We start from the raw sequence: 60,948 nt of genomic DNA, 5'->3' as shown, positions 1-60,948 counted from the left end.
TTAATTCTTTAGTTAAAATAAAACGTTTTATTTTATCTGAAATGAGTGCATTCCACGAAGTAAGGGTTTCAACAATCAAACATTTAATTCTTTAATTCCAGGAATCTACGACAGTAATTGACTAGATAATTACCTTCTAAACTTATTCCACAGAAAATGTGATAGTGGGTTTTTCCATTTTGTATATAGGAAGGTCCAAGTGGCGTATTCAAAATTCTTAACAGTTCACTAAAAGTAGGTACTTCAGTTGCAAGGTGCAGTTTATTGTGTATACTAGTGTTATGGAAAATTTGGAAGTGCCGTGTAAACGCCGAAAAATTGGTCCTCTAACAGTTAATGAAAAAACATTAATATTTAATTGTTTTAAATCATTTACAGACAAACGTTTATGTGAAAGTGTTGATGAGACCGTTGAGTTAGTTAGCAGTACACTTGGTGTTGGGAAATCTACGATTTACAGAGGTATTAAAGAAGAGAAATGTGGTAGTTTTCAAATGCCACGTAATGCTCCAGGGAAACCAAAATTTCAAATAGAATATCATTTTAAAGAAGGACTTCGACGGAAAGTGCATGAATTCTTCTTTAGACAAGAATTTCCAACATTGGATAAAGTTCTTGTCTCAGTTCGAGATGATAAGGATTACCCAGAAATGAGTCAAAGTACGTTATGGAAACTTTTAAAAGAAATAGGCTTCCGCTTCAAAAAAGAATCCCAGAAAGTCTATTTTATTAGAAAGAAGCGATATTGTCATATGGAGAAGACATTTTCTAAGAACCATAAAGGAAATGAGAAACCAAAAAAGAAAAATATTTTATCTTGATGAAACATGGATCAACGAGGGTCATACACCAAATAAATTTTGGCAGGATGAAACTGTTACAAGTCAAAGGCACGCTTTTGTAAATAACTTATCTACTGGTTTAAACCCACCATCAGGAAAGGGACGCAGGCTGATAATAGTACACATTGGCAGTTCAGACGGTTTTGTTGAAGGTGGTTTATTAACTTTTGAATCAACTCGTACCGGTGACTACCATGAAGACATGAACGCTGATGTCTTTCAAGAATGGTTCGAACAAATGATAGATTTTCTTCCTAAGAACTGTGTAATAGTAATGGATAATGCAAGTTATCACTCCAGACTTATAGAAGGACTGCCCACAACCAAGTGGTTAAAAAAAGACTTGCAGAATTGGCTGAGTTCAAAAAATATTACGTACCATCCCGGATCTATAAGAAAGGAACTTTATTCGTTGTGTGCCCTTCATAAAGAAAAATTTAAAAAATACGAAATTGATGAAATTGCCAAAAATCGTGGAATGACAGTACTTAGATCCCCACTATATCATTGTGAATTAAACCCGATTGAACTGGTATGGGCACAGATAAAGAGTGAAGTTTCAAGAAAAAATACCACTTTTAAAATTCATGATGTTAAACAGTTGTTTTTGTAGGCCGTAAATAATGTAAAACCTGAAAACTGGGAAAAGGCAGTAAATCACACTATTAAAGAAGAGGAAAAAATGTGGAAGCTGGACAATATTACTGATAAAATGATCGAGCCAGTTATTATAAATCTTGGTTCTGAAAGTTCATCTTCTGAATCTGATTTGGATTTGTAACAAGTAGCTGTAAGTTTTATATTAATATTTTTATTCATCTATTTAACATACCTTAGACGGTTTTAAAAACTCTTTTTCTCTTTTGTAATTTTTAAAAATTAAAAAAAATGTGAATTTTTTAAAACCCTTTTTAATGTAGGCCAGTCAGTTCTAATATAGCGTGTGATAAAAGAGGTCACTTTTGTTTACATACACATAACACTTTATAACACTGAAATAATTCATTTATTTTTTACAATTATTCAAAGTAATTTTTCAATTAATCTTGAGCACGCCCATGGAGTGGTCGGAGCTACCAGTTAAAATTATGCTAATTACTCTCTCGTTCATAAAAATAAACTATAGAAAATTTCTTGGAATTTTATAATTTTTCTTTTGTCGTTCATTTAGAACAGAAGTCAATGTAATAACTATAAATATGAGTGATATAGAAATGATTAGTAACGATGCCCTGTACATTCCTGCCACTATTTCAGGAAGTGAAGATGAGTCTGAACCTGAAAAACGTTCTGGTTATATTCATCTCACACACGAGTGCAAAGCAAATCGTGCTTAACGTTTACAACGTTAAGTACTCGTTAAAAATAATCTTTAATTAATCTTCCTAATACCGGGAGAATTTTAAAACGACCAGTACCAGGTGGGGCGACTTCTCGCCCCTGTAGTTTGGTTCACTTTTAAGCGCAATGATTCTATGTATCTCATTAATCTTACCATTTTTTAAAATCTTTATTGACTGTATACTTTGTTTAGCACCAATTCAACAAATTAAAAATCAAAGACAGAAGACAGTCACATTGAGAAACTCACCAAATAAACGGGTAATTTTAGCAGTTATCATATATCAGACGTACTTAGGGCTAATTGCACTTTACAAATTCTTAGAGAGACAATCCCAACTAGAAAGTGATGCTTCGAAGAATCTAGACAAAAATATGCTAATAGGGGAATTATAAAAGTTCCGACTGTGTAATAGTAAGAATGGAATTTCAAAGATAAAGGAAACACATTACAATCAACTGCTAATATGTAAAGAATGCGACTGCACATCATGGCAAGTAATTAGTAACCATTTTCCAAAACGTTCGTCTAAACTGATAAAATCATATTTGTAGAACGTGAAAACACTCGATACCACGTGGGGCGAATTCTCGCCCCACATACATTTCCGCGAAATCTCGTTAGACCTAGGGCGAGAATTCGCCCCACGCGGTATTAGGGAGGTTAATCATATTTACCGATTAATTAATTCATAAAAAACACAGAATTCCGAGCATAACTCCTTAAAAAGTAAAATTATATATTTTTTCTTAGGTCTTCTTTCGACGATGGTTAAATCAGAAGCGATCAAAAATACGGTTTTTTTTTACCACGATCCACTGTGTACGAACTTATAAAAGAGGGTCCAGTGTTGCGAAAAAAAAAAAGAATGATGCCCATTGAGTATTACCGAATTTTTATTTATCAGCTATACGGAAAACAATATATCATATATATATATATATGTATTCAGTGAATAACTTACCAACTTTAAATAAACTTTTGAGTGAGTTAATAAACAAAGAAATAATCCCTGAGTGTCATAAAACTACTTTTTGGAGGTTTTTAAAATCTAATGGTTTTATGTTTAAAACAGTAAATAAACTGCAGGCAATTCTGGAATCGAGCCGTTTAATAAAGTGGAGGTTCGATTATTTGGAGAGTCTAAGGTCTTTTAGGAGTAAAGAGAAGAACTTGTATTATTTGGATGAAACGTGGATCGACACCCACGATATAGTTAAAAAATGTTGGGCCGATGGTAGTAAAAATTGCGTCACCAATGTTCCTCCCCAGAATTTGTATTTTACATTGTGGGGGAGAATCAGGATCGGTAGAAGATGCTTTATTACTCTCTGCTAAGAGTGTAAGTGATTGTCGCTTAGATTATCATCAAGATATGGACAGTACTTTGTTTGAAAAATGGTTTGAGCAGCAATTACTACCTAAATTAAAAAGAAATAGCGTTATTATTTTGGATAATGCTCCGTATCATTGTAGACTAAAGAGTAAAATTCTGAACACTAATTCAAACAAAGCTGAAATTCGAGAATTTGTATCAAAACATGAAATATATTTTATGGATTTTTACACAAAAAAACAACTTGTAATTAAAATTAGTTAAATGTGAAAAAAATTATGTTATTGGCAGGCTAGCTGAGAATTATGGCCATAAAATATTAAGATTACCTCCTTACTATTGTGTACTGAATCCAATAGAATTGTTGTGGTCTTAATTAAAAAGTTATGTGAGGAAAAATAATAATTCTTATAAATCATTTTCGACTGTTGTAGATTTAATTAAGAGCAAATAATATTACAGCAGATAACTGAAAAAAATGTATATAGCATTTCAAAAAACTAGAAGAAAAGTACTTACAGTTCCAAAACATTATAAATTGAGTAGTTATAGATTTAAACGATAGCGATGATAGTGATACCGATTTAAATATAGACGATAGTTAAGTTTAAATTTATTTTTGCTTTGTATTTTTTCACTATGTTAAATATATATTTTAAAATAAAAGTATTACTTAAATGTATTTTTCTTTTACTTTGTGGGATTGCCGTAATTTTGATAAAATGTATCAATATATAAGTCCGACCCTGTATACAACTATAGCTAGAAGATTAAATCTGAAATATGTTGCAATGAACAGTAGGTACAAAAATGAGATCTGTAAAACACCTATTTTATTTAAGTAAAAAAATAAAGGTTATAAGATTATTTGGCCTAGTTCGCAACTGTATCTGATATTTTGTTTCAGGAAATCAAAATTATATTATATATATTTGTGTATTTTGAAATTAAGGTCACTAGAGTAAACAGCATATTTGACCTTGAGATCCTCTATTTACGGAGTTTATTATAAACTGTATTTTGTAAATATGCCTTCAGTTCTACAAGTCAGAACATCCACAATAAAGAATCTATTTTACCCTTTGAGATTTATTCTCACAAGGAAATTTTCCGGCTCCTGAATTGTTGTTTACTGTTTAATATTAGGAATTTGTCAAGGCGAGTAAAATGTAGCTCCTTTCTGAAGCTCTCCTTTGTAGATATACTATAAACACTGATTAAACTATATTATATATTTTAAAAAAAGAAGCTGATAAAAGCTGCATATTATTGTGCCGAGTTTAAATATATATAATTCATATAAAAAAAGTTACACAGACAACACAATTAAAAATAGACTTAAGAATATTAAAAATAATTAATGTTCTATATATAATTTAGAGCGTAATTCAATTCCTAGAGGGGACCATCAACTAGATAATGTTCACAACCTCTCTGTTACTTCAGATTGACTCTCTTATTATCACTGATGGTCACCCTGCACATAAATGGGTGGAAATAAGTTAAAAAAAACAAATATTAATCACAATTGAAAGTCTAATAGAACTAAAATGTTTTTCGATGTATAGCTCTTTGTCCTTCCTCGTCAAACTCCCGTTTCGAGACCCACATCTTTTTGAAAGTATCTAAAGAAGCCAAAATAGAGCCACCTATCCATGTGGAATATAACCTTTCCTGAGGAGCTGATATCTACAAAACAAAATTTCATCAATTATAAGTCATAGATACAGTCTTGTTTCTTCTGTTATACCTTAATTTGTGTTTCCTTAGGTGACATCTTCTTGATTTCTGAAAGCAACCTATCTCCAAATCCTTTGAACAGAGTAGAGCCCCCTGACAACACAATGTTCTTAAACAGTACTTTCCTAAGGTCTAAATCAGACTTCTGTATGGAGAACAACAATACTTCATGGATACCTTCACATTCTTCACCTATCATGTCAGGTTTGAAAAGAATCTCAGGGGCTCTAAACCTTGCAGGTCCTACTTTGATTCCTGTACCATCTGGAAGGGTATAATTAATTTGCTCTGTCTCAACTGATTCTTCTTTTATTGGATTGTTCGATAAATAACAAGCTTTTTCTTTTAAGGTTCTAACTGATTCAAATTCAGCGGTAGTACGGAAAATGATTCCTTCTTTTCTTAGAAGCAATCTGAAACAAAAACCAGCTACTTATAATGTTTTATTACACTGTATATAACTGACATAAATCATTGCTATCTAAATCATTAAGTCCTGTTTTGGGATAAGCTTTAAAATCAGTCAAACTGTAATAGTTATTAAAAAAAAAACAGATATGACATGTTATTTCTAAGGCTCTATTTAATAGAAAAATATACCTTAAATATCTAGAAATATCCCTTCCTGCAATATCAGATCTCATGATACTGTGAGGTAGAGCAAATCCTTCATATATAGGCACTGAATGAGTGACACCGTCTCCTGAGTCTAGAACTACACCAGTAGTCCTACCAGTAGAATATCTACAAATAAAAGTCAAATAAGATCCATGTTAATGCACATAAAAGAAGTTACTTACAAACTAAGTACAGCTTGCATGGAAATAAATAAAGCTGGAACATTAAATGTTTCAAACATAATTTCTGCAGCTTTTTCTCTATTTGGCCTAGGATTAAGAGGAGCTTCGGTAAGTAGTACAGGATGTTCCTCTGAGAATGTTGAAAGTTGATCTTTGCTATAAATATAACTCCAAATCTTTTCCATATCATTCCAATCAGTCACTATCCCATGTTCCATTGGGTACTTGATGGAAAGTAGGCCTCTATGTTCTTCAGCTTTAGGACCGATGAACAAGTCTCCTTCGAGAGCACCAGCCATGACTCTGGTGTGTTTAGGCCTACCCACACTAAAAATTTGCATATTAGTGTCAGTTTATAAATTTTAAAATGTACTTACTAATTGGGAAATCTACATTTTGGAATTTGGCCGCCAGCGAACCCAGCTTTAATAACACCCGTTCCCTAGAAAAACAATTTAATATAAAAAAAATGTATAATAGAACAAAATTATTACTCACATTATCTATCACAACAGGTTGGTTAACAATTACGTCGTACGCTTCCATTATTTAAATATAACTAGTAGTACAAAAGTAAGTGCAGTATATTGTATTTGCTTACTATTTTAAGCTATAATTTATATTTTCTTTCTATCGTCTACACATCCCAATATTTAATGGAAAGCCGAGAATGATGTCATAAAATCTGTCAATTTCTAATGTCAAAGTTAAATATAACCTCTCTGACATCTTCAACGAGAAGATAGTTATAACGAATTTACCCGACTATTGTTTTGACCATTGATTAATACTAAAATTTCTTTATTATCGTTCGATAGTTTTAAAAACTTTTACTGCAAATCGTTGAATTATAATTTATAGTTCGGTATCTGTCGTGTGTAGTATTTTTAGAATTTTGTTTTTGTGGACTACCTGTATAAATATGTGGTTAATGAAGGATGCCAGCTGCTAATGACAAGAGAGGTAGAGAGGACAGACAGGAGACAGACACAGAACTACCAAAAATAAGTCGTGTGGAAAGAGGATTTTGATTTTCATTAAGTTTCATCTTTATATATTTGTATTCACAAGTATTACTTTTACTAATATAAAAAGTTAGTACCACTGTTCAATAATAAAAGGTTGAGCCTTGATAATGATGCCCCCAAATTTTCTACAGTCAAATGGGTGAATATTTGGATTTAATTTTGCCAGCTGGTTAAGTGCAATTTCAAAAAATTGGAAAACAGGTGTGATTTTCACAATAAATATGACTTCCTCTAATGATGATGTTATTAAGGCTATTCTTCAATACCAGGAGAGACTGGAAAGATATAAAACTAGTAAAAGTGAAGATAAAGTAAGTATTGCCCATAATTCTAATAAAATGAAGTTTTTATTTAGAATATTAAATAAAGAAAACAAATACCGAACTGTTAATTGAAATTAGAACTTGTATTTGTTTTGTTTTTAAAATTGCCTTGTTATCAGTAAACCCTAATTATTGATAAACATTACAGATACAATATGTATTAGGAAAGCTAAGCAAGCTTCCTATTCGAACATCCCATTTAGAAACCACTGGGGTAGGAAGGACAGTTAATGCTTTGAAAAAGTTTGGGGGAGAGGTTGGAGAAATTGCCAAAGACTTGGTGATATCTTGGAAGGAAATGGTACTGGAAGAAGAGAAAGCTGCTCAAGAAACTTCAATGGGTATGTAATATTAAAAATGTGTATTTACTAACCTAGACTGTTTATTTTCTATTAATTCATCATAATCATCATTCTGGTTTTACAACCCTACATGCACTCTAGCCTCCTCAAGAATTTATCACTAGTTGTCCCTATCCATCGCCTTCCTCCGCCAAGCACATATTCCCATATTTCTCATGTCTTCATCCATGTTATCAAGGAACCTTGTTCTGGGTCTTTCTCTTCATCTCTGACCAATGAGTCTATCAAGGAGCATTTTTCTACCTAGTTCATTTTATTCTATCTGAATTACATGCCATACCCACCTCAGATATCCTATCTTAATATATTTTACCATATTTCTATTAATTCACTTACTAAATTTATTACTGTAAAAAAAGATGTTACCATACCATACAAAAAGAGTGTAGATTTATTTTCTTAAAACATAACTCACTACGTTGCTGATTTTTTGCATTAAGTTCATATATATTACTAATATTCTTATCCATATCCAATAGTCCAATAAGGTGGTAAATAACTATTTTGCCATCATTTTAAATTCTTGGGCCACAATTGTCTGTGTCCACATTTTCTATAGCAAAAACAGAGAATTGGAAAATAAGTGTTATATTAATTAATATAATAACTTTATTATATTATCTCATAACTGTAATAATGTACATTTTTTTTAATATCTGACAGAGACTGAGGAAGATGCAGACTCAAATTATTCAAGTGAAAATGAGAATAAAGACTGCGGAAAAGATGTATCTAAGGAGGCAGTAAGCAGTACATCAGATGGTAATGAAAGTGAAGGGTATGATAGTAAACGAGAAGTTCCTAGTAGGAGTGATACAGAAAAGAAGTCAATTCATGAGAAATATAGAAAGAATGATAGTAGGGACAGTTCTTCTGAGTCATCAGAATCAGAAGAAGAAAAGAATAGTAAATATGATAAACATAGTTCTAGTAAAAGGAGACATTCTTCCGAATCCAGTTCAGATAGGCATAACACTAAAAAAAGTAGTAAAAATAAGGAAACAAGGAAAAGGAGGGATTCTTCAGATTCTGATTCAGATGATAGGCATAGTTCTAAGAAAAGTAGTAAGGATACTAAAAAGAGAAAACATTCCTCAGAATCTAGTTCAGATGATAGGCATAGTTCAAAAAAGAGCAGAAGGGATCCATCACCTAAAATTAGTCATAAGCACAAATCCTCAAAAGATGAACACAAATCCTCAAAAGATGAAAAAGAAAGGAACGATAAGAAAGATAAACACTCATCAAGTAAACATAGGGAGAATTCAGAAAAGAATAAAAGTAGTTCAGAAAAACACAAAGACAGCTCTGAAAAGTCTGAATCAAAGCATAAATCAAAGAAAGATTCTGAAGAAGAAAAGAAGCATAAATCAAAAAAGGAACATGAAGATAATCATTCAAGTAACAAATCAGAAAAACATAAAAAGCCTGAAGAAAGAGAAAATTCACATTTGAATGCTAAATATGATAAAAGTAAAAAACACGAAGAAAAGTCTGATAAACATTCACAATCTAGTCATTCATCTAAACATAGGGATAAAGAATCACCTCATTCTAGTTCTGATAAGAAAAATAGTAAAGAAAAAGATAAAAGGGAAAAAGAAAAAGAAAAATATGAATCTAAAAAGGAAAGAAAAGAGGAAAAGAAACCCAAAGAAATTATTGCAGAACAGAAGAAATCTGAACATAGCAAATCCAAAGAATCCTCTTCATCTTCAAAACATGATAGCACTGAAAAGAAAAATAAGACAAAGAAGGACAAAGAAGTTGTTAAAAAAGTCCCCCAACAAAAAATCATCCATGGCATTGATTCAGAGTCAGGAGCGAGCTTTGCTGAAGCTCTTGGGATGTGTGGTCCTTATGTATCTAGTCCTAAAAAGAAACCTATTGTAGAAAAAAAGAGGGAGAGCAATAGTGTAGACAAGTATGTAGATAGTGATGAATATGAGCCTATTAGTAAACCCAAGGCTATGGCTAAATATGATGATGGAGCTACCACTAGCAGTTCTTCATCAAAAGTGGTAAGTTTGTCCCTTTTATAAAACATAATTTTGATAAATAATACATTTTAAACTAGTTTTCTATCTAAATGTTTATCAAATTTAGTGTGCTTATTCTACTTTTATTTTTGACAAGTCCCTGTACTTATATTTGGTTAGAACACTATGAATTGTGGAAACACCAAAAATGGCTCTAGCATTAGATGCACATCACCCAAATAAAATGCCTTGAATAAAGCAGACAATAAAACTATCTTTAACTTCTAAATCTCTAAAATTTTATTGTCCACATCACATAAATGCATTACTTCATTTTAAATATTTTATAATAAATCGGTCAATGCAAATTAATTGATATTTTACTGATTTGTTGGTAATACAGTATTGTATGTACACAGTTTTTTATATTATCTCCTGACTGGAACTAGATCTGTCAAAAATGATTAGATTAAAGCTATCAAACTTTCATAGTCTTAGCCAGTGATGGTTTACATTTTGAGCATTTTTATTATCTAATTACAAAATAAAGTAACAATGAATAGTGTTAGTCTTATTTTAAAAATTTATTTTATTTTATATGTTTCCTCTTGAGAGGGGGAAATTAAGCAATTGATTAGGCCTTTGCCAAAATTAAAGCAAACTACAATAATTCATAATTCATTGGTAACAATTTTTTTTATTTATAATACTATTAAGTGCTCGTCATAATTGACTAACATACAGTTTTTATCTGATATTTTTTACAAACTAAATACTTATTTAAAAAATCCCCATTGGCACATCTGAGTTATTTCTAAAACACGAGTTTCACAGGCTGGGGTGATATTTTTCAATATGACATTTTCACAAACACTATTGCACTACAACTAATACTATTGTACTAGATCAAACTCCTTCCTTCTCTCAAGCCTTCTGTTGATTGACTAATTGTAAAAGAGCTGTAGCACTTCATTGCTGATATGTAAGTGGAGCCTCTCCTAGTGCTTCTTTGTGAATATTTGACTTTTCAGCATCTTCAGGTGTCTGAAAATCACAATTTCCATAAAACTATGGTGCATCCACTACGCATCTCAGGACTTTGTTTTGAAATTTTTTGATAACATCTACATTAATTTTGGTTTTAGAGTTTTATTTCCAATCTCCCATCTGTTGGTTGATCTTGTTGCAAGAATGCTGAAGTATTTATCTATTTTCTGTATTACTTTTGCTGACTGCTAGTATAGCTGTATCATCAGCTATTTTAATATCTCAGTGTTGAGGTATATCATGTGTACAACAAGTTGAGAACTGATCTCAATACATTATCTTGAGGAACACTAAGTTTAATAACTCTTACTTTAGAATATGCCTCTTCTTGCGTAACCCTACACATTATTCCTTTTAGGTAAGATTGGATAATGTCCACATATTGTATCTGGAGTATTTTTTGTAGCTTTTTAATAAGTTCTGTGTGTCAGACTTTGCCAAATGTCTGGGCAATGTCAAGGAATAAAAGTAAAGTTTTTATGCTTGTTTGTGTTTTTAAGTCATATTTTAGTCAGATTGCTGCATTTACAATATGTGTCAACTGAATTATAGGTTATTATTTAGGTAGTTTTTTTAACTATGTCAACATTTATGAAATGGCATACTGGAGCTTTTTTAGGACTAACTTTTTTTTGTACATGTTTCTTCTGCAACTTCATCAGAAGTTACCAGTTTGATTTGGATTTTGGATGTGGACCTCTTCATCTAAGATTTCATTTTCTTGTAGTTGGAACATTTTTTCTAGATGATTAGCAAAAGTCTCAGCTGTTTGTTGATTATCTCTCATGCATCTGTTGTCCGATGTTCTAATAGAAGGGCAGTGGGCATATTGTTTTTTAAGCTCTCTCATCGCCTTCCAGATGGAATATTCAGTTTCTTTTTCATGTAATAACTCTTATCAAGTATCTATTTATAGATTCGTTTTTGGGTTTTTACATTTCTAGATGTAGCCTTTGAGTACACTGTTTAGTCTGGTTTTATCTTCAGGTGCTTTTCTAGCCTGCCACCTTTTCCACAATATTTTTTTTTTATCAGCAACCATTTCTCTGGTTTCTATGGATTGGATGCTTGTTTGGTTGCCTGAATGAATATCTAAGTGTTTTAATTGCCTCGTGTGATGACTTTATTGTTCAGTTTATTGAGTATATTGCAGTAGTTTCCTTTTTTTATTGTGTTTTGGAGGGCAATATATTGCTACTGTCTGACCAAATTCACTTTGTATTTGAGATACGCACAAAGAGAATGGAGACTATGGAACTCGTAATCGAGAATGGAGACTATGGAACTCGTAAGCGAGACAGGAAACGAATATACACACCGTGCAGGTATTTTACTTGGCGAGACGTTACCAAAATAAAATTCAGAAAATTCGGTTAAAAATGTTTAAATATATGTATCCAAATAGCAAATAAAAAGTGAATTTGTTCAGACTGTACTACTGTAATTTTTTCTGTTTTAGTGTAAAGAGAAATAACAGTTGCTTGCTTTTTTTTTCTTCTTTGACTTCCACTTCCAAATTTAATGTAAGACTCATTCATTGAGTCTCAGAAATCAGGGACACATCTATTTTCGTAAATCCAAGAACACTTTCGATCTTTCCAAGATCGAATTTTGTCTTGTTTTTGTAGGATACCATTGGCATTCCAAGTGGGATTCTAATATAGTTTGGCACATCGTTTGTTTTGTTTGATTTTTATGCGTATTAATTTCTTCTAACTTCTGCAATCGTCGCCGAAGGAATCTAGTTTAGCTATGAGTACTAGTACTAGTTCATTAATGGTACTCTTATTTGAAGGGCTATATTGAGTTATTAGTTGTGTATTTTGTGTTGAAGGCTGTTCGTCTGAGAAGTGTTGCTGTGCATATTTAACTAATTGAGAGTATTGTCCCGCTTCGATTAACATAGGATTCATATTTACTTGCTTATTCTATTGTGCCATTGGTCTCTGTCTGCTAACTTTGTCTATTCTATCTTGGAAAGTCTTAGCCACTTCACATCCTCTATAACTAGATTGGTGTTTGATCAATCAGTTGAATCATCTAGGGTCTTGTTGTACATGATTTAGTTTCAAGTTTTCCTAGGCATTTTGCACATCTTGCTTGCCTATTACTTACAGAAGTTGTGTGTGTGTGTAGCCGAATAGTTGCCAATTCTTACATTGTGGTACGAACTTCCGTTTTCTAGTAGACTTAATTTTAACTCTTAAACCTACTATTGCTTTAATCTCGTAAATTTGTATCTATCTATCTTTTTATTAGTAAACGTTTGCAGAGGGGCAATCGTTTTTTCCATCTTAGGATCTTTTTCTGTCTGAGTAATTCTCTTTCTAATACTTTAGTGGCCGAATTTTAGTGCTTGTTTCTTTAAGTCATCCATTATTGTGACCTGTGAACTGTTTACATTCATAAGAATGCCACTGAATTTTGGAAGAATTTAAATTATTTTAAGCTTTCTTAAAGTCATCCATATTGTTTGTAACAACAATGAGAATTAAAATATAGAAGAATATAACGAATGCCATGAATATAAGAATTTGGGGGTTTCCATGCAGTTTTATAAAACTATTTAGATCAGCAGTACTCATTAAACATAAAAGCGCATCGCAAAATCAAATTTACTCGTATTTTTTAATAATTTGTCAGACACACCAGCCTGTTTTCAAATTCATCCCATCGATATGATATTTTAGAAGAATGTATATGCTGTGAATTTCATTTCCTCCAACATAAGACGAGAACAAAACTTCTATGTGGTAGATTATGAAAGACTTTGATTAACTAATCTTCGTCGAAGCAAGATACAATTCGATGTTGAAGAAATATTTAAACGACCACTTTGCTATTTCGAGTATGTACGTTTAATACGTAGAGAGAGCGAGATGTGCACTTAGGCAGGATATGGTTCTATTAACAGAACTGTAATATATAATGTATATGACATACAGCGTCGAGATGGTTCCTACTAAGGACGAGATAATTGACTGACTGCGGACTACCAGAAGCATTTTAGGTAGATTTTAAACGAGAAGAGATTTTTCTATCTTTTTTTATGACCTCGTAGCTTTGTAAATTAAAAAGCAATAAAATATTTTACAACCGGCTATTAAACCCCTTTATTGAAAATAAAACGATGAGAAATGCAGGTATTTGGTTCGAGTTGTTTTTCATGGCCATGAAAGGAATTTTGACCTAGATTACTGACGAATAAGATTTACACTTCGGGTATTATTTAAATAATATATACAAAAAAGATCTAATCTATATACGCAGGTGTGTAAAAGGATGGATTCAAATTGTTTGTTTTGTACCGATAATGTTGAGTCGGATTGACCCCTCAGATATATTATGTATGTAATATATATTACATATATATAAAAAGTCATTTAACGAAAATTTGGCCTTTTGCGATAAAGTAAATAAATTTACAAAGAAGTATAGTACAGACGCGTATTTAATAAAGAAATATGTTTCCGCCAGACACCGCCCTATGTATGTTGCAGGCTGTAACAGTATAAATAAGAAAATTACTAAGAAGGAAAAAACTGCTACTAGATAGTACTATAACATTCTTCTCTGACTTGTTTAATCATTTGTAAATAGTATTTGTTGTGTTTTTCACACAACCAAAGGTTTCATTTTGAAACCCATTTCTTTCAAAAGTTTTCATAATGTATTTTTCGAGAATTTCGGATAGTGTGTCTTTGATTCCTTTATTTTGGGCTACGGCTATCAAAGTGCCTCAACCTTATCCAGTAATTAAATAATATATTTTTTTAGGTTGTGCCGAGTTTACTGAAAGAACCAGAACCATTGAATATCTCTTTGTCTAGCCTTTTGCCTGAAATTTCCCCGAATTATAAACCCTTAGGTGTATCTTTCGATAATCAACCCAAGCGTATTATATCTGATGATGAAGCGTTAAGTAGAGTGATGATGAATAAGAACCAGAGGTGAGTATTATTTTGTTTGATTACTGAATAATTATTAATATGAAATATGGAGGTTAGACAGAAGATAATCATATAAGAGTATATTGTAAGAGAATGGGAAACAAAGACAATGCCATAGATAAATGGAAAGAGTTACACGCTTAAAAAGAGGGGAAATGTAGCTAAAGGAATGGGGAGGAAGAAAAGAGGATCAAATATAATAAAAAATACTCACTTGTCCTTATTTTTAAAACTTATGGAGACTACAGGATTGTAGTTTAAAAATTTTAATGAATTTTCAATCTACAATTGTTTTGAAATATATGTTTTGATTTATTGTTTAATTTTTCTTAATTTTTAGGACAAAGGTATACTCTGGAAACAAAACAATTGGCAAAGTTGAAAGTTTGTTTCAACTATGTGTTCGAATTCTCCAAGATAATATCGATGGTACGTAATTCAATGTTTAATTAATTACATATATCATATTTATGTGATCTATGTACTCATTTATATTAATTTTTTTTATTTCGGTAGTCAGGTAGTCAGCAGTTTTCTTCTAGGAAAGAACTCCATTTCTTTATTATTAATTTTTCAAGACTTTTGGCAAGAATTGTTATTAAACTACTGGATCTATATGATGTTACGGATTCTAATGGTTTGCCTATTTTACGAATTAAAATAACTTTAACCACTTTCCATTGTGAAGGAAAATATCCTAATCTTAATACCGCGTTGTAGATTTGTGTTAACAACAAGAATGCATTGTGTGGTAACTGACACAAGACAAATTCAGTATTCAGTTCACAATTAGGAGCTTTCTTTTTATTAGTATTAAGTATTGCGTCAATAGTTTCTGTTTTTCTAAAAGGTTTAATAGGCAGAGACATCTGGTATGTGCAGTCCAAATATGCAAAAATGCAGTAAAGGTAGTTTCCAAGTGTTAGAGAAATATATTTGCCCTTTCGTCATCAGTGCGTACCCAACGTCCGTTACTCGTTTTGATAGGTGGTATATGTTGTTGTGGTCGTAACAATCTTCTCGTAGCCTTCCACAGAGTATAATCTGTGGCTTCTAATGGTGATAACCCTCTCAGGTATTTTGCAGTTAATGTATTTTTTAGATCACTTAACATTTTTCAGATCTTTTGAAGCTTCTATAATGGCGTTTTATTACTTTTTTTCTCTACAGTAAAATGCTGAGACGAACGTCACAGAACTAGCGCTACAAGATGGCGTCGTCACAGTTAGCGCCATAGAATAGCGGTTCTTAACATCAGTCCACTATTCTCGACCAATTCGTTTTTAGTCATTATATATTTACTTTAAGCAGGTTTAAATTAAAAACTGCATAAAAAATAACTAACAAAATATAGACATTAAATGAGAAGTAAAAAATTAAAAGAAAAAAGTGGAACAGTAAGCGGTACTGTAGACTATCGTGAAGGTCCATATTATGTTTTCTGTATTTTTAAAATTTAAATAACGTATTTAAAATTAAATAAAGTTAATTATATCATTTATTTATTTTTTATATTTCAAACAAATTCAATAAAATATTGTGATTGCTACTAACGCAACCTGTTAACGTATTAACAAATCATAGGAGTATATGTTGTTTACTTATGATAACCCTGTCAAATCCAGACCAAATATTAATAATAAAATATAAATAAGTATCATTTCATAGAAAATTTAATTATTACATAAACTAAATAGTATGTTTAAAAATAATAATTGTATTTATATGAAATTATTTTAAAACGAGAATTATTATAAACATTTAAATAGATGATTCAATGTTGTTATTAGAGAGTCGATGTTTGACCAGCAAGCGAAAAAGACGTGTTTTAGGCACTCATTTATCGTGCTAGATAGTAATTATTGAAGTAAATTTAAAAGTAATTAAGTAAAAAACTAAGTGAAAGTAATTTGTATACTGAATATTGGAATCGTGAGTAGATAAAATATACTTTTTTCATCTATTTGGATTTAGATATTTAATCAATTAATTTAATTTATCAATTTAAAAGATGTCAGCTACCACAAAATGCATCATACTCAAAAGCAGTTAGTCAACCACGTAGTATCTTAATCCCAAACAGAGATCTAGCTATTCTATTTAACACTCTAGAGAATTGTACAATTAATGACTATCTTGAAGGATTGAGTCAGCATATAGAACCAAAAAATATAATTTTCGCATCCCGTATATCAAACGGTAGAATTAATAATAAGCGAGAAGATTAATAACTCCATCAGTCCACTTAATTCTGTCCAATGCATGTCCAGGCATACATCCTAACTTAATAATGGACGAATTAATAAAACTAGGTTTAAACCCTCTCCCTAAATTTTCATTTCACCTTTTCCAGACAACTTTGTACTACCTGAATCTTTTATCATCGAATTGGAACAAACATCATACCGCATATTTATAGCCCAAAACGAAATAAGTTTCAAATGCAAATTAACTGGACACCAGGCAGCTAATTGTCCAAATATTTCACCTTCTAACCATCCTCACAATGATAGTGCAATGCAAGCAGAAATGAGACAAAATTCATCAATAAATCATACTCAACAAGATAATCTACAAAATACTCCCACAATCTCAAATGCCATTCCTTCCACACTAACTACGCCTTCTCAAACCACATTACACAACTCAGTAAATAGTAGCAATCCGAAATTTATCAATAAACCAAACCCAACAATGCTCACTACAAAATACATATATACATTTGACCACTTCTTCAGTTAACACTACAATCGCAACACGTACATCGTCTGAGTCATCCTCTAATACCCAAAAACATAAATCAACCTCACCCGAAACAAGTCAATACTTACCTCCAAATAAAAATACACATATGAATTCTCACGAACCCCAGATAACTTCGAACAAAGCAACCGGAAAAAGACGCAATCACGCCGTCCGCCGAAGAAAACTTTGCAAAACCTAAGCTTCAATTAAAGAAAAAAACCAAAACTGATGACAAAAACTTAAGAGATGAGATACCAAATCTCCAAACATTACTAGAACCAGTTAGAGAATATGTAGAAAGGGAAAAGCAATTGTTAAGCTTCGATCAAGTAGTGAATCTATTCGAAAATATACAAGGATCAATATAATCAGCGTAACAAAATTTTACTCAGAAGACTCTCATGCACTTATAAAGTTTCTAACGGAATTACATCCATATTACATCGACAAAAGAATGAATACCAAAAGCACCAAATTAATACGAAAACTTGGCAAACACATAGGTTTACTCTCTGAGTGAAAACTTCATTGTCGGAAGAAGATTCCGACTCATCGGTAAATAATTCCACTAAAGAATAATAAGATCGCTGTTGACTTCATGTTTGTTCCATCACATTCAGGTATACAAGAAAATGAAAAAGCAGATGAACTAGCCGGCTTAGCAATCTTTAGCCAGGACACGTTTGAGGCTGGGACACAGTGATTTGACACATAAACGCCTCTTTGAGCGGACTGTGCCGTCAGTGTGTGAGAATTGTCAAGTAACACTCCGTGGAGCATATACTAACTCGGTGCAAAACATATGAAGCAGCAAGAGGGAAGCAGACTATCCCAAATAATATAAAGGAAGCCTTAGGAAAAAACATGAACATTAAAAAACACAATAAGTTATCTTAAGACTCAGGACTGTATCAATTATTGTAATTTTTTCTAACTTTACCTGTATTATATTTTTTAGGTCGCTAATAACCCTTTTGGTTGCAGGGTAAATAAATAAAAAAAAATGTTGTTATTAATCGGATGACATCTATGACTTTTATAAAATTTTGACAATCGTTACGAATCGAATCTTTTAGTAGATTATTCTTTTAATTTTCTACTTCTCATTTAATGTTTATATTTTGTTATGTCGGTGGTCTGAATCCAGATAACTGTTTAATGAGAAGCTGTTACGAAATCGTAAGCAATACCTTGGGACACTCGGGTTGACTACTCGTTTATTATGTGATTCATGTATATTGTTTTCTCCACAGTCGTAATTAGGGCCCTGACTCATTTCCTATAAGTAAAGATTGGCTCCGCACCTTTCGTGGCTGGTCTGGAATCTATAGCGGACCATATTTAGAGGTGTAGGTCTAAGTCAAGAGCAGGTAATTTTACGCCCAGTATAGCTTGTTGCTCGGGTTCGCCAAGTTCCGCCAATCAGCTAACCAGGTTTCAGAACCCTATAGCTTGTACCTGGAAGAAGTTTGGCGCATTTCTAGACTTAAATATTTGCAAATCTATTACATCTTTATGGTTTGGCAAAATCCCTAAAGGTATCGTTTTGTCTGATATTTGGTTCTATGGGGCTTAAAACGGAGAGCCTTGGAAGTAAAATAGTACTTTTCACGCATCCACAGATTATAGACATCGTCTGATTGAGAACAGTGTTTTTTTATAGAAGACATGGAAGTAAAGGAGCTGCAAGAGAACGGCATATTTTCTTTTTCTGATGGAAGTAAAACGGCTCTTGTCATTACGTATAAGACCTGTTCCACACCTAAGACCTGCTTAAGATCTGTTCAAGACCTTTACAGACCTGATAAGAGGCTGCTCTAATGGCGACTAATAGCTTCTGATCAGGTATGGAACAGGTCTTAAACAGGCCTCGAACAGGTCTTGTACAGATCTTGAATAGGTCTTGAAGAGATTTGGAACAAGTCTCATATCTCACGATCAGGCGAGCCGTTGTACTCCACCAGAAAGAAAAACAAAAAATGAGCAGATTGTATCTTCATCGTTCTCTGGCCAGCCCCGTTGTGCATGGAGATCGTTGAACCATGATAAAATATATCATACAGTACTCGGCTACAGAAAAGAGAGGATTCACGGTCGAAGTTCGGAACGTGATGTAGTCTGCTTTTCAGGTCGATGTAGCAAGTTTCTGCAGGATATTTATTCCGGGAATGCAACTTTTGTGTCAAATTGGTCAGGTATTTGTTATACGTAAGAGCAAACGTTTGAACGGATTAGGATTAAAGTAACTTCTAGATGCATCTGATTCTTTAGATAGGTTTAGGTTTTTGTGGTACTTGGGGTTAGTCTCCATTTGTTAATGTACTCTTCAATAAGCAATAACAGATCATTTGGAAGGACATACTAGAGGGCTGACAGGCTGGTGTTTTGGGAAGCTAGGTCATCCTCATATCTGAATTTCCTAGATGCTGAGAGGAATATTCACAAGTATAGGTCTAAAAGAACCAAAACTAATATAGAACCTTGAGTAGGATCATTATTTAATTTATTTAATTCAGTTAATTCAGTTCATTTATTTAATTTAATTTGAAGAATTTATACAGGTGTATGTAGTTAGGGCCTGTACTCGACCGTCACAGCTGCGATTTGGTCTGAAGCCAGCTTGATCCATTGGTATTTTTCCAAGCGCCAACGAGCTTATTATGTTGAATATTATTATTAAGAAGCTTAAAAATAGTGCTAAGGCAACAGTTCTTTAGCTCTGGCGAATCGTATCGTACATGTGCAATTATCCAATGAACAGACTATAATGCAATTGTTGACATTCTATTTCTTAAGATACAAAATAGTAATTTTATTATTAGATTAAATACACAAATGTTTTTTTTCTTTTTTAGCTTTAGAATATACAGGTGGAGTCCCATACATAATCCTCAAACCCATAATGGAGCGCGCTACGCCAGACCAGTTGTTCAACCTGGAGCACCATAATCCATATTTGATAGAAGACACCGATGGGCTATGGAAGTTGCACTGTCAAAAGGATTTCCGCACCAAGAGGCGCGAGGAGATGGAATCGTGGCGGGATATGTACATGCGATGTTTGGACGAAAGGGAAGCGAAACTAAATGCTGTGACGGCGACTATTAAACAGTCGCAGGACAAGTCTATACCAGTCAGGACGACTAAGTTGGCTTATGTGGAAACAGAATATGTCAAGCCTCCCAGGAATGTGGCTCGGAAGCAGGTTAGTGATTATAATCTATGTTCTATTAAAATCTGTAACGTCTTAACAAACGTTTCCATAAACAATATTACAATTTAAAGAGTCGAACTATTTCTTCTGAAGATATTGAAGAAATATATGCTACTATTACAGACTAATGTGTCAACATTTACATACCTGGGTGGTCCCATATGTGCTTAGCCTACAAAAGAAAAACGAAAATTTTGGTAAAGATTTATTTCTCAACATAGTCTCCTTTTCGCTCTATACACTTGAACCAGTGATGCTCAAACTTATTTAACCCGTCTGAAAAATATCTTTTCTCTAGATCTGCTAAGTAGGCTTCCGTGGCAGCGATGGTCTCCTCATTCGACTCAAATTTCTGTTTTGGAAACAGAAAGAAATCGCACGGGGCCAAATTTGGAGAATGCAGTGCATTTTGTAGCCCAATTCGACCAGTTTGGACGTGGCGACGGCGGCGGTGTGAGCCGGTGCGTTGTTATAGTGGACGAGCACTTTTCTTTGCTAAATGTGGCCGTTTTTTTCTGCCTTTTTTTGAATAATTCGACATAGTTCCTGTACCCGTTTTGGCCTTCCCCATATAGTCGGTGTGGATCACATTTTCTGACTGATGAAAAACGGTGGGTATCACCTTTCCACCGTTTCGACTGTTCCCTAGTATCTGGTGTGTACCTTCGGATTACGCTTAAAATTTTATGAAAAATATGAGATGCCGACTATCTCAGGTTTCCAGCGTGCCTTCAATCAGCGGTCTACCAATAAGGGATCGTGAATTGTTGTCACGTGATTCTCCGTGGTAGCCGTTTTCGGGGCACCATTCGGGGCTCTTTCTTAATTTTTCTAAAATCCGCGGAAACGCTTCCACACGCGGTCAAAACAAAACAACGTGTCAGATATGGCTGAAATTTTGACTTAGCCGTCTACGAGAATGTATTCTCTCTACCTTATGGCGCTACAGTCCAAGTCGGGCCCTGGCCTCCCTCAGAATCATCCTCCAAGCATCCCTTTCCTTGGCTGCTTTCGTTCAGGTATCCACCCTCAATATCTCTTTAGTATCGGACCTTACTTCGTCTACGTCCCGCCATAGTTCCACTACTGTTATTATCCATTCTTATAAGGTAACCTGTCCAGCGCAATCTTTGTAATTTTGCATAATTTGCTATAGAGGGGTTTGTGTAATATTGGTATATCTCGTGGTTGAACCTTATTCTCTACATACTATTGTCGCAAATGGGTTCCAATATCTTTCTATCATGATCTATCTACGAGAACATACTACATGGAAGTAAATTTCTCTTACAATGGCGGCGCCATCGGGCAATGAGGCCAAGTACTTAGCAGTTGCTATTGTGTAGTGACTACAGTCGTTTGAGTAAAATAACTCATAGTTTTTAAGGAATAGGTATGATTACTTTTAGCAAGTATTATCATGTTTATGTTCTGGATTTGTTGCATTTTAACACATTTTGGTGAATGAGCATCACGAGACCCTATATCTTACTGCTAATCCATCGGATGACTCGCCTCTCCCGTTAATTTCAATTTAAAGCGAAAGATCTATTTTGCATTTTATATTAATACTTTTGAAAATTTTTTCTAGTGCGGCTTCACAATTTAAATAGGTACCTTAGATGGGAACTTTTTTACATTGGAGAGTTTTCTACAGCTTGCGCCGTTTCTCGCATCCTAATTTTCAGCGTTTTATGTCGGAACAATCTTCAGTTTGCAAATCTTGGTCTACCTTGTTTGGGTTCTAGTGGGAGGAGTCCATCTTTTTTTGGACATCTGTTTTCAGGCATTCTCTGCAGATGTCCATACCAGTTTAGTCTTTTGGCTTCAATAGTGTCTAGTATATCTAGATCAATTTCCATTTCTTTTCGAATATCGTCGGTCCTTATCCTATCAAGTCTAGTAAGCCGGTAACATTGTCTCCATTTGTTCCTTTGATTTATTTCCTAGAGTTCAGCGCTGGACAGCCAATACTTTCTATTATTGTGTTATAAATTCTTCTTTTATTTTCTTTTATTTTATTACTCCACAATAGTCTATGCCCCTGCCTAGAAGGCGATCTTGTTTAGACAATTCTGAAATATATTTCTTCGTTATTTCCTGCTTGGAAATAAATAAATATTTTGACTCCCAAGTATTTGAAGATTTCAGTTGATCTTATAGTTATCATTTCAATATGTAGACATTCTGGTATTCCCTGCAACTTAGTACTCGGTTTTTTGTATATTTATTGTAGATAAGAATGGCAACATTCTATAGTAACATTATCGGTCACACCCTGGATTTATATTTGCCGCTGTACATAATATGCCAAGTTAAACGATTAACTCCTTTATATGCTATAATCGCTTTTTAACTATCCATAGCAGTTTTTTTACATGATATATATATATATATATATATATATATATATATATATATATATATATATATATTTATATGAATGATATTTTGTTATTTTAGGCTAAAAATGGCACAGTTAATACAGATAGAAAGGTTTTACCTAGCCAAAAAGTCACAGCATTAGCTAAATCCGGTGAAGCTGAGAAGATAGCAGTTCCAGATCCCGGAAAAAGAGCCTCAGACCGATCCGGTTCAAGTAAGTTTCGATTATATGTATCCTATAGTCCTATAGAGTAATCATCAAACAATGAATATAAACTTTCACATTCTATATAACATCAATTATTTATCAGGAAAGATAAGCCATCCAATAGAACAATTTTGGTCATTGGTATATCGAAAGGTTTATGAAAACGTAAATCGCAGAACTAATGACAATTGAGGGAACGAATTTTTAGTAACATTTGTAACGATATAATTTGCCTACCACATTGGGTATCACTTATAGCTGGAGATAGGGTAAGCAAACAAACCGAAACGTTTGCCAACGGCCACTCTTGTTTTGGTTGGAGAGCTGGGTCGTAAGTAAGTGCATACAGGAGGGACTGGAAGGTGTAACTACAAAGAGAGAAATCAAAAAAATACTTACATAGATTTCCTGGGCAACACACACAAGAAGGTTCCTAAACTGTTTGAAATGGACGCCGTTTAAAAGAATCCTCTTGCTGGATGGAAAGAAAGGCTTTTCTATCCTGGTATCACTGGCTGGTGTATTTCCTTTAAGAAAGTTTTTGGGATTGGAATTGAATCAAAAACACTGCAAACAACACAAAACTGTGTCCTCACACAAACTGCAAATAGTCTGGAGTGACCATAGAACATAAAAATGGACAAATCTTGGGAAGTTGGACACTGATTCGGGCTTCGGATTATCTTGGATGACAACAAACTGCAATCTTCAAAACTCGACTACTCAATTCTTTCTTAAAACCATGTGAACCTCTCAAAGCGTTGTAAACGCCGTCTTACAAATCCCTCATAAAGGTACAGCATAAACAATCGGTGATTAACTCAACAAAAACTGCCAAATAGCATTTTGAGTTCAAATTCACCTCTCAACTTAAAAAAAATTGTTGGCTTTGAAGACTACACGCCGAAAACTATCTCTTTCAAGTCCAAGTCTCCTCTCCTGATTGCTCACTAAACTTCACTTTACATTACTGAATTCCCGATAACAAAAAACGAATAACGAAAAACCATTACGAATTTAAAAAAGAAAAATTTGGACTAAACAATGACCTAAACGCTTTGGCGTTCCATCGTAGAGTGACATCATTATCTTCCCGCATCACTTTTCCACCAACCTAAGTGGATATTTACTTGACGCGCAATATTAGGCAGAATCAATTCAAAAGAAATACCCATCTGTGTTATATACAGACCAGAAATGTTTATATTATCAATCTCAGCGACGCAAAAGGATTGAGAATATTTTTCGGTGTTTTAACACATACGAGGGTAAATAGAAATGTTACAAATTTAGAAAATGTTTCTGGAAATACTCCAAAGGAAAATGTGATTCTTGGCCAAATTGCGTTTCATCAAAAACCACCAGTTTTGTATATTAGTTTCCTTGTTGTCAATAGCTGTAATATTAACCATTTATCTTTAAGTTTGAATACAGTTTCTTTATTTTGTTTTAGGTGGCAGTGTCAGTGCAGCAGCAATGAAACCCAAGAAAGCTCCACTCATGGCAAAAACTATATCATACCTAAAGAACAGGTTCAAACGATGATATCTTTCAAACAGTCATTTATTTAGAGAAAACTTAATTATGCCTTTCTTTTTAGCCATAACGAATATACACTGGTCAAAAACAAACTATTATATTTGTGGATAATTATTTTTTCATACAATATGCTCTACATAAAATAACTATTTTATGTACAATGTTTGTAACACCAAAACTATGGAACATAAGATCTTAATTTAATCTAATCTATATAAAGTTTTAAAATGTATCTGTCGTTTAGTCATCCAAACAGTCTCTACTGAGTAGCAGATTGAGCTTATTAGATACATCTATATTTGTGACACTGTCTGATACTGTTCATAACCTCCCCCCGCCCCCCCGCTTCGTCGTTTATGCTCGCTTAACCGAATCTGTTCGATTCTCGTTGAGCTTCATCGCGGTTTTTATTAGTTTGTTCCTGGTCCCACAAGAGTTTAGGGAATATATGATCACGTCCGGTAGATCTCCGCATGCTGTGTGAAAGCTAATTAAATGTGGGTATCATGTCGTATCCAAAATCGAACTGTCATTAGCTTTCACTCGGTTGTGCTCAATTCACAGAAATAACGACCATGCCAAGCATAACAATCACGTCAATTACGACGTCTGACGACACTCTGAAGGAAATATTAACAATTCACTAAATGAATGCGAATTCACATGAAGTCACTGAATTAATGTCGAGCTACCGATTGTTTCGCCGATTGTAGTCTGGTAACTCGAGGCGAAAATACGTAATTTCACGCAACTCACTATAATTGGCGTTTTGTATATATTATAATGATCCAAATCTGCACTTTCAGCTGACCATCATACATGTAGAAAATTTTTAAGTTATTTAGTCTTGCAAAACTCTAGCAAAGAACTGCGTACTTTATCTGAAATGACTCTTTTGTATATCTTCATTAGGATTTAAATCTGCAGTAGCAGTTGGCTGTTGCATGTTTTGAATAATTCCCTTTACTAAATGATGATAATTTTTTGGGTGCATAGCTTTATAGCTATAGGATTTAAAGCTTCGTAAATAAAACTTCCTTATTTGAAGAGTTTTTTTAATAAATGCTGTCAAAACATATGTAATTAGGTTTGTACAAAATCAACAAACACGGTCAACTACATATAGACTGGAACATTACTGTGGCAACTCTGTCAGCCTGTCAAATATAGGGCATATTTTTAGTGCAATAGTAATTCATTTTTATTCAAATATTATTTGTATTAGTGTTTGATATTTATATTTTACAAATATATTTCAAATTCTTAGAAATTAATATTTGTAACATATGAACTATGTTGGTCATTTGTAAAGTAAACTTTGATCGGACAGTTAAATTACCCTTATTTAAAATATCAAAATAACTTTGTTCTTCTGATTCGTTTATAGTCTTTATACAATCTAATAAGCATGAAATGTTTATTTGAAACTTTATTGCTGACTAGACACTAAGTTATAGCAGAAAATAATATTTCCTGAGGTACTCTCATTAAATCATTACCTACAACGTTTATAAATTGTTTAATATCTATTTTATCATAATTTTCTTTATAAATTGGCAACTGCTCTATTTGAGAAATATTTAGTTCAATTTGACCATACCGTGAAGAATATAAATTCCCTTATTATTTTTTATGACTCATAAATTTGCCTTATATAAAACTTATTGTAAAAATTTCCACCTATAACTGAATATAATTGCCAAGCCGATATTCAATATTATCAGCTTGGACATTTCCTATAAGTAAATATTTGCAGAGAATTTTTGTAGCAATATTTAATTATCATAATAATTCCAAAACGTGAGTGTCATTAGATGAAGAATAATTTTGATCTCCAAAAGATCTTATTGAACCAAATTTAACATTTTTCTAAAAATCGTATTAAATACGAACAAATTTTGTTCGTCATTTAACTTTTCTTGATGTCACTTTTACTTTACTAGATGCGAACATAGCTGATACTTAAAATGTTCACGAAAACTACAAAAATTCTCTCATTGACTCCATTGATCTTGTTGTTCTTGACATTAATAAATAATTCCCTTCTAAGTAATGCTATTTCCTTTAGTAGAGTCTTTCTGTTTTGTTAAATATTTACAGAAAAATATACCCAGAGTATATTTGTGGTAAAACAGTTTCTTTAAGGACAGACCTATTTCTGAGATTTGTTCTAATAGCCAACATTAGAAAAAGTTTAAAAAATTCACAGCGTGATGTCACAATAATATAATAACTTTTGAATGTACTAAATGACAGATGATAGAAAAGAAAATAAAGCTTATCACATACTACGAATTTCAACGAATTAATGTTGTAAATTTCTAGGCAGTTAATAAGTGTTAAGTTTTTTCACTGATCAGTGTATATTCGTAACGTAATTTTTAGACAACGGTGTTTGGAGTAGCGTGTTGTGACTTATTCATTTTGTACATATTTGTAGAAATCATAAAGCATGGTCTATAGTATTTTGCAAATTTAAAAAAAAGCACTGAAGTTGTTGAAATTTTATGATTGTAACACGTGTCTCGAAGGTTATTTTGGGTGTTTTGAGCATAGACATATAATACAAATCGAATGAGCGCTGCAACACAGTCCCGTTCCCCAGTGCGACAGAGAAAACTGACGCAAATCAGTCCCTGCCTCTCTGTGTAATGGATCGGGTTTATCGACTACGTGACCTAAATGAGGATAGGAATAGGAAGGTCTGCAGGTGCTGCTTTGAGTCGGTTTCCTCTGACGCCCTGTGGGACCGGTTCTATATTGCAGCGTTCAGTCTATTTGTATTATGTGTCTATGGGTTAGGGTAATTTAATTATATTGACAAGTTAAGGGAAATGAGGAATTGTTGGCAAGTCTATTATACATTCGTTTATTATGAAATTTCTCGCCTCAAGACTTCCAATGGTAGCATTTTTAAAAATTTTTAACTGTTTTGGCGGTTATGCTATACTCTAGCGTAGTGTTCCGATGTTTTTGTATTGTTTCTCATCATATTTTTGAAGTAAATCGTTGATATAGTTCTGTAGCAAATAATCTCGATTGATTGCTGGAATAATCCAGTGGTTGTTGTTTAATTTTCTGACCTATAGCAAATCACAACTTCTTTGTAAAGTCCGTTCGAGAATAGCTGTAATATTTTTGGCAACATCATTTGATTTTCTGATCCACACATCACTATAAGAAAATGGTGCTACAAGATCGAAAAGCAGAAATAAGATCTAGAATGTTTATAAAAATATAATTATTTTCGGAATATTCGAAATATGGTTTAATCTTCACCTAGAGGGTTGTAGGAAAAGTATGTTAGAAGCATTGAAAACCAGTAATAGTGTCTAAAATTATAGTTTACAACTCTAATCACGGAAAATAAACTTTGAGACATTAAATTATTCAAAATGGTTTGTTTTGACGTATGAAATTCGCAATATTTGCATTTTATCGTTTTTAAATTATTTACGTATCGATTCTAAATTTGAAAATTTACAGTGTGTATGATATTTTACACATGTTTGCCTTTAGTAACTTATTAAACTCAATTCTCAACCACATCGTTCAGTGGTTCACCATTATTTTCAAGTTTGTTCATATTGTTTGCCTGCTGGCATGTAATTTTTTAAAAGTATTTGTTGTTAATTAAAATATACCGAGGTAATGGTCAATAAACTATGTTTAGTTCGTTTTACTTTCAATTAAGTGAAATGGTCATTCAAAAATGATAAATTTACTATGTATTCGAATAAATTATTTCAAGCTGTATATGTTATCTTAATTGAATCGGTTATTGCGAAAGACCACAACTCAAAAAAAGTAAATTTTACATGAGAGTAATTCGAGAGAGTAACGTATTATTCGGGTATTAGTTGGAATATCAATTAATTATTGTTTGAGCAGTCTCTAATTGTGATACGTGTGCAAATTTTGATAACCAGAACATAAAAAAATCAGGTGTGCTGTGAGAAAAAAAATGGTTTTGGAGTTATGTCTTTTTTCAAATACCTGTGATTTTATAAATAATTAATATGATTAATAAAGCTCCAGAGTTATTAATGGAATAATATATTACTTGAGAAAACATGTTTAGAAGTTCAAAGATTTGTAGTTAGTAGATTAGTAATCCTCTTCTGGTGGCTTATCGGCAGTGGTAGTAGGCCATAACATCAACTCGTTATAAAAAAATATTTTGTCGTCTGGTTTCCGCACAAGTTTTTTCACATTATTAATTTTTTTGTAATTAATAGAGATTTTTCTTGTCTGAGCAGGCCTTGTTGGTAGATTAGAACTTAAAACAAACTCTATCCCCTTCTCTAATCCCATCCCTAATCCCTAATCCCCCCTCTATCTAAGCCCATCAATAAACGGACGTATGTTACCCCAGGTTTGTTGAAATGATGGATTTGACCGTTACTTGATAGAAATTCATTTTATCTAACAATAAAACACTGAAAACTTTTGTTTTCATTACTTCCACAAAATTTATTATACTTTGTTATCACTACAGCTGTTTCGGCAGGGTGCCTTTCTCAAGTGATTTATTTTTGGTATGCGTTTTCACTTTTACACAGTATGTGTTTACAAAAGTGTACCAAAAATAGATCACTTGAGAAGGGCACTCTGCCGAGACAGCTGAAACAAAAGTTTTCAGTGTTTTATTGTTAGATTTGTTGCAATCGTATTCGAACTCATTATACTGAGAAATTTGAAAAGTCGTTTTTTGATTTTTGCTTTTTTCCATATGAGTCGAAGGACAATATGGTTTTCTTGTAGTAATTGGGCTATCAACTCTTAAAGTCTAAAATGTTCTCATTTCTGCCCTCTGCATCGCAAAGAGACTTTTTTAAAATAAATTTTTTTATTAGGTCGTAATATTCTTCAGGAAGGAAAATTTGGTAATACTTACGAATAAGCTTTTTGCTCCACCATAATCTCTGTCGCGTAAAAATAATGAGTGCCCTTTTATTGGAAAGTGGTGGACAATTTTTCTGTGAGGATGCGAGGGCTTAAAGAAAACGAATTGCCGTGTGATTCTTATTTTGACCTACACAACCATTTAATAATATATGAACATCTTTTACATACTCAGAGCACTCATTCTCAAAATAATCTTTCAAAAGTATGTATACTTCATTGGGTCCTATGGGAGCCTCACCCTCACGATAAGAGAAAAATTTAGCTTCTCCTGTTTGTAGTAAAAGACTTTTCCTTTAAGTATTTTTAGGTATTTATCTGTTTTCGGGTATTATTATGTCATTTTTGATTTCTTAGATTATAACTTTTATACTTTTTATAATGTTTTCGTGGATTTTCTCGTTTATATCGTTGTTTTAGAGGGTTTTTAAAGATTAGATATACCCATGTAGAACCGAAATAAATATCTCATGCAAAACGCAAGTCTACAATCATCATCGCCCGAGAGATTTTGAGAATTTAGCTTTGCGAAATTTAATCAATAAATATTTTTCGGCTTGGAGGCTCAGTAAACTGGCAAATTCATTTAAAATCGAGTTGTTTACAACCTTCAATGTTTGAGCTACCTGCTAACCAGATAGAGGAATATTTAAAATACTTAAATAGCAATATAAAATCAAAAGCGAATCTGCGGCTTTGAATTGGCATTCGCCTATTGTGAATTATTAATTATTATTAATTTATGAATAATATTATCAGCCTCGGTATATTTTTTTTAATCTTGTTGGGAAATTTTATTAGTTTATTTGTTATTTTAAATGTGATTTTGAAATGCAAAGATAACAGAAAACTTGATACCATATATGTAAATTAGGAAACTTAAATATAATTAGTATTTATTTTTAATCTGTGTTTTTTTAACATTTAATAATACCTGAAAACCCGTTGCAAAAGAAGTAAATAAACTTAATTCAAACAAATCAGTATTAATTATAACAAATGTTATAATCTCAATTATAAAAAATACAAAGAAAGAACAGAAGATTACCAAAATGCCTTTGACAACTTTAAACATGAACTATTGATACTAGACAAGGCAATAAAGCAATAATCCTACCAAATTTTTGTAGTAGCATGGATCTCGATGAAACTTTTTGCATTCGATGCGTATGACTTGTGTAATCTGTGCAAACTCATTACTCGGAGATTTTTGGGATCGCGGAACACTAATACCATGTTGGCGATAGTGTGCGAGGCACCGGATACCCAGGATTGCATCAGCTTTCAGAGTTTTGTGGAAATTTGATGCAAAATCAGTGCAAACTAGATACTCGTTGGTTTTTGGAGTCGCTGGACACTAATATCATGTCAGCGATAGTATTCATGCCACCTGGAGCACAGGACGGCTCCGCTCCTGGAGTTTTGTGTAATTTCGATACAAAATCAGTGCAAACTCGATACACTAATATCATGTCGGCGATGATGTGCGGGGCACCTGGTGCCCAGGACGGCATTAGCTTCTAGAGTTTTGTGTATTTTCGATACAAAATCAGTGCAAACTCGATACACGGTGGTTTTTGGAGCCGCTGGACACTAATATCATGTCAGCGATAGTATTCATGCCACCTGGAGCACAGGACGGCTCCGCTCCTGGAGTTTTGTGTAATTTCGATACAAAATCAGTGCAAAGCAAACTCGATACACTAATATCATGTCGGTGATGATGTGCGGGGCACCTGGTGCCCAGGACGGCATTAGCTTCTAGAGTTTTGTGTATTTTCGATACAAAATCAGTGCAAACTCGATACACGGTGGTTTTTGGAGCCGCTGGACACTAATATTATGTCGGCGATAGTGTTCATGGCCAGTGAGGCACAGGGCAGCTCGGCTTCTGGAGTTTTGTGTAAATTCGATACAAAATCAGTGCAAACTCGTTACTCGGGGATTTTGGGTTCGCTGAACACTAATATCATGTCGGCGATGGTGTCCGAGGAACATTGTGCTCAGGAGAGGACTGGTCTGATGAAGTGTATGTATCCGTTCATCGCCGACATGATATTCTTGTTCAGCGATTCCAAAAACCCACCAAGTAATGAGTTTGCATTGATTTTATATTAAATTTCCACAAAACTCCAGTAGACGAGGCCCTTTCAGGACACCAGGGTCATCGGATACCATCACCGTTATGATATCCGTGATCAGCGATCCCAAAAACTTCCGAATAACGAATTTGCACTGATTTTGTATCGAATTTCCACAAAACTCCAAGAGAGGGGGCCCAGGCGCATCAGGTACCTCGGAAACCATCGCCGCAATGATATTCGTGTTCAGTGACCAAAAAATCCGTGAGTAGCAATATTGAACCCAATTCCGTGAATTATTTTCGAATTACAAATTTGTCATTTTTCATCCTTTCGAAATGCACTTTGGAAAATACATTTTTCTTATTCAATAATGCAATTTTTATTTCCACATCATCATTTTTGTTCACAAAATTTCATGACACTGATACCAATCGAATTGAAAAAGTTTCAATGAGATCCATCCTACTGCAAAAATTTCGTAGGTTTTGAGCTTTTTACTGATTTATTATCTCATCTATACAGACATAAAACGAAATTGGTCTCGATAAAAATATGAGAATGATTTAACAACATCTTGGTGGAAACGGGCAGGGTTTCTCTAACACCGTCCAAATGCAGCTGAATAAATATTTCGGCTGGGTACAAGTAATTAGGTATAATTACTTTAGATTATTCCTTCGACTTTTGGTGTATTTCCATTAAGCGGTGCGGTGGTTCTTTTTGTTGTGTTAATTTAAATAAGCTACTCTTACTTAGTAGAAATGTATTGAAATTATAATCAGTATACTTTTAAATAGTTCGATAGATAATACAATTACCATTTATTTGCTCTCTGCTTTTGTATAAAAAATATTATAACTTACAATAGTTAATCCGTGATCGGATGATTCACCGGTATAGCTGCTTCGTGCGGCAGTTGCAACTTAAGAAAGATATTTGTGTGTGCAATCTTTCGCAGAGTCAAATTTTGGACAGCGCAATGTTGCAGCGAGGGGTAAGACGTAGGAGCGCTGTTGCCAGTTTGGATTAAGTCCGAATAATTGGAATCAAAAAGCGGAACTAAGGATCGCCAACAGCCTATACACAGAAGATGTAGAGGAAAGGCGTAAGACAGGTTCTTATTCTCTCCCCACTACTATTTAACATTTATTTAGCAAAAATATTTCAGCTTGCACAACAGAACGAAAAAGGCCTCAAAATTAATGGTCTTACTATTAATAATTAAGATATGCTGACGATACGTCCATAATAGCGAACAATATAGAGACGCTGCAATATTTAGTGACTTATAAATGGAAAGGAAGAAGAGTACGGATTTAACATCAACACAGCAAAACTAAATATATGGTAATCAACAGACAACCCCATATGGAGGCTAAGCTAAATATAAATAACAGTTGAATGAGTTGAAATATTTAAATACTTTGGAGTTAAATTAAACAGTAAGTACGACTGTAACATGGAAGTGAAGATAAGAGTAGCAATAGCTCTAGAAACGCTTTCGTTAAATTTGGTAAGTGTAAGGGTGGTAAAGTAAGAATTGTAACACCGTTTGCTTTTGATAATTCTAAATATTTTACAGACAGGTGTGATTCATGATTATCAAGTATCAGTAAGGAAGGATTGGCTCTAGAAGATGAAGTACATTTTATGAAATGTTCTAAGACTTCTGTGAATAACTCTGAATTTATCCAGCTGCTTGGAGCGGCCAAACCCAGCGTGCCTGGTGGGGTACCCTTAGTCATATAACTCTTAAAATTTTTCCTAGGAAACATGACAGGGGGAAGTGATTACCCACTAGCTCATATTATAGCACATGTAGTGCATAACGTTCCTTTCTCACCACTTGTTACTATCGAAAGACATCTTATTCCTTTTGGTGCCAGGACTTTCGGTGGTTTCTGAACAGTCGTTGTTGATGTCTCGTCTAAATTATAAATACGTGTTCCATTACTGAAATTGTGATAACGCTTCAGAACCTCTTCAAGATCCGTAAATATATATATCGATGTTATGTCGATTAAAGCCCATTGCTCGAGCCAAGCTGCAACTTTCTGATGCTCTTAGGGTTAAATCCGAGTGACGCTTTCGAAATGATCTAAGCCATTCAATCCCTGCTATTTTGTATTATATCTAGGAATTTGGGACCTTTATTTTATTCATTATTGCAGTCTCGTAAGCTAATTTGCGACAGTCTATATTACTTAATCCACAAAATAGATATGCACACTCTTTAAGATAGTTTATCAGGATTTCCTCTTGATCGCCATTAAAAATTTGATTTACGTTTAGTTAGGAACTAACGAAATATCCTGCCCTCCTGCATTTCTACTTTTTAGATAATACCTTCTTAGAGTACAATAGGGAATTCCTCTAACTTTAGCAGTTTTTCTGTTTGTCTCTCCAGCGTTAATAAGATCCAAAGCTGCCGCCATGTTTTTTTTGTGTGGGTTACTATTTTTCGAGGGGTATATTTCCGGGCCATGCAGTAAAATAAATAAATAAACATTAAATACGTACTAAACTTGCGCCTTTTGTGTTTTATTAATTTTTTTGGTGGCCGAAGCCGTTTTTTTGTATTTTTTTGTAGATCTTATTCAGAGGGCTGTCTGAAACATATAAAGTCAACATTAGTAAATACAGTGACATGCCAAAGGTGAGCGCGTTTTCTTGATCGCAGAATCAGGTTTGTTTGATCTTCTCAGCGAATTTTGTTCTTGATTTTTTCTCCATCATATTCAGTACCCTTATTTGTTTTAGGTCTCTGAATATGAACCGTTCAGCGACGTATATGGATACGTTTGCAGCTTCTTTAAGGCAATTATTGTTTGCTGCTTGAATCTTCTTTTTGTTGCTGTGACTTGTGTGTCCCCATGCAAGACATCCATATGGTTTTTATACAGCTCCGTCATATAAACTTTCAAAAAAACTGTTAGAGATTAATAGGTAAGATAGTTTCGAAACAAATTCAGATTTCTGCTTTAATCTGAACCTTCTATAAATGCAAGGTATAACAGACGTTGATAAAGATGTTAATAGAGACATGGGGAATCTAAAATTTGCATTCCACGACATGTCTATCAACTAAGCAGAAATCCATAACGAATTTGTTTCTTGTACTCATACAGAGTAGATCCGAATAAAATGAAAAAGACAGCAAAGATTTGATTTCACGTTCAAAGCGTCTATGTATCTGTTGATACGTATTTCGACTTAATAAGTCTCATCAGAACAGTTATTCATAGCCGTTCTTAACGTGAAAAATAATCTTCTCTGTCTTTTAGGAAGCAACAATAAAATGGCTTCGTTATGGACGCAATAGCGACATCTGATAGAAAAATCGGTAAGATAGTTTCGAAACAAATTCAGATTTCTGCTTTAATCTGAACCTTCTATAAATGCAAGGTATAACAGACGTTTATAAAGATGTATTAAAGACTTTATCAATGTCTGTTATACCTTGCATTTATAGAAGGTTCAGATTAAAGCAGAAATCTGAATTTGTTTCGAAACTATCTTACCGATTTTTCTATCAGATGTCGCTATTGCGTCCATAACGAAGCCATTTTATTGTTGCTTCCTAAAAGACAGAGAAGATTATTTTTCACGTTAAGAACGGCTATGAATAACTGTTCTGATGAGACTTATTAAGTCGAAATACGTATCAACAGATACATAGACGCTTTGAACGTGAAATCAAATCTTTGCTGTCTTTTTCATTTTGTTAGAGATTATTTTAGAACACACTAAATTTTCACCTAAATTTACCATAAAAAATACAATAGAACTAGTTAATAAAATACAACATTTTCAGTTACCTAACAACTCCAGATTAATTTCATTTGACGTAAAAAATCTTTTTCCTAGTATCCCTCCTACAGAAACTTTTATTCTAGTAAAAAACCTTTTAGACCAAAATAGTACAAATTCAATCATTACATCTGAAATTTTACATCTTCTTGAAGTTAGCATAAACCAGGACTACTTTGAATTTAATAATGAATTATATACAAATAACAGTGCAGGACTTATAATGGGCAATCCTCTAAGCCCATTGCTATCAGATATTTTTATGGATCATCTAGAGACAAAGATTTCAAAACATCCCATATTCAAACAGTTTTTATATTGGTGGAGATACGTAGAAGACGTACTGGTATGTTTCACAGGAACTAACAGGCAACTCGACCAATTTTTATCGTATATTAATTCTCTTCAAAGTCATATTGAATTTACAATAGAAACAGAACAAAATCAATCCATAAATTTTTTAGATTTAAAAATTACAAGACTTAAAAACAAACATGACTTCTCCATATTTCATAAACCTACCATACTGACACGACTATTCACAATTCATCATCCCATCCCACACAACATAAACTGGCAGCCTATCATAGTATGTTACATAAATTAACAGCAATTCCTATGTCAAAATACAATTTTCAGACAGAATTAAATATCATTAAGCAAATAGCAGTAAACAATGGATACAACGAACAAACAATTATTAAAATGTTAAATCAAAAACTACACAAGAAAGCCCTGAACTTAGTATTTCCACCACCACAGAAAACACCCAGTACCTTCTGCTCGATTACATATACAGGCAAAATATCAACAAAAATAGCCAAACACATAAAAAAGAAAGGAATAACACCAGCTTTCAGAACAAATAACAACCTAGGCAAATATATTAAAAACAACAAGAGCCAACATAAAAAACACTTACACAGTGGTGTGTACAAACTTAAATGTGGCGACTGCCCAAAAACTTACATTGGTCAAAGAGGTAGAAATTTTAATAAACGAATAGCAGAACATAAAAGGGCTTTCAATAATAGAAAAACAGATTCTACATACGCACTTCACCTTCTAGATCATAATCATTCTTTTAATGACGAATTTAAAATTCTCCACATTCAAAATAAAGGCCTTAAGCTATCTTTGTTAGAATCTATGGAAATCAACAAATTAAAAAAACACAGATATAATTCTGAATGACCAGCTTGAGACAAACAGTTCTCCCCTCCTCAACCTATTCGATTAGAGACTATAAAGTGTAAACCCATGCCAAAAACAGATCACTTCTTTTGTGGAAGTTTTGAAAACAAAGTTTTCAGTGTTTTATTGTTACATAAAATGAATTTCCATCAAGTAACGGTCGAATCCATAAAAGATCCATATGGAATTATTGGTAGTATGATTCTGTTTATCAGTCTTAATTTTATTTTCATAATTTGCTTCGTCTTCCTGTGAGTCCTCTTATTGCGGCTCTGGCCGTTGCTGTTTTCTGGACTGTCACGTTAACATGTTGTGTGAATGTTTGTCCTTGGTTCATTGTGACTCCAGGTATTTAGCTTTGTTTTGCCATTCGAGGGATCTGTCTTGCACTGTTAGCTGTCCTTCTGGGTTATCTCTTCCCTTTTTGAAGATAACCGCTTGGATTTTTTCTGGATTTATTGCTATTTTCCATTGGATACTCCATTCTTCTATTGTATGCAGTGTCGTCTGTAGATTTCTTACAGCCATATCCAGGTTACTATGTTTTGCAATTGCAGTGTCGTCTGCATAAAGGCTGGTTAGTGTTCCGGGTGTTCTTGGAAAGTCTGCTGTGTATATCCTATACAGGAGGGGTGATAAAACCGCCCTCTGTGGTACTCCAGCTTCCAGGATTCCATGTTCAGATAGAACTGGTCCTATCTGGACCCTGAATCTCCGGTCTTTTTGGTTTGAGGAGATGAGTTTCGTCGTAGCCCCGCTGTATCCAGAATCTCTCATTTTGTATGTCAGTCCTTTATGTAACACTCTGTCGAAGACTTTGCTTACATCCAGAAAGGCTCCTCCTGTATATTGCTTGTCATTCAGTCTACCGGCTATGTATTTATTCTATAAGTCTGAGTACTTGTAGTTGGCTGGAATGTTGACCTCTGCCTGATTGGAGTTTGGTTTGGATGACTCTCTCTACTATTTTATTGACTGCTAAATCGGCCTGTAATTTTGCGGAAATATGTGGTTCTTTCCTGGCTTTGGTATCATGATTACATGGGCTTCCTTCCATCGGTTTGGAAAGAGCCTGTATCTTAGTATTACGTTGGTTATGTTTGTCAGATATACAATTGCTTTCGAAAGAAGATATGTACTTCTTTTTATAGGAAACATAATTTCTTTTTTCTGAATTTCTTTTTATAACAAACATAAAGTAATCCCAGAAGACCCCAAAAACTTATCGGTCAATGGTAGTTATTATCTTGATGTCCTAATAAATTTTATATGTGCTTTATACTTCGATACATTATAATAATGAAGCTTAGTTTTTCGTCCTGTTTCACTCCTCGATTTATTTTAGTATACAGTTTATTCGTATTTACCGTTTTACATTATAAACATGAAATATGAATTCACTTGAGAATTTTACAAATAGAGAACACCTTATAAATATTGTTACATATACCACATACATTTTTCTCGTTAGTGCAACTCTGTAAACTTCCTGATTCATATATTGCTTCTACAAGCCACGTATTTTTTCTCATATAATCCTTCCACGATTTCATCGCATCGTTTTGTTTGCTAATTGAATTTCTCGATTTTTAAACAACAGTTTCTGCTTTTCTATCACAATCGGGCCATTTCCCAGTAGTGCAGCGTTGGAATTTGATTACGTCGCCGAAAACTGGGGTGTAATGCTTGCGAAAACCAACAAAACTTCTTTCTTTTTTTTCACAAACGGTTCGGAAAATACTGTCAAGGGAATGTTGGCCGCGGGGTGAGACGTGATAGGTTTGCAAGACGAAAATGTGCTGCCGGATTTACCAATAGACATGATAGGGATTCATGTTATAGTGCGCTATTTTTTCCAAAACCTAAAATATCAGTGGCTGCACGTTGGGAATGAACGCGATTATATATCAGAAAAATGTATAAAAACCGAAATATAGATAAATATATACAAATTTTTATCACGTATGGATTAAGGTCGAAAAATCTCTAGTTAACGGAAAAATAATATTAAATTAAAATGTTTTAGAAGGATTTTAATATGTATAACTGTAGATGATAGGACACCAGAAACTGAAAAAAGAAGGACAAGCAAAAGAACAATAGTTTTCATTTTGTAGATGATGACGGACAGTAATTGTTATATAATTTCCATTACTACTCAACTCCTTATCCACACCACATTCTCACCAACATTCAAAATAGATCGTCTTTGAAATTATCTCGTCGGACCCTACTTCTTCATCAGGAAGGTTTTTACATCGACGACCACGTAAACGGAGAAACGTATCTACATTTTTTGGACAAGAAATTGACGTAATTATTGGAAGTAGTACCGTTTGATCATCATCATTCCCTTTGCCTTTATCACTATGCGGGGTCGGCTTCCCTAATTACATTTCTCCATAAGTGTCTATCTTGAGTCATAGCAATATTAATACCCTTTACCGACATGTCCCGCCAAAGCGTCTCCCCCCAGGTCTTTTTTGGTGTGTGTGTGTGTGCGTGTGCGTGTGTGTGTGCGTGTGTGTGTGTGTGTGTGTGTGTGTTTGGTGAGTTGGCTTGGAAACCAGTCCTTTAGCCACAGAATTGTAATATAAGATATTAGTTTTTAAATAATGTATCCAACTTTAAAAAGAAAGTTACATATGTATTAGTTCGTATACTTCTCTACTATCTAAAGACAGTAAATGGATGATGTCTATGGGAGTCTGAATTTTAAGTTCTGATAGTTTTGAATACAGCTGATCTGTTTCATACTTATGTTTATCGCACTTAAAAAGAATATGGTTGATGTCACATTGTGATATGTTATCGCATGAGCATACCCCAAAACAGATAATATTTAACTTAGCCAAGTAAGCTGTGAATGCACCGGGATTAGTTTTCAGACGTGTAATTGTGGCTTTCAACTTCTTTGGCATTGCATATTTGAAAATATAGGCAACATCTTGTGGTAAGTGCAGTCACACTATTATCCTAATACGCTGATCAGCTTAAGTCACTAACTTCCTAATGTCCTAATCAGCTTAAGATGGAATACTGGTAGTTCTGTTATGACATTGTGAAGACACACTCAACTTCTAATACGGTGATTGGCTTGGGTCACTAATTGCCTTATATGGTCACGAGTAGTTCGGTGATGACACATAAACACAGCGGAACGAGAGATAATAATTTAGTGTGATTTAATTATGACCATTGTGAACGAGTTTGATTTAATTTAATAAAATAGCTATATTTACGTAAATACGTGTTTTAACTATTTTAATAGACGATACTATTTTAATAGACGATATCAGAAGTGTGTTAAAGAACCTACGGTAGAATTTAGTGAACTGTTTTTAATGTTAAGTGATTAAAAGTGTCCAAAATGCCGAAAAGGAAAAAGTCTAAGCGAAATAGTAGTTCCAGTAGTGAAACCACAACTATTTCGTCTACCGATTCTTCGCCGAGAAGGGAGTCAAGGTATACGAAAACGAAAAGAACACGTAAGTCAAGAAAAAGATCTAAACATTCACAAATAAATAGAACCTATACGTCTTCGCCTTTGCCCCAAATTAGAGAAAATGCCACAAACATAAATTCACCATCCGCATCTTATAATTGTACGAATAGAAACATTGAATCCGTCAGTTTTATTCCTGAATTTGATCCACTAATTGGAGAAATAGATCGATGAATTGAAATAATAGAGCACAATGCTAAGACGTATAGTTGGTCTGATAACTACATTATATGTCAAGCGATTTCTAAGCTTAGAGGTACCGCTAAAACATGGTACGCTAGTTTTATTGAAAATGAAGTTGCATGGTCTCAATTTTCTTGGGCAGAATGGAGATCAGTGTTAGAAAATACTTTTCAAAGTACACGAAATACTTATGATCTTTTTATGGACGTAGCCCATCATAAACCAACAGAGGGTTCTTCATTATATAAATTTTATTTTGAACATTTAGCAAAAATTAATAAACTTAAAGTAAATTTTTCCGAGTCAGATAAGATTTCTTTAATAATTTGTTGCTATTGGAGACGAACATATTAAATCTGCTATTGAAGTTGCTCAAATCAAAGATGTCAATTTATTGGCAGTTTATTTAAGAAATAAGCTTTATCACAAAAGTCCAGAAAAATTGCCTGATTTAACAAATCCAATTGTTTTTTCCAAATCAAAATTTGTACATAATAACAAATTTAACAAGAATAAACCTTGTATGTGCTGTGGAATTCAGGGTCATTTAAAAAAAGATTGTCACCACAGAAACCAAATATGCAGGTTTTTTTTTTTAAATTAAAGGTCATATTGAACAATACTGTTTTAAAAAGAACAAAGAATGTCAAGAGACAAAAGTAAATAAAACGAACAAAAATTTAGAAAAAATAAATCTGTTAAACAAATACAGTTTGATTCATTCGAAAATAAATTTAATAAAATTATTTTCTTAAATGAGCACAGCCAGCCATACTGCATTCATTGATTTTGGCAGCGATTGTTCGCTAATTTCAAAAGAATTGGCAGATAAGTTTAAATAAGAAATAAAATCATTAACTAAAGATGTAAAACTTTCTGGATTTTTGGGAAATTCTTTATCAGTTGAATATTATGTATTTGCTAAAAGAAAAATCGATTTTGTAGAATTAAATATTATGTTGTATGTCATGGATAAAGATTGGGTTATAATGACCTTCTAATAGGAAGAAATTTTACAGAAGATGTAAATATTATGTATTATAGGATAGATAATAGTTTAACATTTAAATTCCTTAGATAAAGAAAGACTTAGATAAATAAATAAGTACAGGAAATATATCTAAATACGAGAAAATGGTGTTGGAAAATATTTTGCTAAATCACGAGGACTGTTTTTATACAAATTTGAAAGCTCTAAAAAAATCGCATTCTGTTGTTATGAGAATCTATATTACAAGTTCAGATGTAGTTAAGCTTCGTCCCTACAGAACACCTGCAGCTGACAAAGAAATTTTACAAAAAACAGTATAAGAATTATTGGATGCAAATATTATTCGAAAGAGTAATTCATCGTTCGCAAGCCCTTCTTTTCTTATTGATAAAAAAAGATGTAAATTGGACATGGACATAAGAAGAAACAAAAATTGTTAAAGAAATAAAGAAAGTTATAGTCTCAGAACCAATTTTAACAATATTTAATCCGAAACATGACATAATAGTTTACACGGATGCAAGTAGAGAAGGATTTGGAGGCATAATAACTCAAATTGTTGATGGTCGTGAAAAGTCAATTGCCTATTTTAGCAAGCAAACCACAAAAGAAGAAAAGAAATATCATTCTTTTGAATTAGAGCTTTTGGCTATTGTCAAAACCTTAGAAATATATAGATAATATTTAGCAGGAAGATCTTTTACTGTAATAACAGACTGCAATTCCGTTAAAAATGCATTAGTAAAACAAACAATAATCCCAAGAACAGCAAGATGGGTTTTGTGTTTACAAAATTTTTGTTTTGAAATAAAACATAAATCAGGAGTACAACTACAACATGTAGATGCCTTAAGTAGGAACTTTGAAAGAACTGAAGCAGGGGAAAGTCTTGAAATTAAAGTGATGCTCATCAAAGAAGACGACTATCTAAGAGAAGCACAGGATACAGATACGGAAATAAATAAAAAAAGATTATTCTTTTGTCAGGAGATCAGGAAAATCATAAGGATACTTTCAAGAAATATGATTTAAGAGGAAACAAAGTTTATAAAATAATATGGTAGAAGATGGTATGTGCCTAAAGATTGTCGTTGGCAAATTGTCAAAATGAATCATGACGATATTGGACATTTTGCGTTGGATAAAACAATTAAAAGAATAAAAGAACGGTATTGGTTCCCACGAATGCGAAGATTTATTAAGAAATACATTGCGGCTTGTCTTGCCTGTTTATACCATAAACAACCGGGAGGAAAAAAGCCTGGCTATCTACATTCCATTCCAAAATATGCTAGACCGTTTCATACACTCCATGCCGATCATTTAGGGCCATTTGTGTTAACGAAATCTCAAAATAAATACGTCTTGGTTTTGATTGATGCCTTTTCTAAATTTGTGTTTGTTGAAGCTGTCCCAGATACATCAAGTAAACATGTTATTTGTGCTTTAGAAGAAATTTTTTAAAATATTTGGTAACACCAAACGAATGATATCAGATGCACGATCAGCTTTTGTTTCAAAAGAATTTTTGAATTATATGGCAGAGAGAGGAATTAGAGTGTTTACAACTGCAGTAGGAATGGCAAGAGGCAACGGCCAAGTAGAAAGGGCAAATAAAACATTACTGGATACCATGGCCACAATGGGAGCAAAATTTGAGTCCGATATGTGGGATAAAAATTTAAAAAACATTCAACAAGGAATAAACGAGACAAAACACCGAATAACTAAATCTTCTCCCAGTGAAGTGTTTTTCGGGTAGAAATTAAGAGTTGATGGAGACAAATACATAGATGATAATGATATGGACATTATTGATGTAACGTCATTGAGAAAGGATGTAGCTAAATGATTAGAAGAAAACAGAATCAAACAGATTAACGAATTTAATAAAAAAAGATGCTCTCCAGTGAAATATGCTGTTGGTGACCTGGTATTGACAAAAGTTACAAGTTTTCCAGCAAACAATGAAAGTAAGAAGCTTTTAGAAAAGTATAGAGGGCCATTCAGGATTGTTGAGGTTCTACCAAATGATAGATATCGTGTAAAAGAAGATGTACATTCATCAAGAACAAGGCGTCCTTATGAAGGAGTTGTTGGTGGAGAAAACATCAAGAGATTTAAGATTTAAAGATCTTAAAATTATTCAGGTTAGTTACATGATAGTGTAGTCATTTTGTAGAATGACATAAAGATATTCTATTGTTTAAAAGGAATTTGTTTGAATAGCTGGAACTAAAAAAAAATATATTTTAATTGTCATTCTGAAAAATGACAAATAAATGTTCTAATGTTCTGAATGGATTTTCAGTTCGTCATTCTGCAAAATGACAAATAAATGTTTTAATGTTCTGAATGGATTTTCAGTTCGTCATTCTGAAAAATGACAAATAAATGTTTTAATGTTCTGAATGGATTTTCAGTTCGTCATTCTGAAAAATGACAAATAAATGTTTTAATGTTCTGAATGGATTTTCAGTTCGTCATTCTGAAAAATGACAAATAAATGTTCTAATGTTCTGAATGGATTTTCAGTTCGTCATTCTGCAAAATGACAAATAAATGTTTTAATGTTCTGAATGGATTTTCAGTTCGTCATTCTGCAAAATGACAAATAAATGTTCTAATGTTCTGAATGGATGTTCAGTTCGTCATTCTGAAAAATGACAAATAAATGTTCTAATGTTCTGAATGGATTTTCAGTTCGTCATTCTGCAAAATGACAAATAAATGTTTTAATGTTCTGAATGGATTTTCAGTTCGTCATTCTGCAAAATGACAAATAAATGTTTTAATGTTCTGAATGGATGTTCAGTTCGTCATTCTGCAAAATGACAAATAAATGTTCTAATGTTCTGAATGGATTTTCAGTTCGTCATTCTGAAAAATGACAAATAAATGTTATAGTGTTCTGAATGGATTTTCAGTTCGTCATTCTGAAAAATGACAAATAAATGTTCTTATGTTCTGAATGGATTTTCAGTTCGTCATTCTGCAAAATGACAAATAAATGTTTTAATGTTCTGAATGGATTTTCAGTTCGTCATTCTGCAGAATGACAAATAAATGTTTTAATGTTCTGAATGGATGTTCAGTTCGTCATTCTGAAAAATGACAAATAAATGTTCTAATGTTCTGAATGGATTTTCAGTTCGTCATTCTGAAAAATGACAGCCATATGTTTTAATGTTTAAAAATGAGCTTGTATGGATAGTTGTAGCTATCTGAAACGAATTGATTTAGACTATGTCATTCTGCGGAATGATGGAGCCTTTCTATAAATTGGCATTCTTAATAATAAAGAACATATTATTTTTTTTAATAGGTGTTCTACGATCGAGGACGATCGTGACGTCAGGATGGTCGAATGCAGTCACACTATTATCCTAATACGCTGATCAGCTTGTCACTAACTTCCTAATGTCCTAATCAGCTTAAGATGGAATACTGGTAGTTCTGTTATGACATTGTGAAGACACACTCAACTTCTAATACGGTGATTGGCTTGGGTCACTAATTGCCTTATATGGTCACGAGTAGTTCGGTGATGACACATAAACACAGCGGAACGAGAGATAATAATTTAGTGTGATTTAATTATGACCATTGTGAACGAGTTTGATTTAATTTAATAAAATAGCTATATTTACGTAAATACGTGTTTTAACTATTTTAATAGACGATACTATTTTAATAGACGATATAAGGTAGAGTGGATGGAATAATACTGGTTATTTGAATTCGTTGCTATGTTTTTCTATTTTTCTTTTCAATTTATAAAAATTTTGTTATAATAATGTTGTTGTAAGTCTTCCAATGTGAATATATTCCAATACACTTCCAATGTGTGTTACTGGCGGCACCATACAGAATGCGACCATAGTCTACAATAGATAGCATGTAGGCTCTATAAAACATCAGTGCAACTTTAGGGTCAGCACCCCATCTACGATTTGTGACACATTTAAGGATATTAATACCTTTTTCACACCTACTTTTTATATATTTAACATGTTTTGACCATAAAAGTTTGGAATCAAGAATGCCAAAATGTTTGTATTCTTTGACAATAGGTATATCATATCCAGACAGCTTTATTATGTCAAGCATAAGAATCCTATGTCTAGTGAATATCATTATGGCTGATTTGTCAGGGGAAATGATCAGTCCATGATTTCTTACCCAGCTATTAACGTTTTGCTGATGAGTTCCAGAGCCTCCAGGCAGTCAGTATACGCGTTACGCTCTGTATAGATGCATATGTCATCAGCGTATTGGATGCAATTGATTGTGTTGTCAAAAATGCCATGAATACTTGCTGAAAATATGTTGAACAATAACGGACTTAAAACTGATCCTTGTGGAAGACCTGTATGAGAAATTCTAGGACCATGTAGTTGATTTAAATGATATTTAATATATATAACACGATTATTATAAAGATTAACAATATTAGTCGCTATATTTTGAGGTAATTCTATATCAGATAGTTTTTTGTGTAACATGGTTAAGTCAACAGAATCATATTCCCCTTTTAGGTCTAAAAACAAACAAGCAAGATAATTGTTTCTGGAAAACGTTATTTGAATGTCGGTAACTAAATGTGATATTGCATCCAGTGTACCAACACTAGCCCTAAATCCATATTGTGTACTTGTTAGGATACTATAATGTTCTATAAGCCTTTCTAATCGAGTCTTAATAAGTCTTTCAAATGTCTTGCATATGCAAGACATTAATGATATCGGTCTGTAAGAAGAGGAGAGTGTTTTATCTTTATTCGGTTTAAGAATTAAACAGATAACTATTTTTTTCATGTGATCTATATTTCAATGGAACATATCTTCCATTGAAAAGCCAATCGATGAAAATTGTTAGTAAACTTTGTTTAGCTATAAGAGGTAATTCATATATTATGTTATAAGTAATTTGATCGCGCCCCGGAGCCGAGGAATTTGAAGACTTAAGTGCAACCTCAAATTCTTTCATATCAAAACTTTCCTGGAAAATATTGTATTTACAAGTTACAAGTTATTTATCCTGAATAGGAAGGTAAACATATGGTGGAGCAAATCTGTCGAGCAACTCTTCTATTAGTTCATTTGGCATGTGATATTGTCTTGAACGGTAATTTTTATTCACGAGTTTATTAAAAAAATTCCAAATTTTACTGATGGGAGTATTTTTGTTTAAAGTATTCACAAAGTTAATTCACGAACTTTTTTGTTTGTTTGTGAACAGGAGTTTCTATGTATCTTCTATGTATCTTTTGTAGGCAAGTTTTCGTGAAATAATCATATTTTTGCATTCATAATCCCAGCAGACTGGAATTCGAGATTTTGGCTGAAAGAAATTTTTGATATTGAAAATTGAGGCAGCATAGTCAATTGTCTTTAATAGGAAGTCAAAACGTTCCGCTGAAGTGATATTATCAGTTATATTTTCAGACAGTGTTTTTTTCTATATGACATTTAAAAGAAATTACAGTTTGCTGAAGACTTTTTCCATTTAGATGAAGGAATTGTTGTACAAGGGTGATATTCCAAGTCGATGGTGATTACTATAGGTAAGGGAGTTGAACCTAGGGTAATGGGAAACAGGATCCCATGTGGTGTATCCAATTAGATTTGGTGTAACAAGGGATAGATCCACCATTGATGGAAGTTCATTAGGTCTTGTTACTTTGGTCGGTCTATAGTCGTTTAGCAGAACTAAATTACTGATATCTAGCGCGTCCACTATACACTTGCCCTGAGCGGAATCTTTCAAGGAACCCCACCTACTGTGGTGTCCATTGAAATCCCCACCAATCACAACCCTACCACTAAATTGAGTTAAAGGTTTTTCCCAATCTCTACAATTGACTATTACTTTGGGTGGTATATAAATGCAAACGATTGCCAATTTGATTTTTTGTTCTATAAAAACTGCACACGTTTCATTACCTTTATTAAAGTTTTTCGTTACATTAATTTCAGTAAAACAAAGGTTATTTGATATAAGGATGGCTACACCACCGTAACCATCAGGTATATCGCTTCTGATGACGTTGTAACCTGTTAAACCAAAATTTTATTCTTAGAAAGCCATGTTTCATTAAGCAAAATGACATCAACAACATTGTGCTCGAGATAATTAAGTAAACTAGGCTTATGTTTATTTATAGATTGACAGTTCCACTGAAGTATGTTAAATATCCTGTTGTTCTCCATCGCTTTCAATATCTGTTAGGTTGATCAACATTTTTTCAATTACTTCCTTTGTATTTTTTTTTTAGGTAATAATATTTTAGGGTTAATTTTCTTGATAATATTTTCTATCAAGGCTGGAATTTCATTGATTATTTTACATTCTATTTTTTCTTTATAAGCCATAAACTCATCCCTGTAGGGATTAAGGATTATAGGTTGGGATGCGGTGTTTGTAGCATTGGGAAATATTGGGAAAGTTGGTGGGTTTTTGACCGAAGTAGGAGAGATAGCTTTACGCTTGTTTCTTGTTTTTTTAAAAGTAGGTACATAGGATTGATTTTAATTTGTACCTTCAAGGACCCTAGGGGTTAAGGCAGGGAACTTTTGTATAGTATTGAGGATATCGAATCTATTATTTGTAGTTACCTTGGCGTATGACAGATTGTTAGCTATGGTTTCTGCCTCCTTAAAGGTATTGTTTTCTAAAGCCATGATTGATTTGATTTTGTATTGGTGTTTAAATACAGGACTCTGTTTAGAGAGTGAGTTATATTCAGTGGAGTTGCAATTAGCACAGAATAAGGAGTTAGTGCATGTTTCATTATTATCATGAGTTTGACTACATTTTTTACAGCGATTTGATGTCGATTTGCATTGCAGAGCAATATGACCGAACCAAAAGCAATTAAAACACTGAACAACAAGATATATATATATATATATATATATATATATATATATATATATATATATATATATATATATATATATATATATATATATATATATTGTTTAACATTCAACCTAACCAAGTCTAAATTATCAGTCTTATTTACCATCTTAATTACCATCTGGCGAGGAGCAAGAATTGTTTCATTATCAGAAATCAATTATTTTCCGTTTTAACCTTTTTACTTCGACATTTTTATCTGAAACAATATTTTCTAAAATATACTTTTCATCCAAAAATGTATCGACTTCCCTAATAATTCCCTTCTTTTGAATAAAAAATGATGGAATATACGCTACAAGTTTATTATCCTTAATAAGCTCATGTTCAATTAGAGAATTTGCTCAAGTATAAGTTTTAAAAATTACTTTTACCTTATTTCTGCCAACAGGCTTAATGTCTATAAGATCGTGTTTAAAATATTGGTTTTTAAATAAATAATGATCGACACGTACTCTTAATAAGCTAGACGAGTTTTTGTCTGTAGATTCTACGAAGACATAATAATACCCTGAATCATTTATTTTATATCTGTTATTTAAATTAAAGTACCTTTTGTCTTCCGTATCCATTAATAATGTATTATTCTGGGGTGGCTCAACACCACCCCCCGATTCGCTAATAATAATAATTAACTAGATCCTACCTTTTTTGTAGATCGGTTTGTTTATTTTCTCAAATTAAAAATCTATTAATTTGATAATGGCACTATTCAAGGATACTGGCACAGATTATCGATATACACCTGGTCACTGTCCAAGGAATACTCAAGAAGAAGATAAGTGTTGCTATTTAACCCTGTCGAACGCTTTGACATAAACTATAAAACAAATGTATAGTGGGATATTAAATTCCCTAGATTTTTCTATTCTTTCTTATGTTTAGGTGTTTTCTTTTACCTCTACCTTTAGTAAATCCAGTTTGTTTTTGGGGTATTGATTATGTGTATTATGTTGCTGGTATGTGAGATAAGGGAGATGGTTCTATAATTGTAGCATTTATGGAAGCTGTCTTTTTTTTGTATTGTCGTTATTGTGAATTTTGTCCACTCGTCAGTCCATTGTTACAGAGCAAGTGAAGCAATTTTATTCCGGTTTCTTCTGTGGCTTTGAGCATTTTTGATGTTATCATGTTTGGACCTAGTGCTTTGTTTTAATTAATAGTAGTGAGATCTGCGTTCCCAGCTGTTGTGTACGTGTACGTGTGCTGTGTACGTGTGTAATTTTCTGGTGCGATTTTTAGCATGTTAGGATTTGCACTAGTTTTTGTTATAATGTACCCGTCGGCAGCGTATGCTAAAGTCTGTATTTCATTCAAAGGCAGTTGATGTGCTGAATAATTGTTACTGCGAATAACATCTTAGTCATGGTCATTTTTTCATGCGTATTAGTTTTTTGGAGTTCATTCATTCAATAAATGTTTTACCGGCTGACATTTTGGTGAAAAAGGCGATCCTAATTTTCAAAAAATATAGATCATTCTAAAATTTAAATCCATAATCTTTTTAAGATTAAATATTCCTACACATTTCAGTATTATGTCCCTTCCAACGTGAGAAACCAAACAATTTTATGATAGTCTGATCGATTTTTTTTAAACAGAATTGACCGTAGGGTATAATATATTAATTCTGTTTGTTTTTCCTTTTGTTATTTTACCTCCATTCCGTGCCCTAAGTTAAATATGCATATAAAAAAACTCCTATCGGGTGCCTGGACGACGTATAACCCTGTTTTTCCCTTGTTTGGTTGTTCCGTTAATTTCATTTTGCTTGTGGTAGATTAACGAATTTAAAGAATGAATGTGATTTTTCCTTTATACATAATATATAAATATTAAAAATTATTTAATGTCAGGATAATGAGGTACCAAATCGTGATAAATTTCATCAAAAGTCTAACAGATCTTAATTTTCTAATATTTTTTCATTATATTTTGTACTTTTCCATCGTCGGTCCTGAAAATGTGATTTAGTGCTGCAACTCATTCAAATTAGCTGCGAATCCACCGACAATCTAATCCTCTAATTCAGTTAAGCGATCCTGATTTTCGCAAACGCTGCGTTTCGATTAAATTGGTTTTACCTAATAAAAATAATGGGTTTCAGAGTCGCTTTACAATTAATATGATAGCCGCAGTAGTCTTTTATGCTCACCCCAATTTCCCATTTTCAATCCACATCCTGCTGAGCAAAATGAATAGATGACGTGTTTTCGTAGCCCGCCAACTTTATTTCGCGCGAAAATATATTTACGCCGGCATTTGTTGGGGTAATGGTCGCTGTTTTGTGCTATTTTAGGTAATGGAAAGGAGTTCTTCGATCATACAGGTAGATATATACTTTATATTGCTGATCATATTCTCGTAGAATGGTTTACTCCATTATTTCTTTGCATTTTTTACAGTTCAGGGCCAGATATTGTCAGTAGGGCCAGTCTTGCATATTGTTTTGTTTAGGAGGTAAGAACAACGTCTCAAATAGTTTCTAATCAAACCTCAACCTCACCTATACTCACCTCGCCTTGTACTCTCGTAAAACTGCAAAACTACCAATCTGCTTGGCAAGCGTGGTGATTTATTTGACATACACCTTCAAATGGAGAAAATGACCTTACGATTAAATATGTGAATGGCTGTCCAAAGATAATGAAATTTCGTTCATAATTCTTCTGCACCAAAATTTACTGATTTACTACTTATGTATACGAATCTAAACTCTTTTATGTCCAAATTTATAATTTATAATGAATTTATACGTACTGTTACTTATTTATAATATTGTATTGTATAATACTGTAAATTATTACTAATAACTCTTTCATATTTAATATAGTTTGCATATACCGACCTCCGGATACAGTACTTACTCAGGACAATATGCTTATTAACAAACTTGGGGAATTATCATTCCTTGAAAATCTCATTGTTGTTGGAGATTTCAATTTTCCAGAGATAAGCTGGCCCATTATTTCCAAAACTGATACTATCAATTCCCAAAATTTGTTTAAAAACTTTATCACGAACCCAAATTTATTACAACTGATAACTGAACCTACAAGGTTTAGAGCCAACAATAATCCTTCAATTTTAGACTTATTTTTCACAAATGACGATCAATTAATTTCTACACTTAAAGTGTCCTCTCCTGTGGGTCTTTCTGACCACTCGCTTATTACTGCTCACATTCAATTTAGTTTAACATCGCCTTGCAAAACTAATTTCGTAACGTATGCCACTACTGATTTCTTTAATGTAAATTTAGTTTTACCCCAGTTAAACTGGCAATCTATTTTTCTTAATCACTCTGATCCATCGTCAATGTGGGATTCTTTTCTTCATACTGCTATTACAACAATTTCTGATCATACAACCGAACGGCAGCTATACAGAAATCGACTAAAACCTTGGATTAACCTCTCAGCTACCCCCTTAATTCGACATAAGCGAAAGCTTTGGCGAAGATATAAACTTACTGGTTCCCTTGATGATTTTCTCGCCCATCGTAATTTTTCTAACCGAGTCAAACAATCTTTGCTAAAGTTAAGAGCAGAATTTGAAGAATCTATCATTGCAAGTGGTAATAGTAAAAAAGTTTATCGGTACATTCGTATATCTTTATCTTCTAAAGTCTCCATACCATTACTTCAAAAAGCTGACGGGTCTTTATGCTCTTCGAATAACGAATCTTCGGAATGTTTATCGTTATTCTTTTCTCAGGTTTTTACAGATGAACCTAACGATACCATTCCTCAAATAATGTGCCCACGTTTGTCTAAAACTTTTGACAATATATCTTTCACACCGGATGAAATTAAACATCATTTAAGGAAACTACGAAATAATTCATCACCTGGATTAGACGGACTCACCTCCTTTTCCCTCAAACAATGTGCAGAATCTGTAGCCATCCCTATATCTCCCATAATGAATGCTTATTTTAATCAAGATTCTCTCCCCTCGTCCTAGAAATTGGCTTCGGTTACTAATTTACGTGTTAAATACAACGAAAAGATCGCCAAGTACAGAGATCTAGAAATACAAATCAGGAGGCAATGGAGAATGGAAAGTACCCAGACAGTACCTATTATTATATCTACTACTATTGTTATTCCCAAAAACCTCCTAGAGAACATAAAATAGCTGAGTCTAAATGAACATCTCTATAAGACCATACAAACAGCTGTACTCCTCGCGACGTCCAGATGTGTACGAACATTTTTGGGAGGTACTCCAACATACCAAGTTACCTAGGGCTCGATAACACGGGGAATTTTCCCCATAGAGGGAGTGTGAGCCGTATGGCTAAATCTGGAAGAAATGATGTCAAGTTTCAAAATTGTATTGCCTTAAAAAAGTAGAATGCCTAATTCCTAACCTCACAAGGATGTTTAGGGAAATAATAAACACTTAATGCACTTTAAAAACTTTAAAAGTTGCAATATAAAATTCCCGGGTATTACTCCTATCACAATCAAATACATTGAGATCAACATGGACAAGTCCTGATGGGAAAAAGTGCAATTAAATGGACTATATAATTACATGCAACAAGTTTATACTTTTAAAGAGTTCAGTGTCTTTAACGACTTAGAAGAGCGACTAGAGAATAGTCTGCGCCAAGATACAAATTTACATCGACAAAGGAAGAACAAAATTTAGAATAAAATGACAAGCAAAATCTTGGTCCCAACCAAAAAATGAAAAAAGTTTGTGGAACAATCACTGCTTTACAAAACATAATATTTACAAATGATATAAATCAGTTAAACACTTAAATTATTATCAAAATAACGTAGATTTAAAGAAAACTTTATATAAGCAACAAGAAAGAGAAGAGAAGTGGACATACTACAAAAATTAAAATGAAAAAGAACATAATACTCCAGTCGTCAGAGGCGAAAATGTCACAACATCTAAAAATCATACGAACAAGCTTAATTTTGCTAACAATCTCAATTTTGAGACCCAAAAAGATGCAAAAAAGTTTGCCCCTCCTACCTCTGGGCTTCTGACTAAAACCCCCCTCGTAGGGGAAAAACGGAAAACATCGATTTACCAAGAATCTTAACGTACACCTTAAAAAAATTTCAAACAAAAAATATAGCTGAGATAATTTTGAACAAAAATTTTTATTAGCACGTTTCCCGTAGAATGAACTGTTCTCTCAAAAATAATGCTTTAAGTAACCGGCCATTTTGAATGTCAGTTACGCACGTAAAATCAATTTCTTAAATAAAATTTGTAACAACTCGACGGTTAAAAATTGATATCTTTTGATCAGTGTGTCCTATCGACAAAAATCAAAGTGCGTTTTAAAGGTGAAGGGTGCAGCTTTCGTATCCAATTTTTTCATGTTGCCGCAACGAAGACAATTTCTATAAAGTTGTTAAATAAATAAATGTCGCCCGATTTTTGCCATTTTCTACGATTCTCATGAGATCAATTAAATTTATCACTTCCAGTGACCAGTTACTATGGAATTTTCTAATCTTGAAAACTTATATAACATGAAATTTCGATTTTGCACTGCACAAGGGCGATTTTCAAAACTATATAACTTCAGCTCTAAATTTTACGTAATGCAGTCTTCGTGGTAGCATTTCTCGTGACGTGAGATCGTTTGTAATGTGAAAGTAAAAATTCAGGATCTTTTAGACATATTTCAACTGCCTCATATCTGCTGCCAAAACTTAAAATTGAAATTTTATGTTATAAGTTTTGAATATTAGGCTATAAAAATGGAAATTCCATAATCAATGGATCAATGGAAGTGATAAATTTTATTGATCTCATAACAATGGTAAAAAATGACAAAAATCGCCCAACGTTTATTTATTTAACATCTTTTGCGGGAAAACCGTATTAACTGAGTTAATACAAATTTTATTTAACACATTGGCTACCACCATAAGAGTGTTAGGTAAGTTTCTCAGGTGCCAAAGTGAAAAATGCTTAGAAAACAATATTTACTCATACATCTATCTATCTATATAAGGATTTTTACAGCTGTCGCCGTCTTCCTTCTTTCAGCCAACGTATCCAGTCCTTTCCGTTCTGCCATTCTCCATCTCTAAGGTCTCGTCTTTCCATGGCCTCGTCCACTTCATCCCTCCATGATCTTCGGGGTCTACCTCTTTTCCTCCTCCTATTGGGCTCCAATCCGAAATTTTTGCTATCCACCTTGTATGATCAGTTCTTCTCACATGCCCATACCAAATTAAACGTTTTTCTTCGATGTAGCTGAGTATGTCTTGTTCTACTGCCATTATTCGTTTTATCTCCTCATTTCTGATGCGATCCATTTTTGTCACTCTGCAGCTTCTTCTCATGAACTCCATTTCAGTTGCTGTGATTTTGGACCAGTTTCGTTTATTTATTACCCAATTCTCTGCTCCATAGGTCATTATACTGCGTACCAAGGTGTTATAAATTCTCTTCTTTGTATTTCTGGTAATCTGTCTATCCCACAGTACCCCGTTCATTTGTTTAATACATGTTCTTGTCTGTGCTAATCTTCTGCTTATTTCTTGCTCGGTGGTTCCATTTTTTGAGAGTATGAATCCTAAATATTTGAATTTGTCAGTGCCGTTAATTTCCCTATTATCGTCCATTTCCAAGTTTCTCACTGGTTCTTGCTCTGTTATATAATAATAATAATATAATATTCGGTCTTTTCTAGATTTATTTCCAGTCCATTTTTTGTGTATTCCTTTTCTAATTTTCGGAGCATATAGCACAGATCTTCTTCATCTTGAGCCGTTACCACTTGGTCATCTGCAAAGCTTAATGTGTACAAGAAGTTGTCCCGGATTGGTATTCCCTTCCCTTCACATTTCCTTTTCCATGGTTTTAATATTTGTTCGAGAAATATCTTGAACAGTGTCGGAGATGTAGAGCATCCCTGCAATAAGCCTTTTGTGGTCTTAAATTAGTTGGAGTATTTATTGCCGGTTTTAACTCTTACCTTGTTGTTGTTGTAAAGGTTTTTTACGGCTTCTATTAACCTTTGTTATTCCGATTTCCTTCATCGTGTTTCATAGTTGTTTTCTGGGGACCGTGTCATATGCCTTTTTTAAATCTATGAATGCCATGTGTACTGGTCTATTTTTTGCCATTTTTTTTTCAATTAATTGTTGTTGTAATTTACTCATACAAATGGTTAATAATACAAAGTAAGTTTACATTATTTTACAAAGTAAAAAAAAATAGCAAGATCACGGCTTATTCTAATGGCACTGCAGTAACATATTACACACTAAGTGGCACTAGTATCACCGGTGATCGGGAACAACTTAATACTTTTTAGTAAAACATGTCACAGAGTCAAATTTTTCGCAAACATTACAAAAGTTAGAAACAAGTTTGGGTTTTTTTTGAGCTTCTTTACCGCCTTTTGTTGCAACTGTTTCAGTGTAACATTGGTTACAACGTTTTCTCTTCTTCCTGTTGTTTGTAGTTCTGGCGTCAACTGTAACAAGCATAGTAGTAATAGGTTCAGGCATCGGACTGTAATTGACTAAACTAAAGATTAGCATTTCCCGAAATGAGATAACTTGCTGTTTTGGTGTGTTGAAGAAATGATATATTATTAAACTATTGATGACAGCCGTATTCAATAAAACTTCAATTGCAGCTTGCGAACAGTTTTTCTCAAAGGTGAGAAATAGCTTGCGTGTTGATCTGAGATGTCAACAGTATCTTTTCCTTTTTTGTAGTCTATAATTGCTTCATGTTTAAATATAGCTACACCGTCTTCCTTATGTTTACCTGTCTCTTTCATGTTGATTCCATGTCTGGTCGTCAAGAAGAGGACATCACGTTTATTGTGCAATTTGCCTATTACAACGCCATCACTATGATCCTTTCCAATTTTTTTTAATTTTGCAGAAAGTATATCGTCTGGAATATATTTTCTGTTTTTACATAGTGTCCCTAATAAGTGTAAAGTCTTTTACTAAATCTAGTACAATTTTTACCGATAAATCCTGCGCTTTATTAGCCATTTTGCCGGTATACATAATCATTTTTAGAGTATAACCTACATGATTACATAATTTAAACAGTTTCAAGCCATAGCGGTGACGCTTTGAAGGTATATATTGTTTGAAAAGTAGTGTTTCTCGAAAGGGAATCATACTTTCATTAACAACTAGTATTGAGCCAGGATTACATTGTTCGGCAAAACGCAATTGTGTCATTTCAAATAATTTTCTAATTTTATGGCAACGATCGTTTGCTAAAGCAGCCGTGTTGACAGCAAAATGTAAGAAAAAGTCAAAAAATACAACGAGTTGCCGAAATGAGATTTAGTTTTAGCCAGAAAGAAACATGTTAGACTTAATTGGGAAATTGAGTGGCAATCCTTTACTATTAGTAGCAAAAATACATACTGCAGTATATATCCAACTCTTCCATCTACTCCGCCAAATGACAGAAACTCTATCTCTCGGAAAATTTTTATTATGTACGTTAGATGCCTTTTTGGACATGCTACAGTAAACGCTTACCTATATGAGAATGCTTCTGTAGTTTGGGCACCCCATGCAGAAGTAAATATAGATTTAATTGAAAAGGTACAAAAAAGGTTTTTAAGATATCTATATGTTAGAAAATTTAATTCTTATCCATACTTGGTGTCTTACCGGAGTATGCTTGAAACTTTCAAATTTGTAACACTGGAACAGAGACAGAAAATGCAAGCAATGCTACTTGTATATTATATTGTGAATAACTTAAAATATAAAGACTTATTCTTGATCAACTATATAAAGTTCTTGGCACCTAAGATTAACTTAAGGTTAAGTCATAGAGGGCTGTTTTTTTTATTTGTGAGACAGACTGCTCGCCCATAAACAATATTATGAGGCAGTGCAATATAATACTAAAAAAAAATAGCGACATAGATATCTTCAACACCGACATCAAAGCAATTAAATCTAGCTTTCTATCTGCTTCGATCACTTTATCTTAGCATGTATGTATATCTATTGTCAAAATCCCTACTTGTAATTACATTTTATTCTGTAAAATGTGTTTGTTGTGGAATAAATAAATAAAATAAAACTTTTCGAAACTGATATATTTGAATGTAATGGCAGTTATGACGACCTTAACCACTGGATGTTTCAATGTCGGTATAATCAAGAAGCCATAAAATTTTTATTTCAAGCCATCTCCCAACAAAAAACGATACCTTAACCTGATCAATGCTCTTTTCCTGCTTTCTTTAGTGACGTATCATTGAACTGAAATTGCTTGCTCGAGCCTTGAGTCTCCGCTCCGGGCTGCGACCAGTTTGGCGATTCGGTGTCCGAGGATGTGGGCCCTTCGTGTCCAGGTTTTGGGGTTTTGTTAATTTTTTTTTTGGATGGCTGTCGCCTTTTTGTTATTATTTTTTGATTTTTTTGGTGGCCAAAGCCTTTATTTATTTTTATTATTTTTTTTAACGCTGTCCTGAAAATAAACATCAATTAACAAAATTTCCAGTGCTGTGTGCTGGGGTTTCTTCTGTTAATAGAGCTACGACTTATCTAGACTTTATGTGTTTGCCAGGATTTGCTGTTTGGGTCTATTGTGCTTCCATCGATGGAACGCATCATATCTTATTATCTCTCGCAGGATCGGGCTTGGGTGATTCTCCAATTCTGCAAACCAAATTCTGGCTTTTTCTGCCATTTTATCTATCACCCTTACTTGTTGCAGTTCTCTAAACAGAAAGCGTTCAGCGACGTATCTGGGTACATTTGCCGCTTCTCTGAGGATCTTATTGTGGGCTGCTTGTATTTTCTTTATATTTGAATTGCTTATGTGTCCACATGCGAGAGATGCATATGTGATTATTGGAAGTATGATGCTGTTTATCGGTCTCGTTTTCTTCTTTATGCGCAGTTTGCTTTTTCTACCTATGAGTCCTCTTATTGCTGCTCTGGCTGTTGCTGTTTTTTGGATGGTTGTGTCCACGTGTTGCATGAAGGTTAAGCCTTGGTCCATAGTGACTCCTAGGTATTTCGCTTCTCTTTTCCATTCGATGGGATCATCTTGCACTAGCAGCTGTTCCTTTGGGGTTTCTCTTTTCTTTTTGAATATGATTGCTTGTGTCTTTTCTGATTTGATTGCTATTTTCCATTGGATACACCATTCTCGAATGTTATCCAATGCTGTCTGTAGATTGTTGACCTCTACTTCTAAGTTTCTGTGTTTGGCCGCAATTCCTGTGTCGTCTGCATAAAGGCTGAGTAGTATTCCTGGTATTTTTGGAACATCTGCGGTGTATATTGTGTACAGTGTGGGTGACAAAACTGCTCCTTGTAGCACTCCAGCCTCCGGAGCTTCATGCTCGGATAGTACTTGTCCTATTCGTACCTTGAAGCTTCAGTTACTCAAGTACGAAGAGATCAGTCTCGCCATGGCCTCACTGTATTCGTAGTCTTTCATTTTGTATATTAGGCCTTTATGCCAGACTCTGTCGAAGGATTTGCTTACATCCAGGAACGCTGCTCCTGTGTACTGTTTTTCGTTAAGTCCAGCTGGTATATATTCTGTCAGTCTAAGTACTTGTAATTCGTTAGAGTGTTCTGCTCTTAATACGAACTGAGGTTCTGAGATTAGTCCTATTTCGTATGTTTCAGCTTGTAGTCTTCTTAGTATTACTCTTTCTACGATCTTGTTGGCTGCTGGCAGTAAGCTTATCGGCTTGTAGTTTTGAGGAAACATGGTATTCTTTCCTTGCTTCGGAATTATGATAACGTGGGCTTTCTTCCATCGATTTGGGAAGAGCCTGTATCTAAGGATCGCGTTCGTTATGTTGATAAAAATACTATTGCTTTTGCTGATAGATACTTCAGAGCTCTATTTGAAATTTCACCTAGACCAGATGCTTTTCTCGGTGAGATATTTTTAATTAGTTCGTTTATTTCTTGAGGAGATGTAGGTGTGATTATCTCCTCTGGTTCTTCGGGTATTTCTTGTTGTTCCTCGACTTCTTCGATGGAATCTACATATTTGTCTTGGTGATAATTTAATGTACACTCTCCCTCGAGAGTCCTCCTCATCACCTTGGCTTTTTTATCTATGGTGTAGACAATTCCATTTTCACATGGGTTTTCTATCATTTCTTAGTTTGATTGTAGTTTCCATATGTTTTGCATGTTTGGACCTTTTTCCTCCATTTCTTGAACGTGGTTATCCTATTGTCGGTTTCTGTGTTCTGCTAGTGCTGTTTTCACTTCTCTGTTTATCCGATTTGTCCTGTTTTTTTCCTCCTGGTTTCTTGTTCTTCTAGCTCTCTTTTTGGCTCTGTTCTTTTCCGTTATCATGTCTTTGATTTCCTGGTTTGTCTCTAAACCTTCCCATGTGCATGTCTATTTCTTCTTCAGTAGTGCTATTTCTGAGTGCTTCTTGAACGATGTTTTCGAACTCTAGGACTCTTTCTTCTATTTCTTGTGGATTGTTTATCACTGGGACGTTGTTGATTCTAATACTCACAAGTATTTTGTCCACTTTGCTTTCTTTCTTTTTCTCGTTGTTGTGTTATTTTCTTCCCATGTTCCTATTTCTAGTAGTATGGGGTTGTGGTCTTGTGATCCTTTGTTTAATATTTTGATCTCGGTCTGTAGTCCTAGATTTTTAACTACTACTATGTCTAGATGAGTGGGTTGAGCCTTTCCTGGGAAATGTGTCGGTTCGATGGGCCCCATTACCATTGTGCCTTCATTGTTTGCTAGATAGTTGTTCAGTAATCTTTCGTTTCTATTCGTAGCTCTATCGTTTCAGTTTGGGTATCTCGCATTTAGGTCTCCTATTATTATCGACGGCTCTTCTATTATAGGATCTCGTGGCCTTACGTATGCAGAGGTGATATCTCCTTGCCTCATTTGTACTTTAATTGTAGTTGCTTCCATAGTGTTTAGTTGTGGTGTTAGGATTCTGGTGTGTGGAATTCCTTTTCTCACTAAGATAGCGCGAAAATAGGCAGCTTCGATGTAAAATCTTATTAACAAAAGGTACGGTATACAATTTTATTAAAAAGAACAAGTTGTATCTACACAAGCCCCGATTTATTCATATGTTAAGATCAGGAGATCATGATAGACGATTTTAATTTTATTGCAATATTAAAACAAATATTAGAAGATAACTCATTTATGGTAAGACATACTTATTTGTTTTTCGGATAAAGTAACATTTACATCCAATGGAACAGTCTTTAGCCAAAACTGCTATGAGTGGAGTTACAACTTAAACATGCTAGAAGAAAACAGTTTCTGAACCTTACATCAAATGGAACAGTCTCTATCTAAAACTGCTATGAGTAGAATTACAACTTGAACATGCTAGAAGAAACCAGTTTCTGAACCTTTAGAACGTATTACGTTGTACTACGTATTTTTTATTATTTTCATTTTATTATTAATTCTTTAATTTACGTGTGTGTATGTCTTACTTACATGCACAAACTAACACGGACTTGTAGACACCGCCCCTACCATACTTAAGGGACGCGAAGCTATTTCGGC

General features: G+C 33.5%; 2 protein-coding genes across 2 annotated transcripts; one reads left to right on the top strand and one right to left on the bottom strand.

The window, feature by feature from the left end:
* Nucleotides 1–4,786: 4,786 nt before the first annotated feature.
* Arp1 (Actin-related protein 1) lies at nucleotides 4,787–6,754 on the bottom strand. Its single transcript, XM_072541920.1, has 6 exons — nucleotides 6,559–6,754; nucleotides 6,438–6,502; nucleotides 6,061–6,387; nucleotides 5,861–6,004; nucleotides 5,271–5,673; nucleotides 4,787–5,209 (listed from the first exon to the last, which is right to left on the bottom strand). Exons 1-6 carry the CDS (start codon nucleotides 6,604–6,606, stop codon nucleotides 5,066–5,068), a joined length of 1,131 nt encoding a protein of 376 aa, XP_072398021.1. The 5' UTR covers nucleotides 6,607–6,754; the 3' UTR covers nucleotides 4,787–5,065.
* Nucleotides 6,755–7,027: 273 nt separating this feature from the next.
* Nucleotides 7,028–30,651, top strand: EloA (transcription elongation factor elongin A). The gene is made up of 8 exons (XM_072541910.1): nucleotides 7,028–7,399; nucleotides 7,560–7,752; nucleotides 8,437–9,794; nucleotides 14,577–14,749; nucleotides 15,090–15,178; nucleotides 20,350–20,699; nucleotides 23,172–23,307; nucleotides 24,755–30,651. Exons 1-8 carry the CDS (start codon nucleotides 7,310–7,312, stop codon nucleotides 24,844–24,846), a joined length of 2,481 nt encoding a protein of 826 aa, XP_072398011.1. The 5' UTR covers nucleotides 7,028–7,309; the 3' UTR covers nucleotides 24,847–30,651.
* Nucleotides 30,652–60,948: the final 30,297 nt, after the last annotated feature.

The sequence above is a fragment of the Diabrotica undecimpunctata genome, chromosome 1 (genome assembly GCF_040954645.1).
Source record: "Diabrotica undecimpunctata isolate CICGRU chromosome 1, icDiaUnde3, whole genome shotgun sequence".
Classification (NCBI taxonomy): Eukaryota; Metazoa; Arthropoda; class Insecta; order Coleoptera; family Chrysomelidae; genus Diabrotica; species Diabrotica undecimpunctata.
This window is presented reverse-complemented; position numbering and strand designations above follow the sequence as displayed.

Excerpts from the sequence above, each read along its gene's own strand:
- Arp1 (XM_072541920.1), bottom strand. The coding sequence starts at position 6,606 with ATGGAAGCGTACGACGTAATTGTTAACCAACCTGTTGTGATAGATAAT. Across the intron at positions 6,503-6,558 it reads AACCTGTTGTGATAGATAAT|GGAACGGGTGTTATTAAAGC; the intron begins GTGAGTAATAAT and ends TTGTTTTTCTAG. Across the intron at positions 6,388-6,437 it reads AAATGTAGATTTCCCAATTA|TGTGGGTAGGCCTAAACACA; the intron begins GTAAGTACATTT and ends GCAAATTTTTAG.
- EloA (XM_072541910.1), top strand. The coding sequence starts at position 7,310 with ATGACTTCCTCTAATGATGATGTTATTAAGGCTATTCTTCAATACCAG. Across the intron at positions 15,179-20,349 it reads TCTCCAAGATAATATCGATG|CTTTAGAATATACAGGTGGA; the intron begins GTACGTAATTCA and ends TTTCTTTTTTAG. Across the intron at positions 23,308-24,754 it reads CTCAGACCGATCCGGTTCAA|GTGGCAGTGTCAGTGCAGCA; the intron begins GTAAGTTTCGAT and ends ATTTTGTTTTAG.